Raw genomic sequence first — 72,089 nt, forward strand, 5'->3', positions numbered from 1 at the left:
TTCTGTACATTTTTGGGAGCCTGAATTAAAGCAACAGACAACAAGACCATGTTGAACCACCCTGCCTGTCTATTCTGCCTGGTCTCCCCACACCCAGGGGTTGGCTACAACTGTAGATCTGAAGCTGTGTACAAAGACAGAGAGTCCATCTTCCCAAGAAGGTTTATCATCCTGGAACATGACTCAGTTCCTTTTCTCAACACCACGTCGATGATGTCACGTGCCTTCTCTGCCCTCTCAGGTATCCCCTTTAGTGAGGCCATTTCCTCCCTTCCTTCTTTCAGACAGAGTGAGTTGCAATCCCATAAAGGATCTAAGGAAGGTCAAGATGTCAACGTGGTGGTGTGTCTTTGACTAGCCAGCTTTATGCTGTAGCACTGGCTTGACGAGGTGAAGAAGCGTCTTTGACTAGCCAGCTTCATGCCGTAGCACTGGCTTGACGAGGTGAAGAAGTGTCTTTGACTAGCCAGCTTCATGCCGTAGCACTGGCTTGACGAGGTGAAGAAGTGTCTTAGTCCACAGACTAGGAGACAGGCCTCAGCGGCTTCAGATTAGGTGAAGAAGTGTTTTAGTCCACAGACTAGGAGACAGGCCTCAGCGTCTTCAAATTAGGTGAAGAAGTGTCTTAGTCCACAGACTAGGAGACAGGCCTCAGCGGCTTCAGATTAGGTGAAGAAGTGTCTTAGTCCACAGACTAGGAGACAGGCCTCAGCGTCTTCAGATTAGGTGATGAAGTGTCTTAGTCCACAGACTAGGAGACAGGCCTCAGCGTCTTCAGATTAGGTGAAGAAGTGTCTTAGTCCACAGACTAGGAGACAGGCCTCAGCGTCTTCAGATTAGGTGAAGAAGTGTCTTAGTCCACAGACTAGGAGACAGGCCTCAGCGTCTTCAGATTAGGTTCTATAAGAAAGAGGATGGAGGAGAAGGGAAGAGAGAGATCAGAAAGTATGGAGGAGAAGGGAAGAGAGAGATCAGAAAGTAGGGAGGAGAAGGGGAGAGAGAGATCAGAAAGTAGGGAGGAGAAGGGGAGAGAGAGATCAGAAAGTATGGAGGAGAAGGGAAGAGAGAGATCAGAAAGTATGGAGGAGAAGGGAAGAGAGAGATCAGAAAGTAGAGAGGAGAAGGGGAGAGAGAGATCAGAAAGTATGGAGGAGAAGGGAAGAGAGAGATCAGAAAGTATGGAGGAGAAGGAGGAGTTCCACCTGAGATAATGATGTGATGATGGTCCTATGATGTAACTACAATAAGATAACAGTCATTTATTACAGACAGAAACACAAAAACATGCTTCCATTCTGGAAAAACAGTTCCTCTTTGATCTGGGTAGCTGTGTTTTTATTTGACCTATATTTAATCATTACACATATTCAAGGGAGGGAGCAATGAAAACTGTCTTACCTAGATTCACTCAAGTCCTTAACAAGATGGTTTTCATGTTCAACGAGAGCTTTGAGACAAGCTCCCGTCACTTCTGGTCCTTTGGGGATGACTGCTTTCAGTAGTTTTCTCATTCGGTCCTGTTCAGTTGTTTCAGCTGTTATTCTGGAGTGCTCTTCTTCACCAATCATGTTCTTTGACCACAGATCATCTGCTATTGGCATTGAGTTTTTGGTTCGCTGAATTAGTTTAGCCCAGTGTTTCTTCAGAAACTCCTCAGCAGGAATGTCAGGGACTGTTAATGCTGAAGGGGGGGGGGGGGGGGGGTCAATTAAATTAATATGGCTTTAGGGTTAACAGCAGCTCTTTCTACATCTTCCAGTCTCTCCAGTTATCATTCACCTGATAGTCATTTATTGTATAGAGCCGACTCCAGGGTTGTGGTCAATTCCAATTAAAGTCAGTCAATTTAAAATAGAAAATTTAAATAATAATTTTTCCTGTTAGGTTTATTGAGAAGTCATTGAAAATAGATGCCCTTATTAATGTTTTTATCAACAATCTACTCAGAATCCTCTATTGTCAAAGTGGGCCTGTCCCCCATACATTCAACATCTGGAAGGTCCCTCAGTCAAGTATCGCATTTCAAGCACAGATTCAACTATATACAAAGACCAGGGATCTTTTAGAAAGCCTCATAAAAGAAGGGCAGTGATTGGTAGATGGGTAACAATAACACATCAGACATTGAATATCTCTTTAAGCATGGTCAAGTTAATAATTATCCTGTGGGTGATGTATTAAACCACCCAGACACATCAAAGATGCAGTCGTCCTTCTGAACTGAGCTGCAGGACAGGAAGGAAACTGCTTAGTGATGTCACCATGAGGCCATTGGTGATTTTAAAACAGCTACAGAGTTCAATGTCTGTGACGGGAGAAAACTGAGGATGGATCAACAACATTGTAGTGACTCCACAATAATGACTTAAAATAACACAAATATACAGAATAAAAATATTCCAAAACATGCATCTTATATGCAACAAGGTACTAAAGTAATACTGCAAAAGGAAACGGCAAAGGAATACACTTTTTGGCCTAAATGCAAAGCCTCATGTTTGGGGCAAATCCAACACAACACATCACTGAGTAACTGCCTCCTTATTTTCAAGCACGGTGGTGGCTGCATCATGTTATGGGTATGCTTGACATCAGCAAATACTGAGGAGTTTTTCAGGATAAAAAGAAATGGGATGGAGCTAAGCACAGACAAAATCCTAGAGGAAAACTTGCTTCAGTCTGCTTTCCACCAGACACTGGGAGAGGAATTCACCTTTCAGCAGGACAATAACCTACAACACAAGGCCACATCTACACTGGAGTTTCTTACCAAGAAGACAGTGAATGTTCCGGAGTGGCCAAGTTACAGTTTTGACTTAAATCTGCTTGAAAATCTATGGCAAGACTTGAAAACTGCAGTCTAGCCACGATCCCCAACATCTTGACAGAGCTTGAAGAATTATGAAAAGAATAATGGGCTAATATTGTACAATCCAGGTGTGTAAAGCTCTTCGAGACTTACCCAAGAAGACTCCCAGCTGTAATGGCTGCCAAGGTGTTTCTAACATGTATTGACTCAGGGAGCTATTTCATTTCTATCAATCAAAATATATATATATATATATATATATATATATATATATATATATATATATATATATATATATATATATATATATATATATATATATATATATATATATATATATATATATATTCTTCCACTTTGACATTAGAGTATTTTGTGTAGATTGTTGACATAAAATGACATTAAAATCCCCTTTAATCCCGCTTTGTAACACAATAAAATGTGATGCAGATACTTTTGCAAGGCACTGGGTTTCTGTCTGAATGTTCTGTAGCATTACACACCACTGAACATGACTCATGAAGACCTTCATCACCCCACTGAACATGACTCATGAAGGTCTTCATCACCCCACTGAACATGACTCATGAAGACCTTCATCACCCCACTGAACATGACTCATGAAGACCTTCATCACCCCACTGAACATGACTCATGAAGGTCTTCATCACCCCACTGAACATGACTCATGAAGACCTTCATCACCCCACTGAACATGACTCATGAAGACCTTCATCACCCCACTGAACATGACTCATGAAGGTCTTCATCACCCCACTGAACATGACTCATGAAGACCTTCATCACCCCACTGAACATGACTCATGAAGACCTTCATCACCCCACTGAACATGACTCATGAAGACCTTCATCACCCCACTGAACATGACTCATGAAGACCTTCATCACCCCACTGAACATGACTCATGAAGACCTTCATCACCCCACTGAACATGACTCATGAAGACCTTCATCACCCCACTGAACATGACTCATGAAGACCTTCATCACCCCACTGAACATGACTCATGAAGACCTTCATCACCCCACTGAACATGACTCATGAAGACCTTCATCACCCCACTGAACATGACTCACGAAGACCTTCATCACCCCACTGAACATGACTCATGAAGACCTTCATCACACCACTGAACATGACTCATGAAGGTCTTCATCACCCCACTGAACATGACTCATGAAGACCTTCATCACCCCACTGAACATGACTCATGAAGGTCTTCATCACCCCACTGAACATGACTCATGAAGGTCTTCATCACCCCACTGAACATGACTCATGAAGACCTTCATCACCCCACTGAACATGACTCATGAAGGTCTTCATCACCCCACTGAACATGACTCATGAAGGTCTTCATCACCCCACTGAACATGACTCATGAAGGTCTTCATCACCCCACTGAACATGACTCATGAAGACCTTCATCACACCACTGAACATGACTCATGAAGACCTTCATCACCCCACTGAACATGACTCATGAAGACCTTCATCACCCCACTGAACATGACTCATGAAGACCTTCATCACCCCACTGAACATGACTCATGAAGACCTTCATCACCCCACTGAACATGACTCATGAAGGTCTTCATCACCCCACTGAACATGACTCATGAAGACCTTCATCACCCCACTGAACATGACTCATGAAGACCTTCATCACCCCACTGAACATGATTCATGAAGACCTTCATCACCCCACTGAACATGACTCATGAAGGTCTTCATCACCCCACTGAACATGACTCATGAAGACCTTCATCACCCCACTGAACATGACTCATGAAGACCTTCATCACCCCACTGAACATGACTCATGAAGACCTTCATCACCCCACTGAACATGACTCATGAAGACCTTCATCACACCACTGAACATGACTCATGAAGACCTTCATCACCCCACTGAACATGACTCATGAAGGTCTTCATCACCCCACTGAACATGACTCATGAAGACCTTCATCACCCCACTGAACATGACTCATGAAGGTCTTCATCAACCCACTGAACATGACTCATGAAGACCTTCATCACCCCACTGAACATGACTCATGAAGGTCTTCATCACCCCACTGAACATGACTCATGAAGACCTTCATCACCCCACTGAACATGACTCATGAAGACCTTCATCACCCCACTGAACATGACTCATGAAGGTCTTCATCACCCCACTGAACATGACTCATGAAGACCTTCATCACCCCACTGAACATGACTCATGAAGACCTTCATCACCCCACTGAACATGACTCATGAAGGTCTTCATCACCCCACTGAACATGACTCATGAAGGTCTTCATCACACCACTGAACATGACTCATGAAGACCTTCATCACCCCACTGAACATGACTCATGAAGGTCTTCATCACCCCACTGAACATGACTCATGAAGGTCTTCATCACCCCACTGAACATGACTCATGAAGACCTTCATCACCCCACTGAACATGACTCATGAAGGTCTTCATCAGTGTCCTTCATCACAACTTGAAGAGACGTTCGCTCTATAACCCGTTTTATAAACCTCGTCCACAAAAACAAACGTACCTATTGGATGAGAGTCTTTGCTGTATTCATCTAAAAGACAAACAAGAGAAAACATCATAAAAACATTTTAATAGCATCTGGAAGAAAAGGACATTTATGATTGACATACTGTTCATGTATAGTATTTCTTACCTTTTGATACCACTGATTTCCATACTGTCCTCTCATCATCCCCGATTAACTCCATCTCAATGTCAACCCCTGTGTTTCTCATAACCATCTTACAACAGCTTGGTGTGGTGTCTGCAGGTAACAGCTGAATCTTCTGTAGAAGGTCATATGGTGCAACGATTGAGACAACAGACAGAGAGAGAGAGAGAGAGAAAGAAATAGAATGATATTCCAGTTATGAATATATAATATGACAGATTCATGTCCTCAGCCTGCTAAAACTACACCTCTGGATAGATGGAGGAGGAATGGGGATTCTTGACTGCAAACCAACTGTTCAGCTTTAAGGACCCCTTTGGACTTGACAGCAGAAATTCTGAATATCCTTGGGACACCTGATTCTTCTCCCGGTCCCGAACAGCCTACAAAATGAGCAGTGTAGTAGTCAGTCTGAACAATGTAGTCTAATAATTCACACAACATGCAGCTCACTGAGCAATCCCTTTTTATCAACCCCCAAAAATGTGTACACTATTTTTTATTTATTTTACCAGGGAATTGACTGAGAAGAGAGTCTCTTTTACAGCAACGATCTCGGGAAGTGTTACAGGGGAAAGGGGATGAATGAGCCAATTGGAAGCTGGGGATGATTAGGTGGCCATGATGGTATGAGGGCCAGATAGTGAATTTAGCCAGGACACCGGGGTTAACACCCCTACTCTTACAATAAGTTCCATGGGATCTTTAGTGACCACAGAGAGTCAGGAAACATGTTTAACGTCCCATGCGAAAGACAGCACCTTACACGGGGCAATGTCCCCTTCACTGCCCCGGGGCATTGGGTTCTCCTTCGAACAGAGAGAAGAGTGCCGTCTACTGGCTCTTCAAATGAATGAGACAGAAATAGATTTCTCACAGAGCTGCATGTTGTCTTTGTAATCTATAGATTTTCAACCAACTATCAGCTTTCCTTTAGTAAGTTTCAACATACTGTTGTCACTTCAATGATGGTGCCTCACCTCTTTCTGACTGGAGTTTCTGAGGAGCATGTACAGCCGTGAAATTACTGTTGCCTTTTTTACTGCCATATAGAGGACCACGTCACAGTGGACATCTACGTTCCAAAAAAAGATATAGCTCAGTATAACAGCGATAGCTGAGAACTTGGGATGGAGAATCTTAGCATGGAATCTGGTGACCTCATGCACTTCCTCAACAGACACTCCATGTTCCTCTACATGAAGAATCTTCATCTCATTCCTCAGGGAAGGGTTGGTCCCTGAACAACACAATAAAAAGGAGACAGAAAGACAAATATTGTATTATTCATCCAACTAAATCACAAAGAATATGCAGTATCAGATCACAGTAAATAAACTCCCAGAATAGTTCATTCATTAATTCAGGAAGTGAAACTCAGTTACATGGAAATGTATTTCTTAATACTATGTGAATGTGGTTTTACCTAAACAGACAAAGTGTGGCAGATGAACTTCCTCCAGTTCACCTAACTCCATAGTGAAGTCCAGCAATGGACCACCTTGTCCGTACTGCATGTCTATCAGAAGGTGACTGTAGGGATACCAGTTCCTGAAGTGATACTTCAGAATGACATCTCTCTCACACACCCAGCGGAGCCCAGACACTGTGCACTCATAACGCCCTTTGGGTGTCCTGTGCCTGAGGGCAACAACAAGATATGGTAGAGAGGGTCAATCGTCAAATGGAGAGGTTGGATTAGAAGCCTATTCCCAAAGGTAATGGGGAAATACACTTGCAAGTGGAATGAAATGTTAAAAGTAGTTATTTTACCTGAACATTGTCACTCCCTGGACAGTGGAAGTCAAGGGTTGAATCTGAAGCCAGTGTGTGGAGTCCTGAACAAGGACAAGCATGTCAGTTATACATATGGGGCCAGTTTCCTGGACACAGATTGAGTCTAGTGCTGGACTTAAAGCATGATCAATGGAAGTATCAATAGAAAGTTATTTAAGGTCCAAGACTAGGCTTAATCTTTGTCCGGGAAACTGGCCCATTAAATGAACAAAGTAATTTATCTAATGTATTTATTCAATGTTACATGGAATGCTGGTGATTGATCCAATTAAACTGTCTAATGACAAAATATGACAGAAGTTAAAATCCTGCATTCCTACAAGCAGAACACAGGACTGTCTATATCCCAGTATGAATGGTTGGTCAGTACACACCTGGCTTTCAGACTGTGTTTATATTACTAAAGCAGAACACAGGACTGTCTATATCCCAGTATGAATGGTTGGTCAGTACACACCTGGCTTTCAGACTGTGTTTATATTACTAAAGCAGAACACAGGACTGTCTATATCCCAGTATGAATGGTTGGTCAGTACACACCTGGCTTTCAGACTGTGTATATATTACTAAAGCAGAACACAGGACTGTCTATATCCCAGTATGAATGGTTGGTCAGTACACACCTGGCTTTCAGACTGTGTTTATATTACTAAAGCAGAACACAGGACTGTCTATATCCCAGTATGAATGGTTGGTCAGTACACACCTGGCTTTCAGACTGTGTATATATTACTAAAGCAGAACACAGGACTGTCTATATCCCAGTATGAATGGTTGGTCAGTACACACCTGGCTTTCAGACTGTGTTTATATTACTAAAGCAGAACACAGGACTGTCTATATCCCAGTATGAATGGTTGGTCAGTACACACCTGGCTTTCAGACTGTGCCTGACTCCTGAAGGTATGTAAAAGTGAGAATTGACATTATGACTTACCTCAACATGGTCACAAGTCTTACAGCTCTGAGGAATCCCTGAAGTCAAAAGTAGTTGTTATTTAAAACGGACAATATCATGTAATAATGAATTAATAAATATTAAACAGACTTGTAATAAAAATGAATGTAAGTGAGCAACAGTCTCAGAATGTACACTCATTATCATACCATAATCTGACATTAGTGTTATATTAATGAATGTTTGTGGAAGCAGGAAACAACATGGTTCTGGTCCATGTTTTGTAGATGTTGGGGGCCTGATTTCTGGTAGATCCCAGGATGAGAGCTTAAAGGTAGAGTCAGCTAAATGATGTTGTACGAGCAGCACCGCAGATATTGTGATGAGCAAGATGCCTGACTTCTCTCTCACACAGTATTTGCCCATGTGCACGGGTTCTCTTCACTCTTACAGCGTGGTAGCCACGGGACCAAAACAGAGAAGTTTAGCATCGCGCTCCAACGCCCTTAGTTGTTGTAGAAGTTTACCCACTATGATGTTTACTTTGTGCATCTACATCATATTGCTGACTCTACCTTTAAGTTTGTTTTGACCAAATAGATCATGATTGTGTTCCTTGCCTGGGACTCAAGAACGCTTTAATCGTATTTTGATTTTAAAACAATTATCAGTTAACACTCACATATCTGGTCTCTGGTGTTCTCAGGTCCAGGCTTGATACAACACTCTCCACCATGGTCTCTGGTGTTGGGAAAGCAGAAGGATAGACTGTGATTAAACTAAATACAACTTATAAAGGCTTTATATAGCATACATACAGTCTTCATAAGCAATACAAAGGGTGTATAAAGGGTGACAGAACAGCTCCCTATGTAGGGTGCATTGCCAAATGTGACATAACACTATGTCAACTTCCATGAAGTCAATACTGATGGGGACATCACAGGTGACATTGCTTATCTTGATGAAAGCCCCTAGAGACGTGAAGTCAACAGGTATCATTTTAACAGGTTCTGATGCCCTCTTGTGGTTAGAGTGAAACTGACACTACAGTGAGACATAGGAGAGGAAACATCTGTACATCCAACAGAACACATTAAAACACACCAATACTACTAATCTAACTGTCTGTAGGTCCAACAGAACACATTAAAACACACCACTACTACTAATCTAACTGTCTGTAGGTCCAACAGAACACATTAAAACACACCACCACTACTAATCTAACTGTCTGTAGGTCCAACAGAACACATTAAAACACACCACTACTACTAATCTAACTGTCTGTAGGTCCAACAGAACACATTAAAACACACCACCACCACTAATCTAACTGTCTGTAGGTCCAACAGAACACATTAAAACACACCACTACTACTAATCTAACTGTCTGTAGGTCCAACAGAACACATTAAAAACACACCACCACCACTAATCTAACTGTCTGTAGGTCCAACAGAACACATTAAAACACACCACTACTACTAATCTAACTGTCTGTAGGTCCAACAGAACACATTAAAAACACACCACCACCACTAATCTAACTGTCTGTAGGTCCAACAGAACACATTAAAAACACACCACCACCACTAATCTAACTGTCTGTAGGTCCAACAGAACACATTAAAACACACCACTACTACTAATCTAACTGTCTGTAGGTCCAACAGAACACATTAAAACACACCACTACTACTAATCTAACTGTCTGTAGGTCCAACAGAACACATTAAAAAACACACCACTACTAATCTAACTGTCTGTAGGTCCAACAGAACACATTAAAACACACCACTACTAATCTAACTGTCTGTAGGTCCAACAGAACACATTAAAACACACCACTACTAATCTAACTGTCTGTAGGTCCAACAGAACACATTAAAACACACCACTACTACTAATCTAACTGTCTGTAGGTCCAACAGAACACATTAAAACACACCACTACTACTAATCTAACTGTCTGTAGGTCCAACAGAACACATTAAAACACACCACTACTACTAATCTAACTGTCTGTAGGTCCAACAGAACACATTAAAACACACCACTACTACTAATCTAATTGTAGGAATGATTCCAGAGGAAAACACATGATGAAACATTGCTATGACTCACCTTTGAATGTGTTGGTCATCTATCTGACACAGGGTCACTGAGGAGGAGGAAAACCCAAACCCAAACCCAGGATAGAGGGGTTCAGTGAATGTGGTGTGTTCTGTGTAAAGGTGTGTCAGGGTACCAGAGGAGGACACACTATAGAAGGACAAAGTACCAGCTGGCCAGTCCAGATACACTCCAACTCTGTTAGAAACAGGACCAGGGAAGAATCTGCTGACTCCAGCATGGGAAAATTCATATTTACTGTCATAGCAGAATAAACCCCAGGACTTCCTATTGAGTCCAATACAACTACTGTCCTCCTCCATCTCTCCCTTCCTCTTCATTCCTTTGTACGCCACACCAATGTGAGCCATGTCACCATCCCTCTCCACCTCCCAGTAATAACGAGATCCAGATAAGCCTTCTCTGCAGAGAACTTGGGGATGACGGTCAAATCTGTCTGGATGGTCTTCATAATGCTGCTCCTCCTCCACCCGTGTCACCTTCCTGTTCCCCTCAGACAGTATCAGGTTTGGGTTTGCTGTATTTGGGTCCAGGGTGAGATGACAGGCATCTGTAGACAAAAGGAGAGTTTAATCAAACCACATCTTCATATAAAATGTTGTTTTGTAGGTAGAGAACAAGTATTGATTAGTTACTATGTTACTGTAGTTCTGAATATGCAGTTAATTAGGATTGAAGAGACTTACATTTCCTCAGCCCTGGTTTCAGCCTGAACTCTCCACCATGATCCACACTGTAGGAGAAACAGGTTATTGACTGACAGAGACCTAATAAAGCAGTCAACATTTAAACCATATTGTTGTGTTCTGGTGCACTATCCAAGTTCATTACTAGAGACATACAGGTATTCTATCCTACCTACTGCATTCAGAACAGAGTACAATTCATTACTAGAGACATACAGGTATTCTATCCTACCTACTGCATACAGAACAGAGTACAATTCATTACTAGAGACATACAGGTATTCTATCCTACCTACTGCATTCAGAACAGAGTACAATTCATTACTAGAGACATACGGGTATTCTATCCTACCTACTGCATACAGAACAGAGTACAATTCCAACAGGATATCAGAGATGCAGAAGAAGAGTATTCATGTGGTGATGATGTATGCTGTGTTGGAGTGCTAAGCCTGCTGGGTAAACTTCCCCTGTATTCTACCATCATGTCCTCATGTTACTGAACCTACTACACTTCATAGGACACAACCACTGCTCACACTATTAGGACATCTATTCTGACTTACTTCAGCTTCATCAGTTTATCTGTGGGATCCACCAGAGCAGCTGAAAGCAGTCCCCCTGCAGAGTCTCCTGGGTGATTGTAGCTCAGGTCCAGCTCTTTCAGGTGGCAGGGGTTTGACCTCAGAGCTAAAGACAGAGCAGCACAGCCCTCCTCTGTGACCAGACAGCCAGACAGCCTACAGAGAGACACAACAGCTGTCTAGGTTGGTGGACTGGTGTCAATCATCTTGTAGGACACTCATACATTTGTCCATGACACAAACATTGTGATGAAACATCAGATGTTCAGAGTATTTGTTTTACTAAGCTCAGTACCGACCTGACTGAAACAGCTGTACATACCCCAGTGTGTGTAGTTTACAGTCTGGATCCTCCAGTCCAGCAGAGGGCAGTGTAACTCAGCTCAGTACCGACCTGACTGAAACAGCTGTACTTACCCCAGTGTGTGTAGTTTACAGTCTGGATCCTCCAGTCCAGCAGAGGGCAGTGTAACTCAGCTCAGTACCGACCTGACTGAAACAGCTGTACATACCCCAGTGTGTGTAGTTTACAGTCTGGATCCTCCAGTCCAGCAGAGGGCAGTGTAACTCAGCTCAGTACCGACCTGACTGAAACAGCTGTACATACCCCAGTGTGTGTAGTTTACAGTCTGGATCCTCTAGTCCAGCAGACAGCAGTGTAACTCCTGAGTCCTGCAGGTCATTGTCTCTCAGCTCCAGTTGTTTCAGTTGTGAGTTGGGTGAACTCAGGACTGAGGCCAGATCTGAACAGCAACCCTCTGTCAGACCACACTGACCTAGACTAGAGGGCAGAAGAGCACATGATTAACAAATGTCTAAAACATCCACATAATAACTCATAATGAAGATAGTTAACTCACACGAGTGTCTGTATGTTGCAGAGTGGACTGGTTAGTCCAACACAGAGCAGCTCCACTCCTCTGTCTCCCAGGTCATTGTAGCTGAGGTCCAGTTCTCTCAGGGGGGAGTTTGGTGTCTGCAGAGCTGAAGCCAGAGTCTCACAGGATTTATATGTGAGTTTACAGCCAGACAGTCTGGAGAGAGGAGATATAGTGATACACTGTTAAATATGCAAAGCTTTAAGAATAATGAGATGCATTAAGACAATAACAGAAGGACACATGATTAACCAATGTTAAAAACATACTAACTCACTCAATATATTTACCTTAGTTTTATATATGTTATGTATGTTTCTGGATATGTCCCAAAATGTTAAAATAATGTTAAAAACATACACATACTAACTATAGTGAACAGAAATATAAACCCAACATGTAAAGTGTTGGTCCCACGTTTCATGAGCTGAAATAAAAGATCCCAGATGTGTTCCATACGCACAAAAGTTTATTTCTCTCAAATGTTGTGCATAAATGTGTTCAAATAATGTTAAAAACATACACATACTAACTACATACATAATATATAAACACTCACAGTGGATACTGAAGATAGTTAACTCACACTAGTGTCTGTATGTTGCAGAGTGGACTGGTTAGTCCAACACAGAGCAGCTCCACTTCTCTGTCTCCCAGGTCATTGTAGCGGAGGTCCAGTTCTCTCAGGGGGGAGTTTGGTGTCTGCAGAGCTGAAGCCAGAGTCTCACAGGATTCATATGTGAGTTTACAGCCAGCCAGTCTGGAGAGAGGAGATATAGTGATACACTGATAAATATGCAAAGCTTTAAGAATAATGAGATGCATTAAGACAATAACAGAAGGACACATGATTAACCAATGTCAAAAAAATACTAACTCACTCAAGATATTTAACCTTAGTTTGATATATTTGTCACATTTTATGTATGTGTCTGCATATTTACCAAGACGTTCAAATAATGTTAAAAACATACACATACTAACTACATACATAATATATAAACACTCACAGTGGATACTGAAGATATTTAACTCACACTAGTGTCTGTATGTTGCAGAGTGGACTGGTTAGTCCAACACAGAGCAGCTCCACTCCTCTGTCTCCCAGGTCATTGTAGCTGAGGTCCAGTTCTCTCAGGGGGGAGTTTGGTGTCTGCAGAGCTGAAGCCAGAGTCTCACAGGATTCATATGTGAGTTTACAGTCAGCCAGTCTGGAGAGAGGAGATATAGTGATACACTGTTAAATATGCAAAGCTTTAAGAATAATGAGATGCATTAAGACAATAACAGAAGGACACATGATTAACCAATGTCAAAAAAATACTAACTCACTCAAGATATTTAACCTTAGTTTGATATATTTGTCACATTTTATGTATGTGTCTGCATATTTACCAAGACGTTCAAATAATGTTAAAAACATACACATACTAACTACATACATAATATATAAACACTCACAGTGGATACTGAAGATATTTAACTCACACTAGTGTCTGTATGTTGCAGAGTGGACTGGTTAGTCCAACACAGAGCAGCTCCACTCCTCTGTCTCCCAGGTCATTGTAGCTGAGGTCCAGTTCTCTCAGGGGGGAGTTTGGTGTCTGCAGAGCTGAGGCCAGAGTCTCACAGGATTTATATGTGAGTTCACAGCGATCCAGTCTGGAGAGAGGAGATCATCTGTTAGATATACAAATCCTTCAGAATAATGATACTGTATACATCAACTCAATTACAGAACTTACAGTGCTCTCTTGCAGGTTTTCACTACCGGCATTAACCTCTGATAACCTTCCTCTGATGTGGTGTATGTCTTCAGGTCAAACTCCTCCAGCACCTCCTCTGACATCAGTAACAGGTAGGCCAGGGCTGAACATTGGTCAGGTTTTAGTCTTGTTTCTGAAAGAGTTCCTGATCGCAGGGAGGTTTGCATGTCTTCAACTAGAGAGTTGGCACCAAGTTCATTCAGACAGTGGAACAAGTTGATGATCCTTTCTGGTGAGGATTCCCTTTCGATCTTGTCTGAAAGGTACCTGACTGTTCTCTCGACTGTTTCCTCATTGCTCTGTGTTGTACTTCCTGTCTGTGTCAGAAGGCCTCGTAACAGATTCTGATTGGACTCCAGTGAGAGACCCAGAAGGAAGCGGAGGAACAGGTCCAGGTGTCCATTCTCACTCTTCAAGGCCTGGTCCACTGCTCTCCTGTGTAAGTCAGACAACTGGATTGACTTCTCATCTTCATCCTCACTAGTGGTGGAAAAAACATTTTCCTTCTTGTCCAGACATGATTCTAAAGCATGCACTGCTGCTAGAAACTCCTGAAGGCTCAGATGCACAAAGCTGTAGACCTTCTCTTGGTTCAGCCCAGATTCTTCTTTAAAGATCTCTGTACACAATGCTGAGTACTCTGATGCCTCTGTGACATCAAGGCCACACTCTCTCAGGTCCTCCTCATAGAAGATCAGGTTGCCCTTCTGCAGCTGTTGGAAAGCCAGCTTTGCCAGTTTCAGGATCATCTCTTTGTCTGACTGAGACAGTTCCTTTGGGTTTGTCTCTGTGGCTTTGTTGTACTTCTTGTTCATCACAATGATTTGGATGAGCGTGAAGTGTGTGAACATCTGGGTCAGAGTTTTGGGGACTTCATCCTTCTCTGCCTCTTTCAGCATCATCTCAAGGACAGTGGCTGATATCCAACAGAAGACTGGCATGTGGCACATGATGTGGAGGCTCCTTGATGTCTTCATGTGTTTGATGATTTCATTGGCCAGATTCTGATCTGTGATTTTCTTCCTGAAGTACTCCTCCTTCTGGGGATCATTGAACCCTCGTACCTCTGTCACCTGGTCAACACACTCAGGAGGGATCTGATTGGCTGCTGCAGGCCGTGAGGTTATCCAGAGGAGAGCAGAGGGAAGCAGATTCCCCTTGATGAGGTTTGTCAGCAGCACGTCCACTGAGGTTGGCTTCGTGACATCACAGCACCTCTCATTGTTTTTGAAGTCTAGAGGAAGTCGACACTCATCCAGACCATCAAAAATGAAAACAGTTTTGGTTTCCCCATCTTCAATGTTGTCAATCTCTTTCAGCTCTGAGAAGTAGTGGGAAAGAAGTTGCATCAGACTGTATTGGTCCTTTTTCAGGTTCAGATCACGGAAAGGAAGAAGAAACATGAAATGAACGTCCTGATTTGCTTTTCCCTCTGCCCAGTCAAGGATGACCTTCTGCACAGAGACTGTTTTTCCAATGCCAGCGATTCCTTTTGTCAGCACAGTTCTGATAGGTTTGTCTTGTCCAGGTAAAGGCTTGAAGATGTCGTTGCATTTGATTGGTGTCTCTTGTGTGGTTTGTTTCTTGGATGCCATCTCTATCTGTCTCACCTCATGTTCATTATTGACCCCTCCACTTCCACCCTCTGTGATGTAGAGCTCTGTGTAGACGTCCTTTAACAGACTTTGGTTTCCAATTCCTTCAGATATGTGTTGATACTTGTGTTTCAGTTTAGCCTTAATGTCTTGTTGGACTGTCAGAAGAGTTTGACCTGTAGGAAAACAATGAGAGTTGGGACTCATAAGTTTGTGTGTGTGTGTGTGTGTGTGTGTGTGTGTGTGTGTGTGTTTTAGAAGGGCCTTTGTCCCGTTCTTTGTAATATTGTATGAAACACAGTCTTACTTCTTCTGTCCAGAAGGTTGTGTGTGATCTTTAATGCATCCTCACTGTCCAAACTCTCCACTTCCTTATTGTCATCTGGTAATGGTTCCTGGCTGAAAGCAGGTGGCTGATCACTCTTCATTGATAGCAGGCTGGGGGCAGGTGACTCTGCTCTGGGCTTCTGGACACTGAACAAAACAGGGAGGGAGATCACCTCATCAATATCTCATCAGTACCTCATCTACATCATTTCAACAACTGTATAGCTGAACTCATAGAAGTCCTGATGTTTCTTTATAAAGCTACAGTCTGCAATTGGTAAATCGGTTTGGGGACTTTTAAATTAATGATGTAGAACTACATTTGATGTAATTTGGGAAAACTTTTCCCTTTAGTTTTATATCTTTAAGAGAACTGTATATTTTACATGTAATCTCTTACCTCTTAGAACTGGTGTCTTGAGTCATTTTAGAGGCAGTGGTCTCCTCCTCTCTCTCCCCAGAGAGACTCATTTTAGAGGCAGTGGTCCCCTCCTCTCTCTCCCCAGAGAGACTCATTTTAGATGTAAGTCACAGCTCACTCAGCTACAATAAGAAATAACAGAACAGTCAATATTTCTGAACATTGTTGAAGTAGCATTAATAATGACAAGACTTTTCCAGAGTTCACACAACAACGTCACCTGCTAAATGAAATGACCTCGATAACAGCACGTCAGTTAAATATAGCTAATTTTCCCCAAACATCAGACACCCCCTAAGCTCGGACACTCTCTAGCGGTTGGAGGACTGAATCACCTCGAGCTCAACATTTAAATGGACTGAAAAATAACGGTAAGTTTTGTGACTAACGACACCCTTTTAGCTAGCTGACCACCGATTTTCAGTGCAATTTATGTAAGTTAAGTTAGGTTTTGAGAGTTTTCAAAAAAGTTATATGTACACATTTTGTGGAACACGCTGCATATTGTAAAATTCGACTGTGCGACAGACCACACCTAATTTAATATCCAACTTTTTACCTCTGAAATATAGCTAACGGATTTTCTAATGTTGCTATCTTAGTTGCTAAATGTTGATAGAACTGCTAAGTAAGCAAAAAGGAAAGAAATTGTAAGTGTTAGATAATACATATCACGAAAACAGCTGCATGTTGTCAAGCTTTACCATATCAAAATTGGAGTCCTCTGACGGAGGCGTTTTGCACAATCTGCAAAAATGTATTTGGAACTTTGAACCATGAACTTTTCGACACCTATCACTGTTGGCTATATTTCATCTTACAACAGCTACATAGAGGCAGTATTTAGTTAAATGGTACAATGTATGCATCAATATTACACTAATTGGGACACTAATTTTCATTACAGATAACATCAAACAAAAAACGTGGGTACACTTTCAGTTATTGTGAAAACTTTTCATCACCTTTCAATGCCTTAGCTTTGAAATGTAAATGTTTATACATATTCAGATTGAGTTATCTTTCTAAAATGTGTATAGTATGCCAAGTTATTTAGCTACATGTATTTACCACTGCAGCATGGAGAAAACCAAGAGAAAGCAGTGGAGTGAGGTGGACATGTTCCATGCCATGGAGGACTGCGGGGCAGGGATGTCTATCCGCCAGGCTGCCAAGGTTAGGCATCTTTTGTTTTTAGGAGATTACCATGTGTATGTGAATTTTATCTGCTAGTAACAGTTTTCTTTTCTTATCTACCAAGGTGCATGGTGTACCTCGGCAGACCCTGGCGGACAGGCTGAGCGGCCGGGTGACCCATGGTTGTCGCAGTGGACCACCCACATTGCTTGCACCAGAGGATGAAAAGTCTCTGGTGCAGTACTGTATCTACTGCGCCAGCCATGGGTTCCCCTTCACCAGACAGAGGCTGATGAAATACGCCGACAAAATACGCAGGTATTTGGTGTTCTATGTGTTTATGTATGTAGATTGGTGGACTGACTGTTCTCAATGTGTGTGATGTAAATGTGGATGTGTATGGTGATGCCAAAACAAACATTTTCATCCTGGATGGACAATTATATATTCTATTCTATTGTAGGTTTCGGCACCCAGGGGAAACAATCCCACCACTGGGGAAGAGGTGGTGGGAAATGTTCAGGAGGAGGCACAAGAACCTAAACATGAGGAGGCCGGACACCCTGGACAGGGGGAGAGCTGAGTGTGCCACATGTCCGACGATGGACACCTTCTTCACTTCTTATGAGAAGCACTTGGAGGAGAGTGGGTTGAGGGAGAAACCCAGACAAATCTATAACTGCGATGAGTCTGGGTTTCGTAGCGACCAGAGCAGGCACAAAGTGCTGGCTCCCCGGGGCGCAAAACACGTGTACCAGCAGGCTCCGGGGACCAAGGAGCACATCACAGTGCTGGCCTGCTTCAACGCAACTGGGGAGGACATCCCCCCGTTTATCATCTACCCCAAGTGTTTCCCCGGTGGCCACTACACACTGGGAGGCCCCCCCCAAGCTTGATACCATAGCCATTTTGACCACTCCTACATGGTAAACAAATCAGAATTTGCCAGAGTATTCCGCTACTCGTACCAGCGATGCAAGGACATGCGCTATGTGGTGGAAGGGTTTAAGAAGTGTGGCCTCTTCCCTTTTGACCCTTCAGCCTATCGTCGGCGGTTTTGTCCACCACCACCCCAATGCACACCACCCCCCATGTCTGTCACCACCAACACGGCCTCCTCTGGACCAACTGCCTCCTCCGTCTCCCCTGGTCACACCACCATAGCAGCCTCGTCTGGTGTCCCTGCCCCCTGCAATTTGAATACCACCACCTCAACAGGTAAACACATGTTAAATTACGAAAAAATGACTGTTTGTTATCTGTTTTATAAAACAGCAATGTAAAATATATATATATATATATCTACAGTCCATAGCACCAGCCCTCTAGTCATCTCCGCCTCCTCCAAAACCTCTGCAGCTTCCTCCAGAGGTATTGATGTAAAAAAGTTGAAAAGGGTTTTGATGCAACATGCTCTGTCTAACACTACTTTTTCTCAAACTGCAGCACAGAACAGGAAGAGAAAAGCTACACCGGTCACATCGGTCACACCACCCATGGCACCACTCTCAGGTACTTCATAATCTGTTTTTCTCGCTCTCTCAGTTGTATCAATTACTATTGTTGTTGAAGAACTTCTACATTTTGCAAAACCATATTAATCAATTTGTATTATTATTTTATTTTTTATAAAAGAAGACACCACCTGCTGTGCTTGCTGCGGGGAGCGTGATCCGCCTGCAAGCTCCTCTCAGGAGTGTAGATCCGAGGTGCCATGGGTGTGCTGTGACTTTTGCAGGTGTGCGCAGTGGGATCCAGAGGTAGCGGTGGAGCTGGATTTTTATTGTGATTTTTGTGACAATATAGGGATGGAGGTCGAGATTTAATTGTTTGTTTTGTTTGTGTTCATATGAAATTATTTATTTGTTCAAAAAAATAAATGTCTAAAATATAATATATATATTTATTGAACCCATCTTGTGTATTTCTTCCTTTACTTTCCAAGTGCACCTCTGCAACACAAACTCCAACAGTGTTTTCATTGTTTTATGTTAATGCACATAACTGAAATTAAAGTGTATTTGATGTAAATTATTAATACTCATATTTCATTTGGTTACAACACTGGATATGTTGGTGAATAACCATTTTTTAAGAGTCCACAAGAGGGCGCACCGGGCTACGCAATGAAAAGTTGACAGGCAAATCATAATTTTTTACCGGAAGACTAGCCAACTATCTAGTAAACACTTCGGGTACGTGGTTGGTGTCTCTTTTTTCAACAAAATTAAACGGATATATCTTGTAATTGAACAAAATAGTAAGGTGCCCAATAACTGGGGGCCGTATACAGATAATACGGGACGTATTTTTTTTCTAAACCGCTTATCAAAAGCAGATAACAGTAATATTTCAAATGAAATGTCAAACTTGCTAATTGCTAACCCGTTAGCTAACATTTTTACAACACCAATAACCACATAACATTGAAGGCTTGATCACAAGGTAACACTGTTGAAGGTCATATATTTCTTAAACGCTGTTGAATATGCCGATAATACGGGATTCTACGCTAACAACCAGAACCGTTATTTTTTTTGTTCACTCTTCAGACCAGCTAAATTAAGTTCTGAACCGGTTCAAACCAAAAAAAAGTAACGGTTTATATTGTTCATTTCTGTTCCTTTTTTAAACCTCTGAAATCTCTCTATTAATTATTTATACGGTGGACCGGCTTCTGTAAAGGAACTTTTAATGTCTTTGAACTTCAGAGAGTTGGCTTACCTAATGTTGGACCAGCGCTAGCTAGCTAGCTAGTTAGTTAGCAAGCTTGTGTGTGCAGAGCGACACCAGAATAAAATAAAATAAATGTTGTCGTGTATTGGGATTATGTCTTTGTTAAATGTTTTTAAGTGGAACTGAAAGAATGTTCATTTTAGTATCAAGAGGAATGTTTTAGTGTAACGCCACATACAACAGACAGGAAGAGTGTTGTAGACAGGGGAGACTGGTGATTGGCCAGAAGAGGGAGCCCATCTTTTTGCATTGTTTATAAGTAGGGGCTAAACGAAAGAGAGGCAGAACGGCCACTCCAATCTGAGGCGCCGTTCTCCGGATGTCATGACATCTGTCAATCATGCTGAAAGCTTGTGATACGAATAAACTTATGATCAAGGATTCAGTATGAGCGGACTCCTTTGTTTATCAGCAATGATTGCCACCATTCACCCGATACGACAATGTCTTACCTTTTTGTAGTTAATAAATCTAATGTGAAACTTAATAACCATAGTATCCTTAACTAGCATTGAAAAAGGGAATCCGTTTTCCCGTAATGAATTCTCTCTCCCTAATTTCTGAATCACGCTACAGTAGACTATGCACACTGGCAAAGACTTTCAGCTGGCAGGCAGACACTGGAATAAGACACTGGGGAACAAAATGCTGAGGGGAGGACGGCTGATAATAATGTCTGGAATGGTGTAAATGGAATGGCATCATGGTTTTCATCTGTTTGATACCATTCCATCCATTGTACTCCATTCCATCCATTGTACCCATTCCAGATTTTCAGCTGGCAGGCAGACACTGGAATACGTTTCTGAGTGACAGAGTGAAGGCTTTGCATAGGAGCTTTGTTGCGTTTTATGTGTGACTGGAATAATAACTGCCTGGATTCTGTTCCTCAAATCTTGTATTATTCCAACCTTTGTTGGTAACAACAACATTATTTTATAAAAAGCAATATATTCATATGGTTTTTGAACACTATAATTTCTTTACAAGCACAACTGATAATAACTACCTTCTGATAGAAGAATTAGGTAATGACTAATTATTACACTCCACTGAATAATAAGACTAATCTAATAATGTGTTAAGCTTAGTTAGAAGTAAAACCAGGGCTTTGGCTTATCTTTGGATCTATGCAAGCGGAAAGCAACTGTGAAACCGATAACAGGAAACAGGATGTGAAACTAGACACTGAGAAGCATGTCCCCACCTGTATACGATGCATATCTGCCCAGCAACAGAGTATTTTTGCCTTCGGAAACCAGTACAGGAAGAAACGACTAGGTTGCTGTGCAGAGCTTACAGAGAAATGTGACAGTTGCCTAAATATGGGCTAGGAGCTTTCTCATTGGCCCACTTAGGGGCGTAGTAGAGGTATAAAAGACGTTGTGCATTGTGTGATTTTCAGAGCGCTCTCAATGAATACACCTACTGACCATTGCAATAAGGGGTCTTTGTTTAATTTATTTAAACTAGAGATTTACACCTCTGGGAATTATTCAAAGATTTAAGAAGTGTTTGATTTCAACCATAAAGATAACAAAATTCTCCTGACACCTTCCCACTTGGTTATGAACACAGCATGATGTCAGATGTCCACCAGATGCATATGAGGTTTTGTTTTGCCGGATGTCAGCATTTTCCATACGACGCACGTGTGCTTCGCTTTTAAACTCGCTAAAAGCTAAAAGCTAGTTGGAGTCTGTGTGTGTACTTCCGTTTGTACCACCCAACGTGGCGTTACAGAACGCACCACAGCCTAGTGGGGCATCCCCAACGTAGCGTTACAGAACGCACCACAGCCTAGTGGGGCATCCCCAACGTAGCGTTACAGAACGCACCACAGCCTAGTGGGGCATCCCCAACGTAGCGTTACAGAACGCACCACAGCCTAGTGGGGCATCCCCAACGTAGCGTTACAGAACGCACCACAGCCTAGTGGGGCATCCCCAACGTAGCGTTACAGAACGCACCACAGCCTAGTGGGGCATCCCCAACGTAGCGTTACAGAACGCACCACAGCCTAGTGGGGCATCCCCAACGTAGCGTTACAGAACGCACCACAGCCTAGTGGGGCATCCCCAACGTAGCGTTACAGAACGCACCACAGCCTAGTGGGGCATCCCCAACGTAGCGTTACAGAACGCACCACAGCCTAGTGGGGCATCCCCAACGTAGCGTTACAGAACGCACCACAGCCTAGTGGGGCATCCCCAACGTAGCGTTACAGAACGCACCACAGCCTAGTGGGGCATCCCCAACGTAGCGTTACAGAACGCACCACAGCCTAGTGGGGCATCCCCAACGTAGCGTTACAGAACGCACCACAGCCTAGTGGGGCATCCCCAACGTAGCGTTACAGAACGCACCACAGCCTAGTGGGGCATCCCCAACGTAGCGTTACAGAACGCACCACAGTCTAGTGGGGCATCCCCAACGTAGCGTTACAGAACGCAAAGAGTTTGATCCATCTGGTGGACATGAGGCGTAAGGCAAGTACGTTTGATTGTGGCTGAGCTTGGTCGTTTTCACTAGTGCACACTGTAGAAAACTGTGGCAAAACATTTTGCAACAAAAACTAGAGTTTCTATTAGACAAATTCAGGTAGGTCCCTCTCCGTTTCGGTCCGTTTACTGAAAAGGCAGACACCCACTGCTTGAGTTCACTTGAGGTGCGGTCAGATTATCTCAACCTGTACACTGGCTGGTGGGGTTTTCATCAAGACAAATGGTGTGTGCTGATGTAACAGTTCTGCTTCCGTCCCTTTCCGAGCCTCTACCTGGGCTCGAACCAGGGACCCTCTGCACACAATGACAACAGTCACCCTCGAAGCATCGTTACCCATCGCTCCACAAAATCCGCGGCCCTTGCAGAGCAAAGGGAAACAACTACTTCAAGGTCTCAGAGCGAGTGACGTTACCGATTGAAAACGCTACTAGCGCGCACCGCTAACTAGCTAGCCCTACATTTGGCCCTACATTTAAACTACTGGTAGTTCATTTTCCTTTTGTTGCATATCACTTTTACTTAGCCAACGTGACAAGATACTTTTTTTATTTTACTGTCCATAGTCACAAACAATTAATACAGCCCAATCTGTTATTTGATTTTAAAAGGATCCCCATTAGCTGACTCCATAACAACAGCTAGTCTACCTGGTTGGATCCCCATTAGCTGACTCCATAACAACAGCTAGTCTCCCTGGTTGGATACCCATTAGCTGACTCGATAACAACAGCTAGTCTACCTGGTTGGATCCCCATTAGCTGACTCCATAACAACAGCTAGTCTACCTGGTTGGATCCCCATTAGCTGACTCCATAACAACAGCTAGTCTACCTGGTTGGATCTCCATTAACTGACTCCATAACAACAGCTAGTCTACCTGGTTGGATCCCCATTAGCTGACTCCATAACAACAGCTAGTCTACCTGGTTGGATCCACATTAGCTGACTCCATAACAACAGCTAGTTTACCTGGTTGGATCCCCATTAGCTGACTCCATAACAACAGCTAGTCTCCCTGGTTGGATCCCCATTAGCTGACTCCATAACAACAGCTAGTCTACCTGGTTGGATCTCCATTAGCTGACTCCATAACAACAGCTAGTCTACCTGGTTGGATCCCCATTACCTGACTCCATAACAACAGCTAGTTTACCTGGTTGGATCCCCATTAGCTGACTCCATAACAACAGCTAGTCTCCCTGGTTGGATCCCCATTAGCTGACTCCATAACAACAGCTAGTCTACCTGGTTGGATCCCCATTAGCTGACTCCATAACAACAGCTAGTCTACCTGGTTGGATCCCCATTAGCTGACTCCATAACAACAGCTAGTCTACCTGGTTGGATCCCCATTAGCTGACTCCATAACAACAGCTAGTCTACCTGGTTGGATCCCCATTAGCTGACTCCATAACAACAGCTAGTCTACCTGGTTGGATCCCCATTAACTGACTCCATAACTCCTGGGGTCCAAACACAACTAAAATACATTACAGACATCGACTTTCCAGTTGACATTGAAAGACGGTAGTAGACATTATAAAACATTTACCAAGTAGACATTACAGCCAGTTAAAATAGCTGACAGGTATTTCTTCCTAACCCTTTAAGAGAATACAGCCTACACACCACTGTTTCTTGTTCTGGTTTAGTAGTAGCCTACAAGGTGACACGCATTGCTTTGTTATGCAGGAAAATGTCCAAAGATGGAAAAAAAATTGGTTTGTCTGGCAACTACGTTTGATTGAGCCTGGTTGTACTCATTAGTGCACACCTTCCCAAACCGTACCAAAACATTTCGCAACAGAAAGGGTTTTTGGACGACAGCGAGAGTTTCTATTGAACAAATGTAGGTAGCTCCCAACCCGTATCGGTTAGTAACCCGTATCGTTTAGTAACCCGTATCGTTTAGTTTTTATGCCCATAGTTGCACGTGACTTTTACTTGACCAGACGGACTAGTTTCTTTAGCGACAGCTTTACAAAGAAATCCAATGCACGTCTTCCTTCAGGAAGTTAAAGAAATTAAAGTTTTGACCGTCTTGGGGATCATGCGTAATCATGATAATGTGCTGTCAATCGCTTATAACAATAATGCCCTACTAGTCTATCACATCATATTGATTAGGCTAACCAATATATTAATCAACATATACCTAAAATGATTATTCTTGAAAGTTGATATCAGTATTGTATAACTTTACAATTCTGCGGATGCTTTACCCCCTAAATCAACTCTCTATAATAGTCTAACTTCTCAAAAACACTTTTTTACATTAAATTGTAAATGAACGTTACAAACCTCAAAACATTTTTCTTCAACCATACTTCCTTATAAATGTACTTCCTATTTCAGTAGTCTGCGGCAGAGGAGGCTGGTGGGAGGAGCTATAGGAGGAAGGGCTCATTCTAATGGAGTGCTGTAAAGCTCGCCGCCATTGGACTCTGGAGCATTGGAAACGCGTTCTCTGGAGTGTTGAATCACGCTTCACCATCTGGCAGTCCGACGGAAGAATTTGGGTTTGGCGGATGCCAGGAGAAAGCTACCTGCCCCAATGCATAGTGCCAACTGTAAAGTTTGGTGGAGGAGGAATAATGGTCTGGGGCTGTTTTTCATGGTTCGGTCGAAGTCCCTTAGTTCCAGTGAAGGGAAATCTTAACGCTACGGCATACAATGACATTCTAGACGATTCTGTGCTTCCAAATTTGTGGCGACAGTTTGGGGAAGGCCCTTTCCTGTTTCAGCATGGCAATGCCCCCGTGCACAAAGAGAGGTCCATACAGAAATGGTTTGTTGTCATCTGTGTGGAAGAACTTGACTTGTCTGCACAGCGCCCTTAAACACATCGAACACCTTTGGGATGAATTGGAATGCCGACTGCGAGCCAGGCCTAATCGCCCAACATCAGTGCCCGACCTCACTAATGCTCTTGTGGCTGAATGGAAGCAAGTCCCCACAGCATTATTCCAACATCTAGTGGAAAGCTTTCCCAGAAGAGTGGAGGCTGTTATAGCAGCAAAGGGGGGAACAACTCCATATTAATGCCCATGATTTTGGAATGAGATGTTGGACGAGCAGTAGTGTATGGTCATGTAGTGTATCTCACTGCACACTGATTGGCAAACATAGCTTTTCGCATGTCCTCTGCATGCGGTCCATTCCTGCCTGTGAAAGAGTGTGACGCTCTTTTGGTAGGGAGTGTCCATGGCCTTCTCAGCTTTTCTCTTCCTTGGGAAAAACGTACTTCCTTACTTATTGTCTTGGGCTTTGTTTGTGTGTCTTTCCCCTGGCGCCATTCATTATGTCTTCCTGCACACAACTTGAAAGGGAGACTTGTACTCTCCCAACTGAGTTTTTTTTTTTTCCAAATCTTTCTCAACCTAATGCCGCGTTCAAAACAACTGGGAACTCTCCGACTTTCGACTTCTGTGTGGTCAAAACAACTTGAAACTCTCCGACTTTCGACTTCAGTGCCATCAAAACAACAACTTGGAACTCAGGAAGAAAAAAAAACGTTTCAATGCCCGTTGCTGCACGTCACTTTTACTTGGCCTAATTGACTAGATGGACTAGATTTTCAAAGAAACTAGCTTACCTGATACACCGCTTTCTCCAGTAATTGAAAGAGCGCAAAGATAATAATCACGATCATGTGCAGTCAATCGCCCATACCCTACCTCATAGCCCTGTGGCCTATAATATAACATTGATTCATATTGACTAGGCTAATCAATATGATCCAGCGACTATGTAAGTAAGCCTAAAATGATCCATATTGAACGTTGAAATCAGTATTTTAATAACTTAACAATTCTGCGGATGTCTTACCCCCTAAATCACCTCTCTCTGCGATGGCCTAACTTTTACAAAACACTTTTCTACATCAAATTGTAAAAGAACGCTACAAACCTCAGAAGCATTTTTCTTCGACCGATAGTGTCCATTTCTTTCTCTATTTCCTTATAAATGTACTTCCTATTTAAACACAGTGGGCGGATGGTCATGTAGTATATCTCACTCCACACTGTTTGGCAAACATAGCTTTTCGCATGTCCTCTGCATGCGGTCCATTCCTGCCTGTGAAAGAGTGTGACGCTCTTTTGGTAGGGAGTGTCCATGGCCTTCTCAGCTTTTCTCTTCCTTGGGAAAAACGTACTTCCTTACTTATTGTCTTGGGCTTTGTTTGTGTGTCTTTCCCCTGGCGCCATTCATTATGTCTTCCTGCACACAACTTGAAAGGGAGACTTGTACTCTCCCAACTGAGTTTTTTTTTTTTCAAATCTTTCTCAACCTAATGCCGCGTTCAAAACAACTGGGAACTCTCCGACTTTCGACTTCAGTGCGGTCAAAACTACTGGGAACTCTCCGACTTTCGACTTCAGTGCGGTCAAATCAACTGGGAACTCTCCAACTTTCGACTTCAGTGCGGTCAAATCAACAACTTGGAACTCAGGAAGAAAAAAAAACTTTTCAATGCCCGTTGCTGCTCGTCACTTTTACTTGGCCTAATTGACTAGATGGACTTTTTTTTCAAAGAAACTAGTTTACCTGATACACCGCTTTCTCCAGTAATTGAAAGAGCGCAAAGATAATAATCATGAGCAGTCAATCGCCCATACCCTACAATATAACATTGATTCATATTGACTAGGCTAATCAATATTTTCACATTTACATTTTAGTCATTTAGCAGACGCGACTTACAGTTAGTGAGTGCATACATTTTTCATACTGGCTTTTCGTGGGAATCGAACCCACAACCCTGGCGTTGCAAGCGCCATGCTCTACCAACTGAGCTACAGAATCAGCGACAATGTAAGTAAGCCTAAAATGATCGATGTTGAAATCAGTATTTTAATAACTTACCAATTCTGCGGATGTCTTACCCCCTAAATCACCTCTCTCTGCGATGGCCTAACTTTTACAAAACACTTTTCTACATCAAATTGTAAAAGAACGCTACAAACCTCAGAAGCATTTTTCTTCGACCGATAGTGTCTATTTCTTTCTCTATTTCCTTATAAATGTACTTCCTATTTCAACACAGTGGGCGGGTTCACCACGTATAGGTTTATAGTATATATTTATGTCATGTAAAGTCTTCATAAACTTAATGCAAGTATTCAGCCCTTATCTAGTGAAAGTGGATTTTTATTTCAGGATTTGATTTAGTGATGTTTTGCAGGTGTTACCAAGAGAGGGCCCTGTGACAACACCCAGGTTTGGCAGAAGGACGCTAGATGGTCATATCTGTGTGGTAACATGATAGGATGGGTAACCAATGATATACAATGACTCTGCAAACCCCCCAAAATTATTTATTGTAATGTATAGCATATGAATTTAAAAATGGACTATTTATAATATGAAGTTACATTGAATTAATCACACTTATCAAAGACACATTCACACACAGAGATCGACCGAAACACATTCACAGAAACACACACACACATAAATGCATTCCATTCCTTTTAATTTCATTTATTGAAAATGTAATTGACAGTGATACTGCACATCATTCAACATTTCTGTGAATGTGCCAGATTTAGCCAGCTAGCTAGTTTCCAACTGTAGTCCCTGGGCAGGTAGATAAACATTTTAATAAATACTAAATACATATTTTTGCCCTAGCACCAACACATCTGATTCTACTCATCAAAGGCTTGATGATAATTAGTTCATTAGTTGAATCAAGTGTGTTACTTCAAGGGTCCTCTGTAGGTCCTCTGTAGCTCAGCTGATAGAGCACGGCGCTTGTAACGCCAAGGTAGTGTGTTCGATCCCCGGGATCACCCATACACAAAAAAAAAAATTATGCACGCATGACTGTAAGTCGCTTTGGATAAAAGCGTCTGCTAAATGGCATATTGTTATATTATTAGGGCAAAAACAACTAATGTGATCCTTAGGGATCCCAGAGGAGAGGTTGGAATACACTGACCTAGAATAATGAGATACAAATTAACTCATTATTTATTAATTATCTCACCAATTCTCACACACACACATACACACACACACACACAAAAGCATATACACAAACACAGACACACACACAGAGAGATTTAAACACTACAGAATAATAAAAACAATATTTCACTTTTACTAAAAATATCATTAAGGTCTATATTTTCATAGTGACTATGTACATGGTTGGAGTCACTTCCATTTGAATTCCAGTCCAGTCAGAAAGGAAACCAAATTCCAAATCCAAATTGTCTTCATTGAAAAGCATTGAGGAGAATTGGAATTAGAATTTCAGTCTACTTCCTGAATTGACTGACATTTTAATGGAATTGACCCCAACCCTGACTATGTATTGGTTTACCAACCTTTCTCAATATATTTTTCAATGATGAATTCTCACACACAGGGGCCATTTAAATCAAATCAAATGTTATTGGTCGCATAAACATATTTAGCAGATGTTATTGTGGGTGTAGTGAAATACTTGTGTTCCTAGCTCCAACAGTGCAGTAGTATCTGACAATACACAACAATACACACAAATCTAAAAGTAGAAGAATGGAATTAAGAAATATAGAAATATGTGAAGACAGACAGACAGAAGACAGACAGACAGACAGACACACAGACACACAGACACACACTCACCTTCCCGCTAACTTTAGACCATGCGTATTCACAGTTTCTAGCGGTTGAAGTATTGCATTGCAGGAAGGCAAGTAGATTAGTATTTTGTGGAAATGTGGGATATGATGGACACGCTTATTCATAACAATAAAAGGTTAATAACAAGATGCAATCATTTGCCGTTAGTGAAAATCAATTCATCTTTACATTCTAAAATCATTAGAAATAGGCATATATTTCGTTGCAGGAAGGCAAGTATAATAATAATAATAATATGCCATTTAGCAGACGCTTTTATCCAAAGCGACTTACAGTCATGTGTGCATACATTTTTGTGTATGGGTGGTCCCGGGGATCGAACCCACTACCTTGGCGTTACAAGCGCCGTGCTCTACCAGCTGAGCTACAGAGGACCACAAGTAGATTAGTATTTAGTGTAAATGTGGGATATGATGGACACGCTTATTCATAACAATAAAAAGGTTAATAACAAGATGCAATCATTTGCCGTTAGATAATTACAAATAGACAGATATTTCCTAGGCTATTATTTATTTCGTTTCCATGATCATTGCATAATAAATTCCTCACCTTTTCTGTGATGGTTTCATACTCACGAGGTAGCATATAGACCGTCCAGGTTACCATTCGTCCCATCTCTCGTTTACAGTTTTTTATGATTGCTTACACACTAAAATTAAACTTTTCCCACAATTAGCAAAACCTTACACTCAAGGAGCAAAACACAAGGCTAGATTTGCACAACTGTAAGTAAGCACATTGTCAGCTTCACACTATTTGCAAAACATTACACACAGTGATTTGCAAAACACTAAACACACTTGTATACATCAGACACAGAATTGTATATATATATATATATATATGTTTGTTGTTATTTACTGTAATTGTAACCTGTACTGGATACAGTGTTTTACGTTTGTCTGTTTACTGAGCTAACAGTGTTATGCACACTACTGTAGTAGCATGAAAACTGGGACATGTTTTGTTGTGATTCTCCATGTTGACATGTTGACTGATTTGAGTATATGGAGAGAAATAAATGATATTTTCCTCAGTCTGCAGCATTGGTCTTGTGTAGTGTTTGTATAGTTGCACATTCTCTGTGTACTTCATTTACAGTACTCTAATCACTGAGAATTAGACTTGCTAAAAGTGTTTTAGGTTAGCAACAGCAGTGTGTAACTGGTTCAAAAAGATTGAAGTCATATGAAATGTGTGTGTTTCGTATGGTAACAAAATATTGTTTTTATGAAGTCGTGTATAGTTTTGACAAAAGTGTTCCATTTTGCAAATGATCTGAAGTGTTGTGCTACTTTGGTGTAGGGTTGTGCTAATTGTGTCGAGTGTTTTGACAAACCGGGCCCTGTTTTCAAAATTGTGCTTAAACAATTGAAAAAAACTGTAATTGGACCCACTTCACAGCAGTAAAGATAAGCTATTTCAAGTATTTTGCTCTATGCAAAATACCAGGGGTCTCATTTATAAACGTTGCCTACACACAAAATATGCCACAAAACATGCATGTGCCACTTTTCACGCAAATGTTGTCATTTATAAAAACGGAACTTGACCTGAGAATTTGCTGCAAACTTTAGACCATGCGTGCGCACAGTTTCTAGTGGTTGAAGTCTTGCATATTAAGAAGGCAAAAGTAGCCTAGTAGCTTTGTGCAGATGGGGAATATATGACGAGACTCTTATTCAGAACAAAATAACAGGTAGGCCTAGCTAAATATAATAACAAGATGCAATCATTTGCTGCTAGTGAAAATCCATTTATCTTTAAATTCTAAAATAATTAGAAATAGGCATACATTTCCTGTTATTGCAGAAATTAGCCTATACTCGCAAAAATAGCTTATAGGCCTACAACAAGTTCGGATTGGCTGCCATTCGTCCCATCTCTCATTTAATAGGACCCACTTCACAGTAGTAAATAGATCAGCTACAGTATTTCCAGCAGCCTATTTTGCTCTATGCGATCCGATCCGAAGCGCAGTTTAACGTTAGAACAGACGATTCACCTTTTCCGTTGTCGTTTGTAGGCGACGTCTGAATGATGTAATGTGACATTTCTTGCGTAGACAATATTTCATTTACAAACATAATACATTATCATAATCATTGCATAATAAATTCCTCACCTTTTCTGGCCATGATGAGTTCATATTCCCGATGTAGCCATACAACAAATGACCATGCGCATTTCTCATTTAATTGGGCCTATCAGAGAGGCTATTATTTAAAGTGTTTGCTCTATGCAGATGACAGGGTGCGCGGCGTGGTTTATAACATACAGCAGAATGGAACAGGTGAACAGACAGATGATCTTTTGTATTGAAGTGTGTAGGCTACCAATAAACTCTAGTTTATTTTTATTTTTTCGAGTAGACAATGTTTCAGAATTTGTGGGCAGGGAAGCATATTTAGTTTCGGGAAAAAGTGAATGCGAAACATTACTGCATTCAAACGATCTGTTTACAGGTCCACAACTATTTTGCAAGTGTTTTTGTCTTTCAGAACGGTCAGAAAGGCCTACAGCAAATGTCACTGTAAAATAAAACATTCTGCCAACACCTCCAAAGACATTTGAAGTTCTCCATGGATATTTCCTTTAGATATACTGTCTTGGCCTAATTCCAATCCTTCCAAAGTATACAGCAAATAAGGGCGTTATTGTCACCATAAAAGATTGATGATGGGTGTATTTCATAACGCTAGTTCATGCAGGCACCGTTTTACAACAGGTCTGATTTATAACTGCAAACATGAATGCGCCAAGTTTATACATCTCAATATTTTTGTACATGCACATTTATCAATTTATAAATATTGTGTAGCATCTATCTTAAAATACAACATATAAACGCAATTTTGTTGGTATGCATAGAAAAAGTGTGATGTATCAACCAATCATATGACGCAAACGTAGGAGGTCGCCATTGATAAATACCAGTTGTTCTCAGCCTCAGTTCTTGTGTATTACTTTGGCTATTTAGCATTTAGAAACGCCCCTAATTAAGCAGATATGGTAAAAATCATCCATTTAAAGCCCGTGGGGAATGTACAAAGCCTTACAATGAAATGAAACAACAACAGCTAAGAAAAAGCTTTTCCTAGACCGAAATAGAGGTGCTAGTGTCAGATATTTAATACAACCAAAAGGTTCTGCTGAATGAACAAGTCGTGCTTTCCACCTGGCCACCACATTCAGTAGCGTCTTTTGCACATAACATCACCTATCACCTGCTCATTAAGAGTAGAAGCCTTCTCTGTTCACATAGCCTAGTTGAACTCGTTTTGGGATGGTGCTTTTATGGCGATGTGGGGGCCGTCTATTTCTCCGTTCGTATTTGGGAACCTATTGATGACAAAGAAACCCCTCTTAACCTGTTGCGCGATGGTGGAAATTGTATGTTACAGTACGTTTTGCTGATGATTGCATCCAAAACATTGGCTCATCGAGGGATGTGAGATGCCGCTGGCCGATCGGAAAGCTCCGGCTGAAAAGTGCACGTTGCCAAAAACCCGAGGATGGATAACACTTTGACGTGCACCCGAATGGCATGGGTTTGCCTTTCTAAAGTAGGTCTTAAATCCTCGTAAAGATCATATAAGATTGGTTTTGGGAAACGATATCTGATGAGCCAATCTGTACTTTCTGCTAAAAAAGTCCCACCTGTCTCTAAAAACGTGCTCTCTGTGAAATGCAGCGGTGCCAGATCTTCCAACAGAGCAGATCAGCCATCTCTCATTGGATTTCCATTATCTCAGTCTTTTATAGGATTTACAAAATAGTTTCACTTTCACACGTACCTCTAATTTAACAAATTACTGTACTTTATATGGATTATTATCGTTACAAATGCACCGATGTGGTCAATTATATTTAACCTGTCAAGACGTTGCATGAATTCACAATGTCAATATAATTAAATAAATCAAATAATGTCATTATTACTCTCACAATAAAACCCATTTTCAACATACAGTATATTTTCCCCGTTCTACGCTTGACAAGCAGTTCCCTTATTCCACCACTTGGCACTGATCGTGGTCATGGGGCTGAACACTCAAGCCAACATTTATATTGATAAATCTCACACTTTGCGTGGAAATGATCCCTTGCATGGTTTACGTACAGATTAGCGCCTATGTATGATTGATAAATGATGTAATGAATAATAACAAAGTGCATAAAATAAACTAGAAAATAAAGTTTAATAAGAAACGTATTAGTATTGTTTGGGGGGTTGTATCAGAATAGTATTTTAGAACACAACAGGACAGGGTAAATGAGGAAGTGATGATTACTAGATAGTTGTCATGGTAACAGCAGTAAAACATTATTTATAATGCTACTATTAATAAGGGTAGGGTAAACGAGGAAGTAATGATTACTAGATAGTTGGATTTACATTCCAACGGACTCTTACCCTGCCCCCACCAGCCAACAGACTCTTACCCTGCCCCCACCACCACCCAACAGACTCTTACCCTGCCCCCACCACCACCCAACAGAATCTTACCCTGCCCCCACCACCCAACAGACTCTTACCCTGCCCCCACCACCCAACAGACTCTTACCCTGCCCCCCCCCACCCAACAGACTCTTACCCTGCCCCCCACCAACCAACAGACTCTTACCCTGCCCCCACCACCCAACAGACTCTTACCCTGCCCCCACCACCCAACAGACTCTTACCCTGCCCCCACCAGCCAACAGACTCTTACCCTGCCCCCACCACCACCCAACAGACTCTTACCCTGCCCCCACCACCACCCAACAGAATCTTACCCTGCCCCCACCACCCAACAGACTCTTACCCTGCCCCCACCACCCAACAGACTCTTACCCTGCCCCCCCCCACCCAACAGACTCTTACCCTGCCCCCCACCAACCAACAGACTCTTACCCTGCCCCCACCACCCAACAGACTCTTACCCTGCCCCCACCACCCAACAGACTCTTACCCTGCCCCCACCACCCAACAGACTCTTACCCTGCCACCACCACCCAACAGACTCTTACCCTGCCCCCACCACCCAACAGACTCTTACCCTGCCCCCACCCACCCAACATACTCTTACCCTGCCCCCACCCCCCAACAGACTCTTACCCTGCCCCCCCCACCACCCAACAGACTCTTACCCTGCCCCCACCACCATCCAACATACTCTTACCCTGCCACCACCATCCAACATACTCTTACCCTGCCCTCACCACCCAACAGACTCTTACCCTGCCCCCACCACCCAGACTCTTACCCTGCCCCCCCCCCACCCAACATACTCTTACCCTGCCCCCCCACCCAACAGACTCTTACCCTGCCCCCACCACCCAACAGACTCTTACCCTGCCCCCACCACCCAACAGACTCTTACCCTGCCCCCACCACCACCCAACAGACTCTTACCCTGCCCCCACCACCCAACACTCTTACCCTGCCCCCCCCACCCAACAGACTCTTACCCTGCCCCCACCCAACAGACTCTTACCCTGCCCCCACCAGCCAACAGACTCTTACCCTGCCCCCACCAGCCAACAGACTCTTACCCTGCCCCCACCACCACCCAACAGACTCTTACCCTGCCCCCCCACCACCCAACAGACTCTTACCCTGCCCCCACCACCACCCAACGGACTCTTACCCTGCCCCCACCACCACCCAACGGACTCTTACCCTGCCCCCACCACCCAACACTCTTACCCTGCCCCCCCCACCCAACAGACTCTTACCCTGCCCCCACCCAACAGACTCTTACCCTGCCCCCACCACCCAACAGACTCTTACCCTGCCCCCACCACCACCCAACGGACTCTTACCCTGCCCCCACCACCACCCAACGGACTCTTACCCTGCCCCCACCACCCAACACTCTTACCCTGCCCCCACCCACCCAACAGACTCTTACCCTGCCCCCACCACCCAACAGACTCTTACCCTGCCCCCACCACCCAACGGACTCTTACCCTGCCCCCACCACCACCCAACGGACTCTTACCCTGCCCCCACCACCACCCACCACCCAACAGACTCTTACCCTGCCCCCACCACCCAACGGACTCTTACCCTGCCCCCACCCACCCAACAGACTCTTACCCTGCCCCCACCACCCAACAGACTCTTACCCTGCCCCCACCACCCAACAGACTCTTACCCTGCCCCCACCACCACCCAACGGACTCTTACCCTGCCCCCACCACCACCCAACGGACTCTTACCCTGCCCCCACCACCCAACACTCTTACCCTGCCCCCACCCACCCAACAGACTCTTACCCTGCCCCCCCACCCAGCAGACTCTTACCCTGCCCCCACCACCCAACAGACTCTTACCCTGCCCCCACCACCCAACAGACTCTTACCCTGCCCCCACCACCACCCAACAGACTCTTACCCTGCCCCCACCACCCAACAGACTCTTACCCTTCCCCCACCACCCAACAGACTCTTACCCTGCCCCCACCACCCAACAGACTCTTACCCTGCCCCCACCACCCAACAGACTCTTACCCTGCCCCCACCACCCAGTTGTAAATGTCTACATATTATTATCATCTTTAGATTGTCTCATTCACTTCTCTTGATTTGATTTGATTTATTTTGACCTGCGCTGTTGGAGCCCAGAGCACAAGATTTTGCGTCCCTCTCCATGTGACTAATAAACTAATCTAATCTAATTAACGATGGGATTTTAAAGTGTTTTCCAAAATTGATTATTATAATAATTTTATTATTATAATAATATTATTATTATTATTAATAGTAGCATCATAAATAATGTTATTTGTATTACTGCTGTTACCATGACAACTGTCTAGTAATCATTACTTTCAATGCTGTTAACAAATGTCAGTGCTATAATATTATTTGTGCTATAAAGGCGGTTGACTTTATTGCTTTTTTCCATATTGTTAAACAACATTCTAAGTCACAATACATTCCTTTTAATTGACATGTACAACATGTATTTGACAGGGATACTGCACATCAATCAACATTTCTGTAAATGTGCCAGATTTAGCTGTAGTCCCTGGGCAGGTAGATACACATAGAAAAATACAACGTTATAAAACATTTAGTAAAACATTGTGTATAGATGGGGGCTGATTGGTCCTTCAGCCACTCTCAAGTCATTGGTAAAGGGGAGAGAGGTTGAACAGCTCCTTATATGTCCTTCAGCCACTCTCAAGTCATTGGTAAAGGGGAGAGAGGTTGAACAGCTCCTTATATGTTCTTCAGCCACTCTCAAGTCATTGGTAAAGGGGAGAGAGGTTGAACAGCTCCTTATATGTCCTTCAGCCACTCTCAAGTCATTGGTAAAGGGGAGAGAGGTTGAACAGCTCCTTATATGTCCTTCAGCCACTCTCAAGTCATTGGTAAAGGGGTGAGAGGTTGAGCAGCTCCTTATATGTCCTTCAGCCACTCTCAAGTCATTGGTAAAGGGGAGAGAGGTTGAACAGCTCCTTATATGTCCTTCAGCTACTCTCAAGTCATTGGTAAAGGGGAGAGAGGTTGAACAGCTCCTTATATGTCCTTCAGCCACTCTCAAGTCATTGGTAAAGGGGTGAGAGGTTGAACAGCTCCTTATATGTCCTTCAGCCACTCTCAAGTCATTGGTAAAGGGGAGAGAGGTTGAACAGCTCCTTATATGTCCTTCAGCCACTCTCAAGTCATTGGTAAAGGGGTGAGAGGTTGAACAGCTCCTTATATGTCCTTCAGCCACTCTCAAGTCATTGGTAAAGGGGAGAGAGGTTGAACAGCTCCTTATATGTCCTTCAGCTACTCTCAAGTCATTGGTAAAGGGGAGAGAGGTTGAACAGCTCCTTATATGTCCTTCAGCCACTCTCAAGTCATTGGTAAAGGGGTGAGAGGTTGAACAGCTCCTTATATGTCCTTCAGCCACTCTCAAGTCATTGGTAAAGGGGAGAGAGGTTGAACAGCTCCTTATATGTTCTTCAGCCACTCTCAAGTCATTGGTAAAGGGGAGAGAGGTTGAACAGCTCCTTATATGTTCTTCAGCCACTCTCAAGTCATTGGTAAAGGGGAGAGAGGTTGAACAGCTCCTTATATGTCCTTCAGCCACTCTCAAGTCATTGGTAAAGGGGTGAGAGGTTGCACAGCTCCTTATATGTCCTTCAGCCACTCTCAAGTCATTGGTAAAGGGGAGAGAGGTTGAACAGCTCCTTATATGTCCTTCAGCCACTCTCAAGTCATTGGTAAAGGGGAGAGAGGTTGAACAGCTCCTTATATGTCCTTCAGCCACTCTCAAGTCATTGGTAAAGGGGAGAGAGGTTGAACAGCTCCTTATATGTCCTTCAGCCACTCTCAAGTCATTGGTAAAGGGGTGAGAGGTTGAACAGCTCCTTATATGTCCTTCAGCCACTCTCAAGTCATTGGTAAAGGGGTGAGAGGTTGAACAGCTCCTTATATGTCCTTCAGCCACTCTCAAGTCATTGGTAAAGGGGTGAGAGGTTGAACAGCTCCTTATATGTCCTTTAGCCTCTCAAGTCATTGGTAAAGGGGTGAGAGGTTGAACAGCTCCTTATATGTCCTTCAGCCACTCTCAAGTCATTGGTAAAGGGGAGAGAGGTTGAACAGCTCCTTATATGTCCTTCAGCCACTCTCAAGTCATTGGTAAAGGGGAGAGAGGTTGAACAGCTCCTTATATGTCCTTCAGCCACTCTCAAGTCATTGGTAAAGGGGTGAGAGGTTGAACAGCTCCTTATATGTCCTTCAGCCACTCTCAAGTCATTGGTAAAGGGGTGAGAGGTTGAACAGCTCCTTATATGTCCTTCAGCCACTCTCAAGTCATTGGTAAAGGGGTGAGAGGTTGAACAGCTCCTTATATGTCCTTTAGCCTCTCAAGTCATTGGTAAAGGGGTGAGAGGTTGAACAGCTCCATATGTCCTTCAGCCACTCTCAAGTCATTGGTAAAGGGGAGAGAGGTTGAACAGCTCCTTATATGTCCTTCAGCCACTCTCAAGTCATTGGTAAAGGGGAGAGAGGTTGAACAGCTCCTTATATGTCCTTCAGCCACTCTCAAGTCATTGGTAAAGGGGTGAGAGGTTGAACAGCTCCTTATATGTCCTTCAGCCACTCTCAAGTCATTGGTAAAGGGGTGAGAGGTTGAACAGCTCCTTATGTCTGTTAATGGTCAATGTGCTCTCACTGAGAAAACTGCTGATAGACTGAGGTGGTTGTGTTGATATCCAGCCCCTCTCATTAACCTCTATCAGGCCAACACTGTACAATATATTCATAAAATACATTTCTGTGGTTTTAAGTTGAATGCCAAATTCTCAGAGCCATTTTCCCGGACACATTCACAGTGAGTATGCAAATACAGTAAGTAAATTCCAATAACATCACAATACATGTTTACAATGTGTATACAATACATGTTTACAATGCGTATACAATGAAATTTAAAATCTAAAGTTTAAAATACACAGACATCAGGTAGGTAGGTGTGTTGGTGTGAGAGAGAGACAGAGTTGTATCAACATGTTCTGCTAGATAGGGGTCCAGCTAGGTACCTAGTGGAGGACTAACTGACCCTCCTGCTAGATAGGGGTCCATACCTAGGTACCTAGTGGAGGACTAACTGACCCTCCTGCTAGATAGGGGTCCAGCTAGGTACCTAGTGGAGGACTAACTGTCCCTCTTGCTAGATAGGGGTCCAGCTAGGTACCTAGTGGAGGACTAACTGACCCTCCTGCTAGATAGGGGTCCATACCTAGGTACCTAGTGGAGGACTAACTGATCCTCCTGCTAGATAGGGGTCCAGCTAGGTACCTAGTGGAGGACTAACTGACCCTCCTGCTAGATAGGGGTCCAGCTAGGTACCTAGTGGAGGACTAACTGACCCTCCTGCAAGATAGGGGTCCAGCTAGGTACCTAGTGGAGGACTAACTGACCCTCCTGCTAGATAGGGGTCCAGCTAGGTACCTAGTGGAGGACTAACTGACCCTCCTGCTAGATAGGGGTCCATACCTAGGTACCTAGTGGAGGACTAACTGATCCTCCTGCTAGATAGGGGTCCAGCTAGGTACCTAGTGGAGGACTAACTGACCCTCCTGCTAGATAGGGGTCCAGCTAGGTACCTAGTGGAGGACTAACTGACCCTCCTGCTAGATAGGGGTCCAGCTAGGTACCTAGTGGAGGACTAACTGACCCTCCTGCTAGATAGGGGTCCAGCTAGGTACCTAGTGGAGGACTAACCGACCCTCCTGCTAGATAGGGGTCCAGCTAGGTACCTAGTGGAGGACTAACTGATCCTCCTTCTAGATAGGGGTCCATACCTAGGTACCTAGTGGAGGACTAACTGATCCTCCTGCTAGATAGGGGTCCATACCTAGGTACCTAGTGGAGGACTAACTGACCCTCCTGCTAGATAGGGGTCCAGCTAGGTACCTAGTGGAGGACTAACTGACCCTCCTGCTAGATAGGGGTCCAGCTAGGTACCTAGTGGAGGACTAACTGACCCTCCTGCTAGATAGGGGTCCAGCTAGGTACCTAGTGGAGGACTAACTGACCCTCCTGCTAGATAGGGGTCCAGCTAGGTACCTAGTGGAGGACTAACTGACCCTCCTGCTAGATAGGGGTCCAGCTAGGTACCTAGTGGAGGACTAACTGACCCTCCTGCTAGATAGGGGTCCATACCTAGGTACCTAGTGGAGGACTAACTGACCCTCCTGCTAGATAGGGGTCCATACCTAGGTACCTAGTGGAGGACTAACTGACCCTCCTGCTAGATAGGGGTCCAGCTAGGTACCTAGTGGAGGACTAACTGATCCTCCTGCTAGAAGAGGCTGTGTGGCTGGACCTTTGGTTAGTTTATTGCTTTTATAGTGGTCATGTTTGATTGACATTTTCTGTACATTTTTAGGAGCCTGAATTAAAGCAACAGACACCAAGAACATGTTGAACCACCCTGCCTGTCTATTCTGCCTGGTCTCCCCACACCCAGGGGTTGGCTACAACTTTAGATCTGAAGCTGTGACCAAAGATAGGGGTCCAGATCCCCAAGAAGGTTGATCATCCTGGAACATGACTCAGTTCCTTTTCTCAACACCATGTCGATGATGTCACGTGCCTTCTCTGCCCTCTCAGCTATCACCTTTAGTGAGGCCATTTCCTCCCTTCCTTCCTTCAGACAGAGTGAGTTGCAATCCCATAAAGGATCTAAGGAAGGTCAAGATGTCAACGTGGTGGTGTGTCTTTGACTAGCCAGCTTCATGCCGTAGCACTGGCTTCACGAGGTGAAGAAGTGTCTTTGTCTAGCCAGCTTCATGCCGTAGCACTGGCTTGACGAGGTGAAGAAGTGTCTTTGTCTAGCCAGCTTCATGCCGTAGCACTGGCTTGACAAGGTGAAGAAGTGTCTTTGTCTAGCCAGCTTCATGCTGTAGCACTGGCTTGACGAGGTGAAGAAGTGTTTTTGACTAGCCAGCTTCATGCCGTAGCACTGGCTTGACGAGGTGAAGAAGTGTCTTTGTCTAGCCAGCTTCATGCTGTAGCATATTCAGATCAGGTGAAGACACACAAAATACATTCCTAGGTGAAGAAGTGTATTAGTCCACAGACTAGGAGACAGGCCTCAGCGTCTTCAGATTAGGTGAAGAAGTGTCTTTGTCCACAGACTAGGAGACAGGCCTCAGCGTCTTCAGATTAGGTGAAGAAGTGTTTTAGTCCACAGACTAGGAGACAGGCCTCAGCATCTTCAGATTAGGTGAAGAAGTGTCTTAGTCCACAGACTAGGAGACAGGCCTCAGCATCTTCAGATTAGGTGAAGTAGTGTCTTAGTCCACAGACTAGGAGACAGGCCTCAGCGTCTTCAGATTAGGTGAAGAAGTGTCTTAGTCCACAGACTAGGAGACAGGCCTCAGCATCTTCAGATTAGGTGAAGTAGTGTCTTAGTCCACAGACTAGGAGACAGGCCTCAGCGTCTTCAGATTAGGTGAAGAAGTGTCTTAGTCCACAGACTAGGAGACAGGCCTCAGCGTCTTCAGATTAGGTGAAGAAGTGTCTTAGTCCACAGACTAGGAGACAGGCCTCAGCGGCTTCAGATTAGGTGAAGAAGTGTCTTAGTCCACAGACTAGGAGACAGGCCTCAGCGTCTTCAGATTAGGTGAAGAAGTGTCTTAGTCCACAGACTAGGAGACAGGCCTCAGCGTCTTCAGATTAGGTGAAGAAGTGTCTTAGTCCACAGACTAGGAGACAGGCCTCAGCGTCTTCAGATTAGGTGAAGAAGTGTCTTAGTCCACAGACTAGGAGACAGGCCTCAGCGTCTTCAGATTAGGTTCTACAAGAAAGAGGATGGAGGAGAAGGGAAGAGAGAGAGATCAGAAAGTATGGAGGAGAAGGGAAGAGAGAGATCAGAAAGTATGGAGGAGAAGGGAAGAGAGAGATCAGAAAGTTAGGAGGAGAAGGGAAGAGAGAGATCAGAAAGTATGGAGGAGAAGGGGAGAGAGAGATCAGAAAGTATGGAGGAGAAGGGAAGAGAGAGATCAGAAAGTATGGAGGAGAAGGGGAGAGAGAGATCAGAAAGTATGGAGGAGAAGGGAAGAGAGAGATCAGAAAGTATGGAGGAGAAGGGAAGAGAGAGATCAGAAAGTATGGAGGAAAAGGGAAGAGAGAGATCAGAAAGTATGGAGGAGAAGGGAAGAGAGAGATCAGAAAGTAGGGAGGAGAAGGGGAGAGAGAGATCAGAAAGTATGGAGGAGAAGGGAAGAGAGAGATCAGAAAGTATGGAGGAGAAGGGGAGAGAGAGATCAGAAAGTATGGAGGAGAAGGGAAGAGAGAGATCAGAAAGTATGGAGGAGAAGGGAAGAGAGAGATCAGAAAGTATGGAGAAGAAGGGAAGAGAGAGATCAGAATGTATGGAGGAGAAGGGAAGAGAGAGATCAGAAAGTATGGAGGAGAAGGGGAGAGAGAGATCGAGAAGTATGGAGGAGAAGGGAAGAGAGATCAGAAAGTATGGAGGAGAAGGGGAGAGAGAGATCAGAAAGTACGGAGGAGAAGGGAAGAGAGAGATCAGAAAGTATGGAGGAGAAGGGAAGAGAGAGATCAGAAAGTATGGAGGAGAAGGGAAGAGAGAGATCAGAAAGTATGGAGGAGAAGGGAAGAGAGAGATCAGAAAGTATGGAGGAGAAGGGAAGAGAGAGATCAGAAAGTATGGAGGAGAAGGGGGGAGAGAGAGATCAGAAAGTATGGAGGAGAAGGGAAGAGAGAGATCAGAAAGTATGGAGGAGAAGGGAAGAGAGAGATCAGAAAGTATGGAGGAGAAGGGAAGAGAGAGATCAGAAAGTATGGAGGAGAAGGGAAGAGAGAGATCAGAAAGTATGGAGGAGAAGGGAAGAGAGAGATCAGAAAGTATGGAGGAGAAGGGAAGAGAGAGATCAGAAAGTATGGAGGAGAAGGGAAGAGAGAGATCAGAATGTATGGAGGAGAAGGGAAGAGAGAGATCAGAAAGTATGGAGGAGAAGGGAAGAGAGAGATCAGAAAGTATGGAGGAGAAGGGAAGAGAGAGATCAGAAAGTATGGAGGAGAAGGGGAGAGAGAGATCAGAAAGTATGGAGGAGAAGGGAAGAGAGAGATCAGAAAGTATGGAGGAGAAGGGAAGAGAGATATCAGAAAGTATGGAGGAGAAGGAGGAGTTCCACCTGAGATAATGATGTGATGATGGTCCTATGATGTAACTACAATAAGATAACAGTCATTTATTACAGACAGAAACACAAAAACATGCTTCCATTCTGGAAAAACAGTTCCTCTTTGATCTGGGTAGCTGTGTTTTTATTTGACCTATATTTAATCATTACACATATTCAAGGGAGGGAGCAATGAAAACTGTCTTACCTAGATTCACTCAAGTCCTTAACAAGATGGTTTTCATGTTCAACGAGAGCTTTGAGACAAGCTCCCGTCACTTCTGGTCCTTTGGGGATGACTGCTTTCAGTAGTTTTCTCATTCGGTCCTGTTCAGTTGTTTCAGCTGTTATTCTGGAGTGCTCTTCTTCACCAATCATGTTCTTTGACCACAGATCATCTGCTATTGGCATTGAGTTTTTGGTTCGCTGAATTAGTTTAGCCCAGTGTTTCTTCAGAAACTCCTCAGCAGGAATGTCAGGGACTGTTAATGCTGAAGGGGGGGTCAATTAAATTAATATGGCTTTAGGGTTAACTGCAGCTGTTTCTACATCTTCCAGTCTCTCCAGTTATCATTCCTCTGATAGTCATTTCTTGTATAGAGATGACTCCAGGGTTGTGGTCAATTCCAATTAAAGTCAGTCAATTTAAAATAAAAAAATTGAAATAATAATTTTTCCTATTAGGTTTATTGAGAAGTCATTGAAAATTGATGCCCTTATTAATGTTTTATCAACAATCTACTCAGAATCCTCTAATGTCAAAGTGGGCCTGTCCCCCATACATTCAACATCTGGAAGGTCCCTCAGTCAAGTGTTGCATTTCAAGCACAGATTCAACTATATACAAAGACCAGGGATCTTTTAGAAAGCCTCATAAAGAAGGGCAGTGATTGGTAGATGGGTAACAATAACACATCAGACATTGAATATCTCTTTAAGCATGGTCAAGTTAATAATTATCCTGTGGGTGATGTATTAAACCACCCAGACACATCAAAGATGCAGTCGTCCTTCTGAACTGAGCTGCAGGACAGGAAGGAAACTGTTAGTGATGTCACCATGAGGCCGTTGGTGATTTTAAAACAGCTACAGAGTTCAATGTCTGTGACGGGAGAAAACTGAGGATGGATCAACAACATTGTAGTGACTCCACAATAATGACTTAAATGACAGAGTGAACAGAAGAATACAAATATACAGAATAAAAATATTCCAAAACAGAAATACCTTATCGAAATAAGTATTCAGACCCTTTGCTATGAGACTTGAAATTGAGCTCAGGTGCATCCTGTTTCCATTGATCATCCTTGAGATGTTTGAACAACTTGATTGGAGTCCACCTGTGGTACATATAATTGATTGGACATGTTTGGGAAGGAACACACCTGTCTATATAAGGTCCCACAGTTGACAGTGCATGTCAGAGCAAAAACCAAGCCATGAGGTCAAAGGAATTGTCCGTAGAGCTCCGAGACAGGATTGTGTCGAGGCCCAGATCTGGGGAAGGGTACCAAAACATTTCTGCAGCATTGAAGGTATCCAAGAACACAGTGGCCTCTATCATTCTTAAATGGAAGAAGTTTAGAACCACCGAAACTCTTCCTAGAGCTGGCCGCCCGGCCAAACTGAGCAATCGGGGGAGAAGGCCTTGGTCAGGGAGGTGACCAAGAACCTGATGGTCACTCTGAAAGAGCTCCAGAGTTCCTCTGTGGAGATGGGAGAACCTTCCAGAAGGACAACCATCTCTGCAGCACTCCACCAATCAGGCCTTTATGGTAGAGTGGCCAGATGGAAGCCACTCCTTAGTAAAAGGCACATGACAGCCCGCTTTGAATTTGCCAAAAGGCACCAAAAGACTCTCAGACCATGAGAAACAAGATTCTCTGGTCTGATGAAACCAAGATTGAACTCTTTGGCCTGAATGCCAAGCGTCACATCTGGAAGAACCCTGGCACCATCCCTACGGTGAAGCATGGTGGTGGCAGCATCATGCTGAGGGGATGTTTTTCAGCGGCAGGGACTGGGAGACTAGTCAGGATCGAGGGAAAGATGAATGGAGCAAAGTACAGAGAGATCCTTGATGAAAACCTGCTCCAGAGCGCTCAGGACCTCAGACTGGGGCGAAGGTTCACCTTCCAACAGGACAACGACCCTAAGCACACAGCCAAGACATGTATGTCCTTGAGTGGCCCAGCCAGAGCCCGGACTTGAACCTGATCGAACATCTCTGGAGAGACCTGAAAATAGCTGTGCAGCGACGCTCCCCATCCAACCTGACAGAGCTTGAGAGGATCTGCAGAGAAGAATGGGAGAAACTCCCCAAATACAGGTGTGCCAAGCTTGTAGCATCATGCCCAAGAAGAATTGATGCTGTAATCGCTGCCAAAGGTGCTTCAACAAAGTACTGAGTAAAGGGTCTGAATACTTATGTAAATGTGATATTTCAGTTTTTTTTTATATATACATTTGCAACAATGTCTAAAAACCTGTTTTTGCTTTGTCATTATGGGGTATTTTGTGTAGATTGATGAGGGGGAAAAAACGATTTTATCAATTTTATAATAAGGCAGTAACGTAACAAAATGTGGAACAATTCAAGGGGTCTGAATACTTTCTGAATGCACTGTAACTCATGTTTACTTACTTGTTGAATGGGTGGCAGTGATGTATTCATCTGAAAGATAAATAAAATGAGGTTATATCACTCTAAATAGCATCTGTTACAAAAGTACAAAGTTATGATTGACATATGCTCCTACCTTGTGATACCACTTCTTTCCATGCAATCCTCTCATCATCACCGAATAACTCCATCTCAATGTCAACCCCTGTCATTTTCAAAACCGCCTTGAAAAAGCTTGGTGTGGAGTCTCTATGTATGAGATGAATCTTCTGGAGAGAGATGGAGAGAGCGAGAGAGAGATTGCTTGCAATGTAAACATATGTTTCCCATGCCAATAAAGCCATTTGAATTGAGAGCCATCGAGCGAGAGAGATCAATGGATAGAAATGTGACTTAAAATGTCAGATTCATGTTCTTAGTCTACTAAAACTGTACCTGTGGATTGATGTAGGTAGAACAGGGAATGTTCAGTCTGAAGTAACTATTCAGTTTGAAGGCCTGCTCTGGTCTTGAGATGAGAACCCTTGAAGACCCTTGAGACTTTTCCTGTTGTTCCACAGCCTGCGAAACGAGGCATGAAATACACAACCAGTCAATGTATAGTCTTATTCAAACATTATTCAGAAAACTAGCAACAAACTATTAACTTAATGTTATGAGTGTCAACATAAACCGTACCACTGCTTAGTTAAGGTCACCTCTAAAAGAATGGTACCTCACCTGTATTTGGCTGGGGTTACTGGGGAACAGGTATAGGCGTGGAATTAGTGTTTGCTTTTTCACTGTCAGATAGAGCATCAGCTCACAGTGGACATCTATGTTCCGCCAAAAGATATAGCTCAGTATAACAGAGATAACTGAGAACTTGGGATGGAGAATCTTAGCATGGAATCTGGTGACCTCATGCACTTCCTCAACAGACACTCCATGTTCCTCTACATGAAGAATCTTCATCTCATTCCTCAGGGAAGGGTTGGTCCCTGAACAACACAATAAAAAGGAGACAGAAAGACAAATATTGTATTATTCATCCAACTATAACACAAAGAATATGCAGTATCAGATCACAGTAAACTCAAACTCCCAGAATATTCATTCATTCATTCAGGAAGTGAAACTCAGTTACATGGAAATGTCTTTCTGAATACTATGTCTATATGGTTTTACCTAAACAGACAAAGTGTGGCAGATGAACTTCCTCCAGTTCACCTAACTCCATAGTGATGTCCAGCAATGGACCACCTTGTCCGTACTGCATGTCTTTCAGAAGTTGACTGTAGGGTTCCCAGTTCCTGAAGTGATACTTCAGAATGACATCTCTGTCACACACCCAGCGGAGCCCAGACACTGTGCACTCATAACGCCCTTTGGGTGTCCTGTGCCTGAGGGCAACAACAAGATATGGTAGAGAGGGTCAATCGTCAAATGGAGAGGTTGGATTAGAAGCCTATTCCCAAAGGTAATGGGGAAATACACTAGCAAGTGGAATGAAATGTTAAAAGTAGTTATTTTACCTGAACATTGTCACTCCCTGGACAGTGGAAGTCAAGGGTTCAATCTGAAGCCAGTGTGTGGAGTCCTGAACAAGGACAAGCATGTCAGTTATACATATGGGGCCTGTTTCCTGGACACAGATTGAGTCTAGTGCTGGACTTAAAGCATGATCAATGGAAGTTTCAATAGAAAGTTTTTTAAGGTCCAAGATTAGGCTTAATCTTTGTCTGGGAAACTGGCCCATTAAATGAACAAAGTAATTTATCTAATGTATTTATTCAATGTTACATGGAATGCTGGTGATTGATCCAATTAAACTGTCTAATGACAAAATATGACAGAAGTTAAAATCCTGCATTCCTACAAGCAGAACACAGGACTGTCTATATCCCAGTATGAATGGTTGGTCAGTACACACCTGGCTTTCAGACTGTGTTTATATTACTAAAGCAGAACACAGGACTGTCTATATCCCAGTATGAATGGTTGGTCAGTACACACCTGGCTTTCAGACTGTGTATATATTACTAAAGCAGAACACAGGACTGTCTATATCCCAGTATGAATGGTTGGTCAGTACACACCTGGCTTTCAGACTGTGTTTATATTACTAAAGCAGAACACAGGACTGTCTATATCCCAGTATGAATGGTTGGTCAGTACACACCTGGCTTTCAGACTGTGTATATATTACTAAAGCAGAACACAGGACTGTCTATATCACAGTATGAATGGTTGGTCAGTACACAACTGGCTTTCAGACTGTCCCTGACTCCTGAAGGTATGTAAAAGTGAGAATTGACATTATGACTTACCTCAACATGGTCACAAGTCTTACAGCTCTGAGGAATCCCTGAAGTCAAAAGTAGTTGTTATTTAAAACGGACAATCTCATGTAATAATGAATTAATAAATATTAAACAGACTTGTAATAAAAATGAATGTAAGTGAGCAACAGTCTCAGAATGTACACTCATTATCATACCATAATCTGACATTAGTGTTATATTAATGAATGTTTGTGGAAGCAGGAAACAACATGGTTCTGGTCCATGTTTTGGAGATGTTGGGGACCTGATTTCTGGTAGATCCCAGGATGAGAGCTTAAAGGTAGAGTCAGCTAAATGATGTTGTACGAGCAGCACCGCAGATATTGTGATGAGCAAGATGCCTGACTTCTCTATCACACAGTATTTGCCCATGTGCACAGGTTCTCTTCACTCTCTTACAGCGTGGTAGCCACAGGACCAAAACAGAGGAGTTTAGCATCGCGCTCCAACGCCCTTAGTTGTTGTAGAAGTTTACCCACTATGCTGTTTACTTTGTGCATCTACATCATATTGCTGACTCTACCTTTAAGTTTGTTTTGACCAAATAGATCATGATTGTGTTCCTTGCCTGGGACTCAAGAACGCTTTAATCGTATTTTGATTTTAAAACAATTATCAGTTAACACTCACATATCTGGTCTCTGGTGTTCTCATGTCCAGGCTTGATACAACACTCTCCACCATGGTCTCTGCTGTTGGGAAAGCAGATGGATAGACTGTGATTAAACTAAATACAACTTATAAAGGCTTTATATAGCATTCATACAGTCTTCATAAGCAATACAAAGGGTGTATAAAGGGTGACAGAACAGCTCCCTATGTAGGGTGCATTGCCTAATGTGACATAACACTATGTCAACTTCCATGAAGTCAATACTGATGGTGACATTACAGGTGACATTGCTTATCTTGATGAAAGCCCCTAGAGACGTGAAGTCACCAGGTATCATTTTAACAGGTTCTGATGCCCTCTTGTGGTTAAAGTGAAACTGACACTACAGTGAGACATAGGAGAGGAAACATCTGTACATCCAACAGAACACATTAAAACACACCACTACTACTAATCTAACTGTCTGTAGGTCCAACAGAACACATTAAAACACACCACTACTACTAATCTAACTGTCTGTAGGTCCAACAGAACACATTAAAACACACCACTACTACTAATCTAACTGTCTGTAGGTCCAACAGAACACATTAAAAACACACCACTACTACTAATCTAACTGTCTGTAGGTCCAACAGAACACATTAAAAACACACTACTACTACTAATCTAACTGTCTGTAGGTCCAACAGAACACATTAAAACACACCACTACTACTAATCTAACTGTCTGTAGGTCCAACAGAACACATTAAAACACACCACTACTACTAATCTAACTGTCTGTAGGTCCAACAGAACACATTAAAACACACCACTACTACTAATCTAACTGTCTGTAGGTCCAACAGAACACATTAAAACACACCACCACCACTAATCTAACTGTCTGTAGGTCCAACAGAACACATTAAAACACACCACTACTACTAATCTAACTGTCTGTAGGTCCAACAGAACACATTAAAAACACACCACCACCACTAATCTAACTGTCTGTAGGTCCAACAGAACACATTAAAACACACCACTACTACTAATCTAACTGTCTGTAGGTCCAACAGAACACATTAAAACACACCACTACTACTAATCTAACTGTCTGAAGGTCCAACAGAACACATTAAAACACACCACTACTACTAATCTAACTGTCTGTAGGTCCAACAGAACACATTAAAACACACCACCACCACTAATCTAACTGTCTGTAGGTCCAACAGAACACATTAAAACACACCACTACTACTAATCTAACTGTCTGTAGGTCCAACAGAACACATTAAAAACACACCACCACCACTAATCTAACTGTCTGTAGGTCCAACAGAACACATTAAAACACACCACTACTACTAATCTAACTGTCTGTAGGTCCAACAGAACACATTAAAACACACCACTACTACTAATCTAACTGTCTGAAGGTCCAACAGAACACATTAAAACACACCACTACTACTAATCTAACTGTCTGTAGGTCCAACAGAACACATTAAAACACACCACTACTACTAATCTAACTGTCTGTAGGTCCAACAGAACACATTAAAACACACCACCACCACTAATCTAACTGTCTGTAGGTCCAACAGAACACATTAAAACACACCACTACTACCAATCTAACTGTCTGTAGGTCCAACAGAACACATTAAAAACACACCACTACTACTAATCTAACTGTCTGTAGGTCCAACAGAAAACATTAAAAACACACTACTACTACTAATCTAACTGTCTGTAGGTCCAACAGAACACATTAAAACACACCACTACTACTAATCTAACTGTCTGTAGGTCCAACAGAACACATTAAAACACACCACTACTCCTAATCTAACTATCTGTAGGTCCAACAGAACACATTAAAACACACCACTACTACTAATCTAACCGTCTGTAGGTCCAACAGAACACATTAAAACACACCACTACTACTAATCTAACTGTCTGTAGGTCCAACAGAACACATTAAAACACACCACTACTACTAATCTAACTGTCTGTAGGTCCAACAGAACACATTAAAAACACACTACTACTACTAATCTAACTGTCTGTAGGTCCAACAGAACACATTAAAACACACCACTACTACTAATCTAACTGTCTGTAGGTCCAACAGAACACATTAAAACACACCACTACTACTAATCTAACTGTCTGTAGGTCCAAGAGAACACATTAAAACACACCACTACTACTAATCTAACTGTCTGTAGGTCCAACAGAACACATTAAAACACACCACCACCACTAATCTAACTGTCTGTAGGTCCAACAGAACACATTAAAACACACCACTACTACTAATCTAACTGTCTGTAGGTCCAACAGAACACATTAAAAACACACCACCACCACTAATCTAACTGTCTTTAGGTCCAACAGAACACATTAAAAACACACCACCACCACTAATCTAACTGTCTGTAGGTCCAACAGAACACATTAAAACACACCACTACTACTAATCTAACTGTCTGTAGGTCCAACAGAACACATTAAAACACACCACTACTACTAATCTAACTGTCTGAAGGTCCAACAGAACACATTAAAACACACCACTACTACTAATCTAACTGTCTGTAGGTCCAACAGAACACATTAAAACACACCACTACTACTAATCTAACTGTCTGTAGGTCCAACAGAACACATTAAAACACACCACCACCACTAATCTAACTGTCTGTAGGTCCAACAGAACACATTAAAACACACCACTACTACCAATCTAACTGTCTGTAGGTCCAACAGAACACATTAAAAACACACCACTACTACTAATCTAACTGTCTGTAGGTCCAACAGAAAACATTAAAAACACACTACTACTACTAATCTAACTGTCTGTAGGTCCAACAGAACACATTAAAACACACCACTACTACTAATCTAACTGTCTGTAGGTCCAACAGAACACATTAAAACACACCACTACTCCTAATCTAACTATCTGTAGGTCCAACAGAACACATTAAAACACACCACTACTACTAATCTAACCGTCTGTAGGTCCAACAGAACACATTAAAACACACCACTACTACTAATCTAACTGTCTGTAGGTCCAACAGAACACATTAAAACACACCACTACTACTAATCTAACTGTCTGTAGGTCCAACAGAACACATTAAAAACACACTACTACTACTAATCTAACTGTCTGTAGGTCCAACAGAACACATTAAAACACACCACTACTACTAATCTAACTGTCTGTAGGTCCAACAGAACACATTAAAACACACCACTACTACTAATCTAACTGTCTGTAGGTCCAAGAGAACACATTAAAACACACCACTACTACTAATCTAACTGTCTGTAGGTCCAACAGAACACATTAAAACACACCACCACCACTAATCTAACTGTCTGTAGGTCCAACAGAACACATTAAAACACACCACTACTACTAATCTAACTGTCTGTAGGTCCAACAGAACACATTAAAAACACACCACCACCACTAATCTAACTGTCTTTAGGTCCAACAGAACACATTAAAACACACCACTACTACTAATCTAACTGTCTGTAGGTCCAACAGAACACATTAAAATACACCACTACTACTAATCTAACTGTCTGAAGGTCCAACAGAACACATTAAAACACACCACTACTACTAATCTAACTGTCTGTAGGTCCAACAGAACACATTAAAACACACCACTACTACTAATCTAACTGTCTGTAGGTCCAACAGAACACATTAAAACACACCACTACTCCTAATCTAACTATCTGTAGGTCAAACAGAACACATTAAAACACACCACTACTACTAATCTAACCGTCTGTAGGTCCAACAGAACACATTAAAACACACCACTACTACTAATCTAACTGTCTGTAGGTCCAACAGAACACATTAAAACACACCACTACTACTAATCTAACTGTCTGTAGGTCCAACAGAACACATTAAAACACACCACTACTACTAATCTAACTGTCTGTAGGTCCAACAGAACACATTAAAACACACCACTACTCCTAATCTAACTATCTGTAGGTCAAACAGAACACATTAAAACACACCACTACTACTAATCTAACCGTCTGTAGGTCCAACAGAACACATTAAAACACACCACTACTACTAATCTAACTGTCTGTAGGTCCAACAGAACACATTAAAACACACCGCTACTACTAATCTAACTGTCTGTAGGTCCAACAGAACACATTAAAACACACCGCTACTACTAATCTAACTGTCTGTAGGTCCAACAGAACACATTAAAACACACCACTACTACTAATCTAACTGTCTGTAGGTCCAACAGAACACATTAAAACAAACCACTACTACTAATCTAATTGTAGGAATGATTCCAGAGGAAAACACATGATGAAACATTGCTATGACTCACCTTTGAATGTGTTGGTCATCTATCTGACACAGGGTCACTGAAGAGGAGGATAAATAAACCTCAAACCCAGGATAGAGGGGTTCAGTGAATGTGGTGTGTTTTGTGTAAAGGTGTGTCAGTGTACCAGAGGAGGACACGCTATAGAAGGACAAAGTAACAGCTGGCCAGTCCAGATACACTCCAACTCTGTTAGAAACAGGACCAGGGATGGATCTGATGACTCCAGCATGGTAAAAGTTATAACCTCTGTCAGAGCAGACTAAACACCAGGACTTCCTACTGAGTCCAATCCAACTGTCCTTCTTCTCTCCCTTCCTCTTCATTCCTTTGTACACCACACCAATGTGAGCCCTGTCATCATCCCTCTCCACCTCCCAGTAATAACGAGATCCAGATAAGCCTTCTCTGCAGAGAACTTGGGGATGATGGTCAAATCTGTCTGGATGGTCTTCATAATGCTGCTTCTCCTCCACCCGTGTCACCTTCCTGTTCCCCTCAGACAGTATCAGGTTTGGGTTTGCTGTATTTGGGTCCAGGGTGAGATGACAGGCATCTGTAGACAAAAGGAGAGTTTAATCAAACCACATCTTCATATAACATTTTGTTTTGTAGGTAGAGAACAAGTATTGATTAGTTACTATGTTACTGTAGTTCTGAATATGTAGTTGATTAGGATTGAAGAGACTTACATTTCCTCAGCCCTGATTTCAGCCTGAACTCTCCACCATGATCCACACTGTAGGAGAAACAGGTTATTGACTGACAAAGACCTAATAAAGCAGTCAACATTTAAACCATATTGTTGTGTTCTGGTGCACTATCCAAGTTCATTACTAGAGAAATACAGGTATTCTACCCTACCTACTGCATACAGAACAGAGTACAATTCATTACTAGAGACATACAGGTATTCTATCATACCTACTGCATACAGAACAGAGTACAATTCATTACTAGAGACATACATGTCTTCTATCCTACCTACTGCATACAGAACAGAGTACAATTCCAACAGGAAATCAGAGATGCAGAAGAAGAGTATTCATGTGGTGATGATGTATGCTGTGTTGGAGTGCTAAGCCTGCTGGGTAAATGTCCCCTGTATTCTACCATCATGTCCTCATGTTACTGAACCTACTACACTACATAGGACACAACCACTGCTCACACTATTAGGACATCTATTCTGACTTACTTCAGCTTCATCAGTTTATCTGTGGGATCCACCAGAGCAGCTGAAAGCAGTCCCCCTGCAGAGTCTCCTGGGTGATTGTAGCTCAGGTCCAGCTCTTTCAGGTGGGAGGTGTTTGACCTCAGAGCTGAAGACAGAGCAGCACAGCCCTCCTCTGTGACCAGACAGCCAGACAGCCTACAGAGAGACACAACAGCTGTCTAGGTTGGTGGACTGGTGTCAATCATCTTGTAGGACACCCATATATTTGTCCATGACACAAACATTGTATTGAAACATTTGATTTTCAGAGTATTTGTTTTACTAAGCTCAGTACCGACCTGACTGAAACAGCTGTACATACCCCAGTGTGTGTAGTTTACAGTCTGGATCCTCCAGTCCAGCAGACAGCAGTGTAACTCCTGAGTCCTGCAGGTCATTGTCTCTCAGCTCCAGTTGTTTCAGTTGTGAGTTGGGTGAACTCAGGACTGAGGCCAGATCTGAACAGCAACCCTCTGTCAGACCACACTGACCTAGACTAGAGGGCAGAAGAGCACATGATTAACAAATGTTTAAAACATCCACATAATAACTCATACTGAAGAAAGTTAACTCACACTAGTGTCTGTATGTTGTAGAGTGGACTGGTTAGTCCAACACAGAGCAGCTCCACTCCTCTGTCTCCCAGGTCATTGTAGCTGAGGTCCAGTTCTCTCAGGGGGGAGTTTGGTGTCTGCAGAGCTGAAGCCAGAGTCTCACAGGATTCATATGTGAGTTTACAGCCAGACAGTCTGAAGAGAGGAGATATGTTGATACACTGTTAAATATGCAAAGCTTTAAGAATAATGAGATGCATTAAGATAATAACAGTAGGACACATGATTAACCAATGTTAAAAACATACTAACTCACTCAAGATATTTACCTTAGTTTTATATATGTTATGTATGTTTCTGGATATGTCCCAAAATGTTAAAATAATTTTAAAAACATACACATACTAACTATACTGAACAGAAATATAAACCCAACATGTAAAGTGTTGGTCCCACGTTTCATGAGCTGAAATAAAATATCCCAGATATGTTCCATACGCACAAAAGCTTAGTTCTCTCAAATGTTGTGCATAAATTTGTTTAGATCCCTGAGTGTGAGTATTTCTCCTTTGTTAAGATAATCCAATTGGTTGAGATAATCCATTCACCTGACAGGTGTGGTATATCAAGAAGCTGATTAAACTGCATGATCATTACACAGGTGCACCTTGTGCTGGGGACAATAAAAGGCCACTCTGAAATATGCAGTTTTGTCACACAACACAATGCCACAGATGTGTCAAGTTTTGAGGGAGCGTGCAATTGGCATGATGACTGCAGGAATGTCCACCAGAGCTGTTGCTGGATAATTGAATGTTAATTTCTCTTCCATAAACCGCCTTCAACATCGTTTTAGAGAATTTGGCAGTACATTCTACCGGCCTCACAACTGCAGACCACATGTAAACACGCCAGCCCAGGACCTCCACATCCGGCTTCTTCACCTGCAGGATGGTCTGAGACAAGCCACCAGGACAGCTGATTTAACTGTGGGTTTTCACAACCAAATACTTTCTGCACAAACTGTCAGAAACCGTCTCAGGGAAGCTCATCTGCGTGCTCGTCATCCTCACCAGGGTCTTGACCTGACTGCAGTTCGGCGTCGTAACTGACTTCAGTGGGCAAATGCTCACCTTCGATGGCCACTGGCACACTGGAGAAGTGTGCTCTTCACGGATGAATCCCGGTTTCAACTGTACCGGGAAGATGGCAGAAAGCGTGTATGGCGTCGTGATGGCATTGTGTGGGCGAGCGGTTTGCTGATGTCAACGTTGTGAACAGAGTGCCCCATGGTGGTGGTGGGGTTATGGTATGGGCCGGCATAAGCTACGGACAATGAACAAAATCACATTTTATCGATGGCAATTTGAATGCACAGAGATACCGTGATGAGATCCTGAGGCCCATTGTCGTGCCATTCAACCGCCGCCATCACCTCATGTTTCAGCATGATAATGCACGGCCCCGTGTTGCAAGGATCTGTATACAATTCCTGGAAGCTGAAAATGTCCCAGTTCTTCCATGGACTGCATACTCACCAGACATGCATGTTTGGGATGCTCTGGATCGACGTGTACGACAGCGTCTTCCAGTTCCCGGCAGTTTCCAGCAACTTCGCACAGCCATTGAAGAGGAGTGGGACAACATTCCACAGGCCACAATCAACAGCCTGATCAACTCTATGTGAAGGAGACGTGTCGCGCTGCATGAGGCAAATGGTGGTCACACCAGATACGGACTGGTTTTCTGATACACACCCATACTTATATTTTTAAAGGAATCTGTGACCAACAGATGCATATCTGTATTCCCATTTATGTGAAATCCATAGATTAGGGCCTAATGAATTTATTTCAATTGACTGATTTCCTCATATGAACTGTAACTCAGTAAAACCTTTCAAATTGTTGCATGTTGCATTTATATTCTTGTTCAGTATATAGTACATACATAATATATAAACACTCACAGTGGAAACTGAAGATAGTTAACTCACACTAGTGTCTGTATGTTGCAGAGTGGACTGGTTAGTCCAACACAGAGCAGCTCCACTCCTCTGTCTCCCAGGTCATTGTAGCTGAGGTCCAGTTCTCTCAGGGGGGAGTTTGGTGTCTGCAGAGCTGAAGCCAGAGTCTCACAGCATTCATATGTGAGTTCACAGTCAGCCAGTCTGGAGAGAGGAGATATAGTGATACACTGTTAAATATGCAAAGCTTTAAGAATAATGAGATACATTAAGACAATAACAGAAGGACACATGATTAACCAATGTCAAAAAAATACTAACTCACTCAAGACATTTAACCTTAGTTTGATATATTTATCACATTTTATGTATGTTTCTGCATATTTACCAAGACGTTCAAATAATGTTAAAAACATACACATACTAACTACATACATAACATATAAACACTCACAGTGGATACTGAAGATATTTAACTCACACTAGTGTCTGTATGTTGCAGAGTGGACTGGTTAGTCCAACACAGAGCAGCTCCACTCCTCTGTCTCCCAGGTCATTGTTGCTGAGGTCCAGTTCTCTCAGGGGGGAGTTTGGTGTCTGCAGAGCTGAAGCCAGAGTCCCACAGGATTTATATGTGAGGTCACAGTGATCCAGTCTGGAGAGAGGAGATCATCTGTTAGATATACAAATCCTTCAGAATAATGATACTGTATACATCAACTCAATAACAGAACTTACAGTGCTCTCTTGCAGGTTTTCACTACCGGCAGCAACCTCTGATAACCTTCCTCTGATGTGGTGTATGTCTTCTGGTCAAACTCCTCCAGCACCTCCTCTGACATCAGTAACAGGTAGGCCAGGGCTGAACATTGGTGAGGTTGTAGCTCTGTTTCTGAAAGAGTTCCTGATCGCAGGGAGGTTTGCATTTCTTCAACTAGAGAGTTGGCACCAAGTTCATTCAGACAGTGGAACAAGTTGATGATCCTTTCTGGTGAAGATTCCCTTTCGATCTTGTATGAAAGGTACCTGACTGTTCTCTCAACTGTTTCCTCATTGCTCTGTGTTGTACTTCCTGTCTGTGTCAGAAGGCCTCGTAACAGATTCTGATTGGACTCCAGTGAGAGACCCAGAAGGAAGCGGAGGAACAGGTCCAGGTGTCCATTCTCACTCTTCAAGGCCTGGTCCACTGCTCTCCTGTGTAAGTCAAACAACTGGATTGACTCCTCATCTTCATCCTCACTAGTGGTGGAAAAAACATTTTCCTTCTTGTCCAGACATGATTCTAAAGCATGCACTGCTGCTAGAAACTCCTGCATGCTCAGATGCACAAAGCTGTAGACCTTCTCTTGGTTCAGCCCAGATTCTTCTTTAAAGATCTCTGTACACAATGCTGAGTACTCTGATGCCTCTGTGACATCAAGGCCACACTCTCTCAGGTCCTCCTCATAGAAGATCAGGTTGCCCTTCTGCAGCTGTTGGAAAGCCACTTTTGCCAGTTTCAGGATCATCTCTTTGTCTGACTGAGACAGTTCCTTTGGGTTTGTCTCTGTGGCTTTGTTGTACTTCTTGTTCTTCACAATGATTTGGATGTGCGTGAAGTGTATGAACATCTGGGTCAGAGTTTTGGGGACTTCATCCTTCTCTGCCTCTTTCAGCATCATCTCAAGGACAGTGGCTGATATCCAACAGAAGACTGGCATGTGGCACATGATGTGGAGGCTCCTTGATGTTTTTATGTGGGTGATGATTTCATTGGCCAGATTCTGATCTGTGATTTTCTTCCTGAAGTACTCCTCCTTCTGTGGATCATTGAACCCTCGTACCTCTGTCACCTGGTCAACACACTTAGGAGGGATCTGATTGGCTGCTGCAGGCCGTGAGGTTATCCAGAGGAGAGCAGAGGGAAGCAGATTCCCCTTGATGAGGTTTGTCAGCAGCACGTCCACTGAGGTTGGCTTCGTGACATCACAGCACCTCTCATTGTTTTTGAAGTCTAGAGGAAGTCGACACTCATCCAGACCATCAAAAATGAAAACAGTTTTGGTTTCACCATCTTCAATGCTGTCAATCTCTTTCAGCTCTGAGAAGTAGTGGGAAAGAAGTTGCATCAGACTGTATTGGTCCTTTTTCAGGTTCAGATCACGGAAAGGAAGAGGAAACATGAAATGAACGTCCTGATTTGCTTTTCCCTCTGCCCAGTCAAGGATGACCTTCTGCACAGAGACTGTTTTTCCAATGCCAGCGATTCCTTTTGTCAGCACAGTTCTGATAGTTTTGTCTTGTCCAGCTAAAGGCTTGAAGATGTCGTTGCATTTGATTGGTGTCTCTTGTGTGGTTTGTTTCTTGGATGCCATCTCTATCAGTCTCACCTCATGTTCATTATTGACCCCTCCACTTCCACCCTCTGTGATGTAGAGCTCTGTGTAGACGTCCTTTAACAGACTTTGGTTTCCATGGTGTCCAATTCCTTCAGATATGTGTTGATACTTGTGTTTCAGTTTAGCTTTAATGTCTTGTTGGACTGTCAGAAGAGGTTGACCTGTAGGAAAACAATGAGAGTTGGGACTCATAAGTTTGTGTGTGTGTGTGTGTGTGTGTGTGTGTGTGTGTGTGTGTGTGTGTGTGTGTGTGTGTGTGTGTGTGTGTGTGTGTGTGTGTGTGTGTGTGTGTTTTAGAGGGGCCTTTGTACCATTCTTTGTAATATTGTTTGAAACACAGTCTTACTTCTTCTGTCCAGAAGGTTGTGTGTGATCTTTAATGCATCCTCACTGTCCAAACTCTCCACTTCCTTATTGTCATCTGGTAATGGTTCCTGGCTGAAAGCAGGTGGCTGATCACTCTTCATTGATAGCAGGCTGGGGGCAGGTGACTCTGCTCTGGGCTTCTGGACACTGAACAAAACAGGGAGGCAGATCACCTCATCAATATCTCATCAGTACCTCATCTACATCATTTCAACAAGTGTATAGCTGAACTCATAGAAGTCCTGATGTTTCTTTATAAAGCTACAGTCTGCAATTGGTAAATCGGTTTGGGGACTTTTAAATTAATGATGTAGAACTACATTTTATGTAATTTGGGAAAACTTTTCCCTTTAGTTTTATATCTTTAAGAGAACTGTATATTTTACATGTCATCTCTTACCTCTTAGAACTGGTGTCTTGAGTCGTTTTAGAGGCAGTGGTCCCCTCCTCTCTCTCCCCAGAGAGACTCATTTTAGAGGCAGTGGTCCCCTCCTCTCTCTCCCCAGAGAGACTCATTTTAGAGGCAGTGGTCCCCTCCTCTCTCTCCCCAGAGAGAATCATTTTAGAGCCAGTGGTCCCCTCCTCTCTCTCCCCAGAGAGACTCATTTTAGATGCAGTGGTCTCCTCCTCTCTCTCCCCAGAGAGACTCATTTTAGAGCCAGTGGTCCCCTCCTCTCTCTCCCCAGAGAGACTCATTTTAGATGCAGTGGTCTCCTCCTCTCTCTCCCCAGAGAGACTCATTTTAGAGGCAGTGGTCCCCTCCTCTCTCTCCCCAGAGAGACTCATTTTAGAGGCAGTGGCCCCCTCCTCTCTCGCCCCAGAGAGACTCATTTTAGAGGCAGTGGCCCCCTCCTCTCTCTCCCCAGAGAGACTCATTTTAGAACCAGTGGTCCCCTCCTCTCTCTCCCCAGAGAGACTCATTTTAGAGGCAGTGGTCCCCTCCTCTCTCTCCCCAGAGAGACTCATTTTAGAGGCAGTGGTCTCCTCCTCTCTCTCCCCAGAGAGACTCATTTTAGAGCCAGTGGTCCCCTCCTCTCTCTCCCCAGAGAGACTCATTTTAGAGGCAGTGCCTCTCTCCTCTCTCTCCCCAGAGAGACTCATTTTAGAGCCAGTGGTCTCCTCCTCTCTCTCCCCAGAGAGACTCATTTTAGAGGCAGTGGTCCCCTCCTCTCTCTCCCCAGAGAGACTCATTTTAGAGGCAGTGGTCTCCTCCTCTCTCTCCCCAGAGAGACTCATTTTAGAGGCAGTGGTCCCCTCCTCTCTCTCCCCAGAGAGACTCATTTTAGAGCCAGTGGTCCCCTCCTCTCTCTCCCCAGAGAGACTCATTTTAGAGGCGGTGGTCCCCTCCTCTCTCTCCCCAGAGAGACTCATTTTAGAGGCAGTGGTCTCCTCCTCTCTCTCCCCAGAGAGACTCATTTTAGAGGCAGTGGTCTCCTCCTCTCTCTCCCCAGAGAGACTCATTTTAGATGTAAGTCACAGCTCACTCAGCTACAATAAGAAATAACAGAACAGTCAATATTTCTGAACAATGTTGAAGAACCATTAACAATGACAACACTTTTACTGTCTGTGGTCTGAGTTCAAACAGAGACTTCATGTTGCATTTAAACATGCACAGTCCAATATGTTATTAATTTGATTTGATTTGACTTGGATCCCCATTAGCTGACTCCATAACAACAGCTAGTCTACCTGGTTGGATCCCCATTAGCTGACTCCATAACAACAGCTAGTCTACCTGGTTGGATCCCCATTAGCTGACTCCATAACAACAGCTAGTCTACCTGGTTGGATCCCCATTAGCTGACTCCATAACAACAGCTAGTCTACCTGGTTGGATCCCCATTAGCTGACTCCATAACAACAGCTAGTCTACCTGGTTGGATCCCCATTAGCTGACTCCATAACAACAGCTAGTCTACCCTGGTTGGATCCCCATTAGCTGACTCCATAACAACAGCTAGTCTACCTGGTTGGATCCCCATTAGCTGACTCCATAACAACAGCTAGTCTACCTGGTTGGATCCCCATTAGCTGACTCCATAACAACAGCTAGTCTACCTGGTTGGATCCCCATTAGCTGACTCCATAACAACAGCTAGTCTACCTGGTTGGATCCCCATTAGCTGACTCCATAACAACAGCTAGTCTACCTGGTTGGATCCCCATTAGCTGACTCCATAACAACAGCTAGTCTCCCTGGTTGGATCCCCATTAGCTGACTCCATAACAACAGCTAGTCTACCTGGGGAAAACACAACAAAAAAATACGTTACAGCTTAGATTGACAGACATTATAAACATTTACCAAGTAGACATTACATACAGTTAAAATAGCTGACAGGTATTTGTTCTATACCAAAGGAAGCCAGGCTATAATGTATCTTTCGTCTCTCTGTGCTTCATAATTGTCCTTTAATTCGCAAGAGGCTGAATGTATCTCACAGGAGAAAGCATCCGAGCGAGCTAAACAGCGCCCCTCTGTCTCTCTATGTGTAGGCCATCTATCTGATGCTGTCTGGTCCAAACGAGTATGACATTGTTGCCCGTAGCACTGAAGACAAGGGAAGCCTGCAAGCATTTGGCCTTTGATTTAAAAAACTATTAAAAATGAGCCAATCAGCGTTGAGCTAAACTGAGCGAGCTCAACTGTGATTGGTTCTGGTGCACCAATAAAAGGTGTCAAGGTAAACCAGCTTGGATTTTGACAGAAACTACTTGAATTGTTGCATCTCGTTGTGTTGTTGTCCTCTGGTGTCTAGCTAGTTAGTTAACATTGGTCCTTTCCTAAATGAGCCATGGATGGAGATAGGGATTCGGACTTGTGGTTTTACTTAATTCTCCAAGCATTTTAGCCAGGTAGGAAAGGCGTAATTTTATAAGTTGGAATAGTGCCCTTAGTGAATACACTCATGCACTGCTTGACTTCACATGAGGTCCAACAGTTTATCTCGTCCGTTGCACCCGGGCTTGTATTCAGGTGTGCCGACAACGATGCGGAACATTACGCAACAGTGCGCTGGCCAAGTTATATGAAGCGTACAGCACTGAGCAAAACGGACCACATTCTTTCTGATCGGTGTCGCCAGAAAGCATTTTCAACTTGAACTTTGATTTATCCCAACATTTAAATAGTTTCTATGTCTATTGTTGCGCGTCATTTTTACTTGACTGACTTGTCGAAACAGACTATTTTCTTTAGTGACAGCTTTACATAATTCCGATGCACGTCTTTCTAACGCAGTTTCGACATGTGGATAATTATCACGATAATGTGATGTCAATCGCCTTTACCAATAATACCCTACCTCATAGCCCTGTAGCCTATAACATCACATCACATTGGATCATATTGATTAGGCTAAGCAATATGAATCAACACCAATGTACAGTAAAATTAGCATTCTTGAAAGTTGAAATCAGTATTGTATTAACTTTACAATTCTGCAGATGTCTTACCCCTAAATCATCTGTCTCTCTATGATAGCCTAACTTCTCCAGAACACTTTTCTACATTAAATTGAAAAAGAAAGCTACAAACCTCCGATGTTTTTGTCTTCTACCTGTAAAGTCCATTTCTTCCTCTACTTCCTGATACTACCTATGTTGGGACATGAGGTGGAGGGAGGGGAGAGGTAGAGGGAGGGAGGGAGGGAGGGAGGGAGAGGTGGGGGGAGAAAGGGAGAGGTGGAGTGGAGGGAGGAGAGGTGGAGTGGAGGGAGGGAGGGAGGGAGGGGGGGTGGAGGGAGGGAGGAGAGGTGGAGATTGAGCATAGTGCAATATCAAAAGTAGTGCACTATATAGGGAAAAGGGTGTCATTTGAGAGTACGTACTCTATACACTGTGTAGTAACATAGGACCTTAGAGCTTATTGACATAGGATCTGTCTCTCTCTCTAACACACACACACACACACACACACACACACACACACACACACACAGACACACACAGACACACACACACACACACACACACACACACACACACACACCTTAACAGAGGTGACTACACTGCATTTACAACTTGCGGTAACTCTCTGTGGTTCTAAATCAATAGTTGTTTAGTGATCGGAAACATTAACTTGCTTGACCATGATGTAGGTCATGTAACTGTCTGTTACATAGAATATGCTTTGTGGACTTAACCGGACAGAAGTTGCTCTCTGGTTTTGTGATAAAACAAAGGTGTGGTTGAATTTATTCTCCCACTGTGTCTTCTTATTGTCTCGACCTTTAGGCCTAAAGCCTATACCAGGGTCACAAGGCATATGAATTAACAGGTTATAGAGCAAAAACATTATTACAACACATAGATTGTATTGTATTTTTCTGTCTTCCCCAGTGATTTTACGCACGCACCTCTACTGGTGTGACCTCATAATAGGCGTGGATGCAATTTGGACCCCCAAGCTTTAGGCTTCTGTAGGACTGAACCTGCCGAGTTGATGTATGAGCTTCGGAATGTTTTAATTATAGGCTATGCCCGGGCTTTTCTCCGTTTATTTTACAAGTTGTATCATGTTAAATATCAGCCACTATCGAGAGCCACCGTCAGTAAAACCCACATACATTTATAACTGTCACTTTAGTGTTCGTTTTCTTCCATTTGTAGCTTACATTTAGCATCATTCCATTTTGTTTCCCTTTCTTTCCTCTGTCACGTCAGTTGTTCCTGAGGGTCGTTAGCATTAGGCTAACGTTGTGCAAGAATTTAGGACATGTAGCCTGTTTGAATCATTATGGAACTCAGACCACACGTAGCAGGTTAAACCTGTAGCCTGGTTCACGGTTCACGACGACTGAACCGGTTTCATACAGTTCCATGATTAGTGAGAATTAGGGTAAATGTATAGGACCCCCCTATTCAACCCCTATTGTACACTTTTTTTCCATATTCCAATATTTCTGAATAGAAACTATGAGCAGTGCGTAGGAAAGGCGTAATTTCATAAGTTGGAATAGTGCCCTTAGTGAATACACCCATGCACTGCTTGACTTCACATGAGGTGCCAACAGTTTATCTCGTCCGTTGCACCCGGGCTTGTATTCAGGTGTGCCGACAACGATGCGGAACATTACGCAACAGTGCGCTGGCCAAGTTATATGAAGCGTACAGCACTGAGCAAAACGGACCACCGCCTTTCTGATCGGTGTCGCCAGAAAGCATTTTCAACTTGAACTTTGATTTATCCCAACATTTAAATAGTTTCTATGTCTATTGTTGCACGTCATTTTTACTTGACTGACTTGTCGAAACAGACTATTTTCTTTAGTGACAGCTTTACATAATTCCGATGCACGTCTTTCTAACGCAGTTTTGACATGCGGATAATAATCACGATAATGTGATGTCAATCGCCTTTACCATTAATACCCTACCTCATAGCCCTGTAGCCTATAACATCACATCACATTGGATCATATTGATTAGGCTAAGCAATATGAATCAACACCAATGTGCAGTAAAATTAGCATTCTTGAAAGTTGAAATCAGTATTGTATTAACTTTACAATTCTGTAGATGTCTTACCCCTAAATCATCTGTCTCTCTATGATAGCCTAACTTCTCCAGAACACTTTTCTAAATTAAATTATAAAAGAAAGCTACAAACCTCCGATGTTTTTGTCTTCTACCTGTAAGGTCCATTTCTTCCTCTACTTCCTGATACTACCTATGTTGGGACATGAGGTGGAGGGAGGGGAGAGGGAGAGGTGGGGGAGAGAGGGAGAGGTGGAGTGGAGGGAGGAGAGGTGGAGAGAAGGAGGGGTGGAGAGAGGGAGGAGAGGTGGAGAGAGGGAGGGGTGGAGAGAGGGAGGAGAGGTGGAGAGAAGGAGGGGTGGAGAGGTGGAGATTGAGCATAGTGCAATATCAAAAGTAGTGCACTATATAGGGAAAAGGGTGTCATTAGAGAGTACGTACTCTATACACTGTGTAGTAACATAGGACCTTAGAGCTTATTGACATAGGATCTGCCTCTCTCTCTAACACACACACACAGAGACACACACACACACACACACACACACAGACACACACACACAGACACACACCTTAACAGAGGTGACTACACTGCATTTACAACTTGCGGTAACTCTCTGTGGTTCTAAATCAATAGTTGTTTAGTGTTCGGAAACATTAACTTGCTTGACCATGATGTAGGTCATGTAACTGTCTGTTACATAGAATATGCTTTGTGGACTTAACCGGACAGAAGTTGCTCTCTGGTTTTGTGATAAAAACAAAGGTGTGGTTGAATTTATTCTCCCACTGTGTCTTCTTATTGTCTCGACCTTTAGGCCTAAAGCCTATATCAGGGTCACAAGGCATATGAATTAACAGGTTATAGAGCAAAAACATTATTACAACACATAGATTGTATTGTATTTTTCTGTCTTCCCCAGTGATTTTACGCACGCACCTCTACTGGTGTGACCTCATAATAGGCGTGGATGCAATTTGGACCCCCAAGCTTTAGGCTTCTGTAGGACTGAACCTGCCGAGTTGATGTATGAGTTTCGGAATGTTTTAATTATAGGCTGTGCCCGGGCTTTTCTCCGTTTATTTTACAAGTTGTATCATGTTAAATATCAGCCACTATCGAGAACCACCGTCAGTAAAACCCACATACATTTATATAACTGTCACTTTAGTGTTCGTTTTCTTCAATTTGTAGCTTCCATTTAGCATCATTCCATTCTGTTTCCCTTTCTTTCCTCTGTCACGTCAGTTGTTCCTGAGGGTCGTTAGCATTAGGCTAACGTTGTGCAAGAATTTAGGACATGTAGCCTGTTTGAATCATTATGGAACTCAGACCACACATAGCAGGTTAAACCTGTAGCCTGGTTCACGGTTCACGACGACTGAACCGGTTTCATACAGTTCCATGATTAGTGAGAATTAGGGTAAATGCACCAGAAAATCTGTTGGCCAGCAAGTGTTTTCAGCAGTTGAATTACATTAATTCAGCGGTCGCAAGGGAACCACGCCTGCAAAGCCCGTTATGCAACTTAATAAGGTAAAGTCTGAATAGAAACTATGAGCAGTGCGTAGGAAAGGCGTAATTTCATAAGTTGGAATAGTGCCCTTAGTGAATACACCCATGCACTGCTTGACTTCACATGAGGTGCCAACAGTTTATCTCGTCCGTTGCACCCGGGCTTGTATTCAGGTGTGCCGACAACGATGCGGAACATTACGCAACAGTGCGCTGGCCAAGTTATATGAAGCGTACAGCACTGAGCAAAACGGATCACAGCCTTTCTGATCGGTGTCACCAGAAAGCATTTTCAACTTGAACTTTGATTTATCCCAACATTTAATTAGTTTATATGTCTATTGTTGCGCGTCAGTTTTACTTGACTGACTTGTCGAAACAGACTATTTTCTTTAGTGACAGCTTTACATAATTCCGATGCACGTCTTTCTAACGCAGTTTCGACATGTGGATAATAATCACGATAATGTGATGTCAATCGCCTTTACCAATAATACCCTACCTCATAGCCCTGTAGCCTATAACATCACATCACATTGGATCATATTGATTAGGCTAAGCAATATGAATCAACACCAATGTACAGTAAAATTATCATTCTTGAAAGTTGAAATCAGTATTGTATTAACTTTACATTTCTGTAGATGTCTTACCCCTAAATCATCTGTCTCTCTATGATAGCCTAACTTCTCCAGAACACTTTTCTACATTAAATTGTAAAAGAAAGCTACAAACCTCCGATGTTTTTGTCTTCTACCTGTAAGGTCCATTTCTTCCTCTACTTCCTGATACTACCTATGTTGGGACATGAGGTGGAGGGAGGGGAGAGGGAGAGGTGGCGAGAGGGAGGGAGGGAGAGAGGGAGGGAGAGGTGGAGGGAGGGAGAGGTGGCGAGAGGGAGAGGTGGAGGGAGGGAAAGAGGTGGAGGGAGGGAGGGAGGAGACAGGGAGAGGTGGAGGGAGTGAGAGTTGGAGGGAGAGGTGGCGAGAGGGAGAGGTGGAGGGAGGGAAAGAGGTGGAGGGAGGGAGGGAGGGAGGGAGGAGACAGGGAGAGGTGGCGAGAGGGAGAGGTGGAGGGAGAGGTGGGGGGAGGGAGGAGTGTGGGAGAGGTGGGGGGAGAGAGGGAGAGGAGGGAGGGGAGAGGTAGAGGGAGGGAGGGAGGGAGGGAGGGAGGGGGAGGGGTGGAGGGAGGGAGGAGAGGTGGAGATTGAGCATAGTGCAATATCAAAAGTAGTGCACTATATAGGGAAAAGGGTGTCATTTGAGAGTACGTACTCTATACACTGTGTAGTAACATAGGACCTTAGAGCTTATTGACATAGGATCTGTCTCTCTCTCTAACACACACACACAGACACACACACACACACACACACACACACACACACCTTAACAGAGGTGACTACACTGCATTTACAACTTGCGGTAACTCTCTGTGGTTCTAAATCAATAGTTGTTTAGCGGTCTGAAAATATCGGAAACATTAACTTGCTTGACCATGATGTAGGTCATGTAACTGTCTGTTACATAGAATATGCTTTGTGGACTTAACCGGACAGAAGTTGCTCTCTGGTTTTGTGATAAAAACAAAGGTGTGGTTGAATTTATTCTCCCACTGTGTCTTCTTATTGTCTCGACCTTTAGGCCTAAAGCCTATATCAGGGTCACAAGGCATATGAATTAACAGGTTATAGAGCAAAAACATTATTACAACACATAGATTGTATTGTATTTTTCTGTCTTCCCCAGTGATTTTACGCACGCACCTCTACTGGTGTGACCTCATAATAGGCGTAGATGCAATTTGGACCCCCAAGCTTTAGGCTTCTGTAGGACTGAACCTGCCGAGTTGATGTATGAGCTTCGGAATGTTTTAATTATAGGCTATGCCCAGGCTTTTCTCCGTTTATTTTACAAGTTGTATCATGTTAAATATCAGCCACTATCGAGAACCACCGTCAGTAAAACCCACATACATTTATATAACTGTCACTTTAGTGTTCGTTTTCTTCAATTTGTAGCTTCCATTTAGCATCATTCCATTCTGTTTCCCTTTCTTTCCTCTGTCACGTCAGTTGTTGCTGAGGGTCGTTAGCATTAGGCTAACGTTGTGCAAGAATTTAGGACATGTAGCCTGTTTGAATCATTATGGAACTCAGACCACACGTAGCAGGTTAAACCTGTAGCCTGGTTCACGGTTCACGACGACTGAACCGGTTTCATACAGTTCCATGATTAGTGAGAATTAGGGTAAATGTATAGGACCCCCCTATTCAACCCCTATTGTACTCTTTTTTTCCACCTTCCAATATTTAATGGATTGAACTTGAATATGACAACTTTCAGGATGAATCAAACCACTGTATTTTTTATTAATCAATATATTTAGTGTGTAAAGGTTCTCCAAACCAGTTTTTTTGAATGATTCATACATACTTTCCTAACCCTAAAATGTGCCTAAATAATCTACAAAATCTGAGTATTTTTTAATCTACCAAGCAAGTGGGAGTTTTTTCAGCGGTTGAAAATACATTTATTCAGCAGTCGCAAGCGAACCACGCCTGCAAAACCCGTTATGCAACTTAATAAGGTAAAGTCTGAATAGAAACTATGAGCAGTACGTAGGAAAGGCGTCATTTCATAAGTTGGAATAGTGCCCTTAGTGAATACACCCATGCACTGCTTGACTTCACATGAGGTGCCAACAGTTTATCTCGTCCGTTGCACCCGGGCTTGTATTCAGGTGTGCCGACAACGATGCGGAACATTACGCAACAGTGCGCTGGCCAAGTTATATGAAGCGTACAGCACTGAGCAAAACGGACCACCGCCTTTCTGATCGGTGTCGCCAGAAAGCATTTTCAACTTGAACTTTGATTTATCCCAACATTTAATTAGTTTCTATGTCTATTGTTGCGCGTCATTTTTACTTGACTGACTTGACGAAACAGACTATTTTCTTTAGTGACAGCTTTACATAATTCCGATGCACGTCTTTCTAACGCAGTTTCGACATACGGATAATAATCACGATATTGTGATGTCAGTCGCCTTTACCATTAATACCCTACCTCATAGCCCTGTAGCCTATAACATCACATCACATTGGATCATATTGATTAGGCTAAGCAATATGAATCAACACCAATGTACAGTAAAATTAGCATTCTTGAAAGTTGAAATCAGTATTGTATTAACTTTACATTTCTGTAGATGTCTTACCCCTAAATCATCTGTCTCTCTATGATAGCCTAACTTCTCCAGAACACTTTTCTACATTAAATTGTAAAAGAAAGCTACAAACCTCCGATGTTTTTGTCTTCTACCCATAATGTCAATTTCTTCCTCTACTTCCTGATACTACCTATGTTGGGACATGAGGTGGAGGGAGGGGAGAGGTAGAGGGAGGGAGGGAGGAGAGAGGGAGAGGTGGGGGGAGAGAGGGAGAAGAGGTGGAGATTGATCATTGTGCAATATCAAAAGTAGTGCACTATATAGGGAAAAGGGTGTCATTTGAGAGTACGTACTCTATACACTGTGTAGTAACATAGGACCTTAGAGCTTATTGACATAGGATCTGCCTCTCTCTCTAACACACACACACACACACACACACACACAGACACACACACACACACACACACACACACACACACACACACACACACACACACACACACACCTTAACAGAGGTGACTACACTGCATTTACAACTTGCTGTAACTCTCTGTGGATCTAAATCAATAGTTGTTTAGTGATCGGAAACATTAACTTGCTTGACCATGATGTAGGTCATGTAACTGTCTGTTACATAGAATATGCTTTGTGGACTTAACCGGACAGAAGTTGCTCTCTGGTTTGGTGATAAAAACAAAGGTGTGGTTGAATTTATTCTCCCACTGTGTCTTCTTATTGTCTCGACCTTTAGGCCTAAAGCCTATATCAGGGTCACAAGGCATATGAATTAACAGGTTATAGAGCAAAAACATTATTACAACACATAGATTGTATTGTATTTTTCTGTCTTCCCCAGTGATTTTACGCACGCATCTCTACTGGTGTGACCTCATAATAGGCGTGGATGCAATTTGGACCCCCAAGCTTTAGGCTTCTGTAGGACTGAACCTGCCGAGTTGATGTATGAGCTTCGGAATGTTTTAATTATAGGCTGTGCCCAGGCTTTTCTCCGTTTATTTTACAAGTTGTATCATGTTAAATATCAGCCACTATCGAGAACCACCGTCAGTAAAACCCACATACATTTATAACTGTCACTTTAGTGTTCGTTTTCTTCAATGTGTAGCTTACATTTTGCATCATTCCATTCTGTTTCCCTTTCTTTCCTCTGTCACGTCAGTTGTTCCTGAGGGTCGTTAGCATTAGGCTAACGTTGTGCAAGAATTTAGGACATGTAGCCTGTTTGAATCATTATGGAACTCAGACCACACGTAGCAGGTTAAACCTGTAGCCTGGTTCACGGTTCACGACGACTGAACCGGTTTCATACAGTTCCATGATTAGTGAGAATTAGGGTAAATGTATAGGACCCCCCTATTCAACCCCTATTGTACACTTTTTTTCCACCTTCCAATATTTCATGGATTGAACTTGAATATGACAACTTTCAGGATGAATCAAACCACTGTATTTTTTTATTCATCAATATATTTAGTGTGTAAAGGTTCTCCAAACCAATTTTTTTAATGATTCATACATACTTTCCAAACCCTAAAATGTGCCTAAATAATCTACAAAATCTGAGTATTTTTAAATCTACCAAGCAAGTGGGAGTGTTTTCAGCGGTTGAAATACATTTATTCAGCGGTCGCAAGGGAACCACGCCTGCAAAACCCGTTGTGCAACTTAATACGGTCAAATCTGAATAGAAACTATGAGCAGTGCGTAGGAAAGGCGTAATTTCATAAGTTGGAATAGTGCCCTTAGTGAATACACCCATGCACTGCTTGACTTCACATGAGGTGCCAACAGTTTATCTCGTCCGTTGCACCCGGGCTTGTATTCAGGTGTGCCGACAACGATGCGGAACATTACGCAACAGTGCGCTGGCCAAGTTATATGAAGCGTACAGCACTGAGCAAAACGGACCACAGCCTTTCTGATCGGTGTCGCCAGAAAGCATTTTCAACTTGAACTTTAATTTATCCCAACATTTAATTAGTTTCTATGCTATTGTTGCACGTCAGTTTTACTTGACTGACTTGTCGAAACAGACTATTTTCTTTAGTGACAGCTTTACATAATTCCGATGCACGTCTTTCTAACGCAGTTTCGACATGTGGATAATAATCCCGATAATGTGATGTCAGTCGCCTTTACCATTAATACCCTACCTCATAGCCCTGTAGCCTATAACATCA

General features: G+C 43.0%; 3 protein-coding genes and 1 long non-coding RNA gene across 7 annotated transcripts; all 4 read right to left on the reverse strand.

Moving 5' to 3' along the window:
• Positions 1-753: 753 nt before the first annotated feature.
• LOC311117409 (NACHT, LRR and PYD domains-containing protein 1 homolog) lies at positions 754-6,783 on the reverse strand. Its single transcript, XM_084192352.1, has 6 exons — positions 6,523-6,783; positions 5,791-5,925; positions 5,525-5,657; positions 5,393-5,422; positions 1,399-1,681; positions 754-900 (listed from the first exon to the last, which is right to left on the reverse strand). Exons 1-6 carry the CDS (start codon positions 6,754-6,756, stop codon positions 894-896), a joined length of 822 nt encoding a protein of 273 aa, XP_084048478.1. The 5' UTR covers positions 6,757-6,783; the 3' UTR covers positions 754-893.
• A 3,577-nt stretch (positions 6,784-10,360) lies between these two features.
• LOC311117418 (protein NLRC3-like) lies at positions 10,361-16,352 on the reverse strand (the record flags this gene model as incomplete). Its single annotated transcript, XM_084192357.1, has 7 exons — positions 16,190-16,352; positions 14,267-16,058; positions 12,504-12,677; positions 12,251-12,424; positions 11,626-11,799; positions 11,060-11,106; positions 10,361-10,923 (listed from the first exon to the last, which is right to left on the reverse strand). Exons 1-7 carry the CDS (start codon positions 16,308-16,310, stop codon positions 10,361-10,363), a joined length of 3,045 nt encoding a protein of 1,014 aa, XP_084048483.1. The 5' UTR covers positions 16,311-16,352.
• Positions 16,353-43,280: 26,928 nt separating this feature from the next.
• LOC311117405 (NACHT, LRR and PYD domains-containing protein 1 homolog) lies at positions 43,281-46,888 on the reverse strand. Of its 4 annotated transcripts, none has more exons than XM_084192348.1 (5): positions 46,628-46,888; positions 46,343-46,468; positions 46,044-46,173; positions 45,929-45,958; positions 43,281-43,775 (listed from the first exon to the last, which is right to left on the reverse strand). In XM_084192348.1, the coding sequence occupies exons 1-5, from the start codon at positions 46,859-46,861 to the stop codon at positions 43,489-43,491; spliced, it is 807 nt and encodes a 268-aa protein (XP_084048474.1). In that variant the 5' UTR covers positions 46,862-46,888; the 3' UTR covers positions 43,281-43,488. The 4 variants fall into 4 exon arrangements, with proteins under 4 accessions (XP_084048474.1, XP_084048473.1, XP_084048475.1 ...); XM_084192347.1 differs by having other exon boundaries at positions 46,044-46,176; XM_084192350.1 differs by lacking the exon at positions 43,281-43,775 and adding an exon at positions 44,125-44,307 and having other exon boundaries at positions 46,044-46,176.
• A 191-nt stretch (positions 46,889-47,079) lies between these two features.
• On the reverse strand, positions 47,080-48,576 carry LOC311117406. Its single transcript, XR_014611620.1, has 3 exons — positions 48,217-48,576; positions 47,422-47,486; positions 47,080-47,289 (listed from the first exon to the last, which is right to left on the reverse strand). It is a non-coding gene; the product is annotated as an uncharacterized lncRNA (long non-coding RNA).
• Between the last annotated feature and the right edge of the window lie 23,513 nt (positions 48,577-72,089).

Source organism: Coregonus lavaretus, assembly GCF_964263955.1.
Source record: "Coregonus lavaretus genome assembly, contig: HAP1_SCAFFOLD_541, whole genome shotgun sequence".
Classification (NCBI taxonomy): domain Eukaryota; kingdom Metazoa; phylum Chordata; class Actinopteri; order Salmoniformes; family Salmonidae; genus Coregonus; species Coregonus lavaretus.

Coding starts and splice junctions, on each gene's coding strand:
- LOC311117405 (XM_084192347.1), bottom strand. CDS start 46,861: ATGAAGATTCTTCATGTAGAGGAACATGGAGTGTCTGTTGAGGAAGTG. Junction 45,959..46,043: donor GAAAGAAGTGGTATCACAAG/GTAGGAGCATAT, acceptor TTTATCTTTCAG/ATGAATACATCACTGCCACC. Junction 43,776..45,928: donor CACTGCCACCCATTCAACAA/GTAAGTAAACAT, acceptor CCCCCCCTTCAG/CATTAACAGTCCCTGACATT.
- LOC311117409 (XM_084192352.1), bottom strand. CDS start 6,756: ATGAAGATTCTTCATGTAGAGGAACATGGAGTGTCTGTTGAGGAAGTG. Junction 5,658..5,790: donor CCTCCTCCATCTATCCAGAG/GTGTAGTTTTAG, acceptor GACCTTCTACAG/AAGATTCAGCTGTTACCTGC. Junction 1,682..5,392: donor CAAAGACTCTCATCCAATAG/GTACGTTTGTTT, acceptor CCCCCCCTTCAG/CATTAACAGTCCCTGACATT.